The 72089-nt window shown below is 37.9% G+C and overlaps 1 protein-coding gene across 1 annotated transcript; it reads left to right on the top strand.

Moving 5' to 3' along the window:
• The first annotated feature begins 37608 nt into the window (after positions 1-37608).
• On the top strand, positions 37609-71384 carry LOC139145392 (cartilage intermediate layer protein 1-like). The gene is made up of 11 exons (XM_070716531.1): positions 37609-37759; positions 46965-47139; positions 47672-47902; positions 48058-48291; positions 52973-53194; positions 53366-53599; positions 54251-54418; positions 61843-62157; positions 62982-63090; positions 64330-64484; positions 65375-71384. Exons 2-11 carry the CDS (start codon positions 46983-46985, stop codon positions 68410-68412), a joined length of 4863 nt encoding a protein of 1620 aa, XP_070572632.1. The 5' UTR covers positions 37609-37759; positions 46965-46982; the 3' UTR covers positions 68413-71384.
• Positions 71385-72089: the final 705 nt, after the last annotated feature.

Here is a 72089-nt window from a genome sequence, read left to right as displayed (position 1 = left end):
TTGCTACATATATTGAAGCTACTATGATACAATATTATTGAAAGTCATTACGCATTTTTACTTCAGCCAATACCAAATTTGCATATTTAATGAACTTTCCTAATTAGGGATAAATCTGAATTGACTTGATCAAAATTGATGAAACTTGCTACTACAATAAAGACACTGTGATGTAACTTTATTGAAAGTCAAAAGACATTTCTACTTCAGTCAATTCTAATTAATATATTAAATGAATTTTCTTAATTAGGGATATATATCTGAATTAACTTGATCAAAATTGATGAAACTTGCTATCTGCATTAAAGACAATATAATACAATATTATTAAAAGTTATTTAGCATTTTCTCTTCAGCCAATTCCTAATTTGCATATTTAATGAACTTTCCTAATCAGTGATATAAACCTGAATTACCTTGACCAATGTTGATGAAACTTGTCATTTACTTTGAAGATACTATGATACAACATTACTGGAAGTCATTAAGCATTTTAACTTCAGCCAATTCCTCATTTGCATATTTAATAAACTTTGCTAATTAGGGATATATATCTGAATTGACTTGACCAAAGTTGACAAAACTTGCTACATATATTGAAGATACTATTATACAACATATTAAAAATCATTAAGCGTTTTTACTTCAGCCAATTCTTAATTAGCATATTTAATGAACTTTCTTAATTAGGGATATATATTTGAATTGACTAGATGAAAGTTGACGCAACTTGCTATATACATTAATGATACTATGATACATCATTATTGAAAGTCATAAAGTATTTTTTCTTCAGCCAATTCTTAATTTACGTTTTCAATGATGTTTTCTAATTACGGATATATACTTGGATTTACTTGATCAAAGTTGGCAAAACATGCTATGTACATTGATGATTATACCAGGTTAAAACAATATTGAAAGTCATTTCACATTTTCATGTCAGCTTATTTATAATTTGCATATCTAATGAGCTTTCACAGTTTGGTATGTATGGCTTTAAGGACTTGGCAAAAGGTAATTACACTTGCTATATAAAGTGGTGATACAATGACAGCAGTCAAAGAAATTTAATATTTTTATTTCAGCTAATTACATATTTGTATAATTCATGGCCTTTTAGAATTAATGTGTGAATATTGTTCATTATATTGATCATAATATAGGGCTCAGCCCTTGGTGTCGCGCCAGGGGTTATTAAAGATTGGCAATGTTATTTGTATTGATTCATGATAAACTGTAATTGTTACTTCATTAACGTTTATATGACAACTATGCCCAGTTTCCCTCTAATGAAAGCAGTTCCCCCTACACGACGTCAAACCCTGCAGCAGGGCAGGTATAGATTTTCTGTAGCGTGTAAAAAAGTTTGGACAAAAATTGGCAATTTTTACAATGATAACAGCCTATTGCGATAAACAAGGGACGTATTATGCAATCATTATCATTGCAATGGTAACCGCACTGCCCACCTTCCACTTGCAAGCTGAAAACTATAGCGTTCCGTCTAAAAACTGGCAATTTTTGAATCTAATTATTGACACAGGGGGCGCTCTTCTATAATTCAATCCCAGCATTCTTTGCGTATGCCCCCGTTCATATGCACGACAGTTTTCTCCCTTTATCTATATTAACGATATTTTGTATCAGCGACAAGGTGCATAATAACATTTACTGGCTAATAAAAGAGATATTTTATAAAAGGCATGTTATACAATAGTAATTTGTTTTGTTTTTGTTTATTTACGAGTACTCAAAAAAAACATGGCGGCGCCCATGAAAGAAGGGTACACTTCCGGTTACTCGCATAGTATATTATGAATAAGCGCATGCGTAGTCAGTAAGCCGCTGGCGCGACTATTACTTTCAATGAAGTTTCAAACATGTGGCAAAGGTTCAAATTCAAACAAAACTGCAATATATATTGAAACACGTGAGCATTTTCAGTTCATATCTGGTTGCATCTCGTTATCAATGTGTTCTGTGCTGACACTGAGAACATCATGACCCGTCTTCAGTATGGCACTTAGAATGCCTTTATATTAAACATTATACACTAAGCCTTCCCCTTCGTCCAATAACATAAGTCCCTTATGCCTGAGGACAATAATGTAACTTTACATGTTTCTATCAAACTGTTCGCTACTGACACTGAATATTATGTCCTCCTTCGTGGCATCAGTGAAAGTTATAGGCCCCGCTTTCAGTATGCTACTAGAGCTCGGTATACGTAGTATGGGTTGTACTTAAAGCCCTTCCCTCTTCGTTTATAACACCAGTAGCTTAGGGACCGTTCAGTTTTTACGGCCGGGGGGGGCCGGCAAAATCCAGGGGGGGGGGGTCATCGTAATTTTGGAATCCGCAAAGGGGGGGTCATCTCTTTTTCACTGGTAGGAAAGGGGGGGTCACCACATTTTCAAAAACATAATACCAACAATAAAGTTCACTTTATGCCATGGCCATGATCGACCCTCTTTACCGGCGGGCCGCCTTCGGCGGCCCACTACAATAAATATACATTATGTATTACCCATGACCCTCTTAACGGCAGACGCCTTTGGCGGCCCACTCCAATTAGGTTTACTTCATGCAATGGCCATGATCCGACCCTCTTTACCGACGGGCCGCCTGCAGCGGCCCACTACAATAAATTGACTTTATGTATACCCCACGGCAATCTTACTGTAAAATTCCCAATTGAAGCCGCGGCTTGTATTAGAAACATTTTGAGGGACCCCTGGGATCACGCACTGAATAATGGTAATGGCCGCGCGCCTTCAGCGGCCCTGTCAAGTAAAGTCTACTTTATGCAATAGCCATGATCGATCCTCTTTACCGGCGGGCCACCTTTGGTGGCCCACTCGAATAAAGTTGACTTTACGTAAGGCCCATGACCCTCTTAACCGGAGGGCTGCCTTTGGCGAACCACTCCAATAAAGTTTACTTTATACAATGTCCATGGACATGAGTTGTCTATGGAAATGAAGTTAAAAATTGCCTTACAGTCGTCCTAATTAACAGACGTTTCAATGGATGTGGCAGAGAAATTTGTGCACTGGCATCTCTGCTACACGAATAAAGTACCAGAGTTCAAATCCAAACCATGCGGGTAAATTTGACATATGGGTTTTGGTTATTTTTCAGGGGGGGGGGTCATCAATTTTTTTCGTCTGACAAAGGGGGGGTCATCTTTTTTTCACAAAAAATGCAGGGGGTCTATATTTTTTGAACACCGGCGACAAGATTTTGCAGCCCCCCCCCCCCCCCGGCCGTAAAAAGTGAACGCTCTCTTAAGCCTGAGGGCAATATGTTTTGCGTGCATGTTGTTATTAAAGTATTCTCTGCTGACACTACGAATATCATGTCCGCCTTCTTGGCTTCATTGATATTTACAGGCTTCGTCCTTAGTATGGTGGTGGTGCCTGTATATTATAGAAATAATGGACGACGCGTTGACCATTAACATTCATTTATGGACAAGGGCGATAGGAGTAGTATGGTGGTGGTGCCTGTATATTATAGAAATAACGGACGACGCGTTGACCATTAACATTTATTTATGGACAAGGGCGATATGAGAGCCAAAAATTAACGGGCGAGGCTTACCGAGCTCGTTAATTGGTTTTCCTCTCGCCAGCGCCAAAAAGAAAGGTTAATGGTCAGCGCGGAGTCTGTTATCTCCATTATATTATCAAAGAACACCGAAAAACAGTCAAAATTTACGAAAATTTCCCGTGCGAACGACAACGGGGAACCTGACAGTGAGTAGTGCGCGCGCTGCCAAAATTTTGCAAATCCGGAGATTTTTTGAAAAAAAAGCGTCTAAACTTGGTCGACAAATGCTCCATTTTATTTTGTGGTTGATTATGAATTTTGTACAAATCGCAATTTTCGTTTTAGCTGTAAAGTTTCTATGTTTACGATATTATTCATATTCAGGGGGCATGAAAACAAACCATTACTGTGCATTTGTGGGCATTCACGTGGTTTAGCTCGACCAATCAAAACGCGATGGACAGGGCATGGTAAGATAATATACATCATTCACAAAGCCCCACCCCTTCGTCCTATTATATATATCCCCTAAGCCCGAAGAGAATATTTTTTTGCGTATTGTTATCAAGTGGCCCCTACTGACACTGAGAACATCATGTCCCCCCTTCGTGGCATCAGTGTAAGTTTTAGGCCCTGTCCTTAGTATGGTTGCTGTGCCAGTATATAATATATTGTACACTAAGCCCTCCCCTTTCGTCTTATAACATAAGTCCCTTAAGCCTGAGAACTATATTTCTTTAGTGCATATTTTTCATCAAATTTTATCTACTGACACTGTGAATATCATATGCCCCTTCATGGCTTCAGTCAGGTGCAGCCAACGGAGCTATTCATCGAAAAAGCTATTCCGGAAGCAATTTTTGAGGTCAGGGGAAATTTTAATTTTGCTAGGGCAGGGGACATAATTTTAGGTGGCAGGGGAGCAAATTTTACTTTTTTTGTCGGGCAGGGCAGATATTGGTTGATTGTCCTGGGGACAGGGCTTGGCGAAAAACGAGGAGAGGGGAAGCTACTTTTAAAACGGGGACAGAGGAATTTCAGCCATGGTGTTTCCGGGAATGGGGATACAGTGCAAGTAATTATACCTTTTAAAGGTAACTTAGCCTATCGATTGACCCCACATCTCACTCTATGTACTGCGAGATGGAAACCAAATACAAGGCCACTGCAGTATGTGTTTGCATGGGAATGTTAATTTTCAGGGGAATTTTTTCTCAGGGCAGGGGAAAATCGACATTTTTTTCATCACAGGGTAGGGTAGCTTCATGTCTGCAGGGGAAATGGAATGACAAAATTTTGAGGGGAATTTTTCCACAGCAGGGGAAATCGGCAAGTTTTTTTTTTTCGCCACGGGGCAGGGGAGCTTCAAACATTCACAGTGGGGAGGGGAAACAGGCAACAATATGTGGGAGCGGGTAAAAATGAAGTTTGAGTGCGGTAGGGTAAGTTGAAAATTTTTCAGTGGGAGGGCAAATTATGAACAGCTAATTAATTACCCTCGTGACTTAAAATTAGTCAGTTCACATTACTTGTCATGTACAATATATCTTACCATAGTAAGGACCCCTTTAAAAGTGCATCGTTCGTTGGCTGCACCTGTTCAGTGATAGTTATAGGCCCCGCTGTCAGTATGCTACTAGTGCTTGCATATTATGAATTGTACACAAAGCCCTCGCCCTTCGTCCAATAACATCAGTCCCTTATTCATGGACAATTTTTTTATTTTTGCATGTTTTCCTCAAAGTGTTCTTTTCTATCACCGTGAATACCATGTCTTCCTTCTTGGCATCAGGGATAGTTATAGGCCCCCGATAAGTATGATGCTGGTGCTAGTTTATTGCACTGTACACAAAGCCTCCCCCGGTCCATAACATAATTAGCTCAAGCATAAGGACAATTTTTAATATTTGCATATTGTTATTAAAGTGTTCTCTACTAACACAGAGAATATCATGTTCCCCTTCGTTGCATCAGTGATAGTTATTGGCCCCCCGATCAGTATGGTGCTACTGTTTGTTTATTATGCGTCATTCACAAAGCCCCTTTGTCAATGCACATAAGTCCCTGAAGCGTGAGATCAGTATTTAACTTTTGCATGCTTTTCTCAAAGTGTTTCTTCCTATCACTGTGTATATCTTGTCGCCTTCATGCCATCAGTGATAGTTATGGGCCCCCGATCAGTATGATGGTAGTACTTGTATATATTGCACTGTAAACAAAGCCCTTGCCCTTCGGTCAATAGATAAATACCTTGAGCGCAAGAACAATTTTTCATTTTAAGCTCACGTGTTCACACACGTGGGCTAATGTCATAGCGATGTCTGTCTGTCTGTCCGTGTGTGTGCGTGTGTGTGTGTCTGTCTGTCTGTCTGTCTGTTTACACGATAACTCAAAAACGCCTGAACAGATTCAAGTCAGATTTGGTAGACAGGTACCATATGCTACTTGCAAGAACTGATTAGATTTTGGTTAGTGTGGCTTGCATATTAATGAAGTTATGCAATATCATTTTTTTCATATAATGGTTTCCCTATGGAGACAGTAATGACAGTGTCGACATATATCAAGAAATACTGCACAAAATTTCATGAAACTTTTCACAGATGACAATTTCAAAACATTATGATGGTACTGTGAGTGTCAGGTCAATTATCTGCTCATTTGCATATTTAATGAACTTTTATATTTAGTGACATAACTCTGAAATGCCTCCACCAAATTTGATGAAACATGCAACAAATATTAATCTGATATATATCTAATTTTACTGAGAAGCTTTGGGCGGTGTCAAGTTAATAAATAGCTCGTTTGCATATTTTATGAAGTTTTTTAATTAGTCATGTAACTCCGAAATGACTGCATCAAATTTGATGAAATCAGTTGCAGATACTGATCCGACAGATATCTAACTGCAGTGTAAAGCATTCAGTAGTGTAAAGTTGATTAAAGGTTCATTTGCATATTTAATGAACTTTGTAATTAGGTATACAACTCTGAATGACAGCATCCATTCAGTGAAACCTGCTACAGATATTGATCTGATAAATATCTAATTGTACTGAAAAGCATTGGACAGTGTCAAGCAAATAAATAGCTCATTTGCATATTTTATGAAGTTTTGTAATTAGTCATATAACTCCGAAATAACTGCACCCAATTTGATGAAATCTGCTGCAGATACTGATCCGACAGATATCTAACTGTGGTGTAAAGCATCTAGTAGTGTGAAGTTAATTAAGGGTTCATTTACATATTTAATGAACTTTGTAATCAGGTAAATAACTCTGAAATTACGGCACCAAATTCGGTGAAACCTGCTACAGATATTGATCTGATAAATATCTAATTGTGCTATGAAACATTGAATAGTGTCAAGTTAATTAAGGGTTCATTTGCATATTCAATGAACTTTGTAATTACTGACATTACTCTAAAATTACAGCATTAAATTAAATGAAACGTGCTACAAATGTTGATCTGATCACAGGCGACCCATTAAGTATTACTGAGTTTTTCACAGTTTTCTCTATCATTTTCTCTTCTTTCTTCATGCTCTGAATGATCGGAGTAAATAAAATAAATGGTTATATAACCTCACCTAGCCTCTGTGACTCTTTATTTAATTTACACTCCATTACAAGGACGTATATCTCTCATACACACATGTTGTGATTAATTCGTCAACACAACTAATCATGCTAATCCGTGGACTTATCAGGGATTTTATGGGTTGGTCAACATCGCGAAAGATAGGAATGAGTTACTTAAACGGGAAGGTAAGAAGCTCTCCTGAAATGTGTCCAGAAATTACCAAATTGCGGCCAGTCATGACCATTTATCCAAAATCTAGTGCAGCCAATGTATTTCGATGGCCGAGGCGAGCCAGGTACTCTTATTTCAAACGTTTAAATGGTCGCGAACAGTGTAAACCCTGCCAGTGCCTTGCCTGCAGTTCATGGCATGAGGACGTCCGTAAAGCAGTGAAGTCGGAAGTTGAAACCTTTGACCTTTACGTTGTTTATATGTGGGCAAACTTGTAAACATATTTCCCAGGGACAAGTCTGATTTTGACTAGGGTCAAAGTTCGTGTGGTTAAGCGTGGTTCTCTCAATCGGGTGGTGTTGCTAAGGTTTTGTCTGCCCACCGTCCGTGGGTGGAGGGACGGTGGTCTGCCTTTCAGTTTAGCTGTGCGTTCTCGATAATTTTGCTGTCATTTTGCTGTATTTTTTCTCACAAACATGGGAAATTCGTTTAAGTTTAAAGAAACATTAATTTTTATATGAGGAATATATTAGCTCGTTGTATCCTCGAATTAAATCAGCCGATTTTCTTTGATACAGTTTTTATATGGTTTGGAGAACTCTTTGGGGCGGCGTCAGATAACAAGTGGAATGAGACAACAACATTTCGTTCATGTAAGGAAAACATATAGCAAGTACTTCTTGCGCTGGTGCAAACTCTACGAAATATTATGATATCAAAGATGTTTTCCATGATAGTTTACAAGTTTCTTGTCTAAATTCGCGGAAATCATCAAGAATATCTAAAAAATGGAAATCGTTTAAGTTTAAAGCTCCGATGCTATCAAGAAGCCGAAAATATCAACAGAAGCAAGCTCATTCAGCCAACCTCTTCAATCAAACCCACAACCCACAAAAGGATACCATTCGTCATTGAATACAACCCTACCCTTCCACACATACCATCAATTATCCGTAAACACTGGAACATACTTCAGTCAAACCAGGCCACCAGCAAAGTCTTCAAGGAAACACCTGTCATAGCATACCGTCAATCAGCCAACCTCAAGAAACTGTTAGTCCAAGCTAAAGTCAACCAGACCAAAGACCCCGCTCAGAATAATACCGGACAATGCAAACCGTGCAATAAATGCAACCAGTGCAAATTCATGAAATCTTCAGACAATGGCCGCATTCACAACCACCTCACTGACAAATCAATCTCCATCACTGGCAACATGAATTGTTCAACTCGCAACCTCATTTATGTCATAACTTGCAAAAATGTCATCTTCTTTACATCGGGAAACCAAACGCGAACTTCGTAAACGCATCTACGAACATCTATATAGTATAAGAACAAACAAAAATACCCCTATAGCGGAACATTTTAACAGTCCTGGTCATAGCATTAGTCACTTTCTTTTCACTGCACTCTGCAAAATATTTTCGAAAAAAGACAGTATCAGAAACAAATGGAACTCAAAATAATTGAAGAACTCGACACCTTATGTCCCAACGGCATTAACAGAAAAGATTGTAGAATATACACCAGATTTGCACGCCATCTTATCTCTGTTCACTTACCTATGGAGCCACCTTTTCATGTATCATTTTCTCCACTCTAGGGAGTACTTTGTTAGGCTTTGTCATTCGCCTTTTCTCACCATCATAGTGCGATCGGCTTTTACAGCTCTCCAGTATTGTAAGTTTTTTCTTCGTTCATACTGCTTTCAAGACACCAGTTTGCTGTCTATTTCTCGTTTTGCCTTCACTTTTTATTACATGTTTGAATCCCGCTTTTGATTTTACATATCTTTTACACTTGTTTTATTGATTTTACATTTCCATGATACGCGCAAAGCCCAGCTTTACTTTTACATCTCTTGTACGCAATATCTCTCTTTTCATTTTACTGTGTTGTATCGTTGTTGGTTTTTTATTTTAATCCTTTTTATCCGCTCATGTTATTATTTTAGACCCTGAAGAAGACCTCCTGTGTGTGGTCGAAACGTTGGTTTTTTAATAAAGGCTTAACCGTAGACTACCGGACTTGTCTCCTTTACCAAACTAAAAAAATACTATGACAGAACTCCATGACCTTTGCCTTGACGTTTGTGTGGTACGGAAGTTATTTTCACGAGTGATGCGGTGTATCCTGCGGCCGTATTTTCACGAGCGAAGCGAGTGAAAATACAGCAAGGATACACCGTATCACGAGTGAAAATAACTTCCGTACCACACAAACGTCAGGGCAAGGTCATGGAGTTCTGTTATTATTACATATGTTCCCAAATTACACACGTTGGTAACTTCGTCGAGCAAGTAAATTCTTGGGTCGGCGGATGGATATTACTTAACCTATAGAGTTATTCGCCCCTCAGCTGGTACACTCAAACAACGTCACTCACACACACATGACACTGCAAAATGTTTTCAAGTGAAACCGTTCGTATTTTATATCATTATAATCGAAATTCATGTACACTGGAACAAGAACAATGAGTAAAACTTCAAAACGAGAAAGTCTAATTATGTTATCGGTTGAATCATTCAATCTGAGTCGGAATCAGAGTAGATCACTGAAGGTCGGCGACGTTTGGAGGCGATGCAACGACGTCGCGTGATATACAGGCGAAGACAGTTGAGATAGGGAATTATTTTCCGGTGACGTTTGAAGGTAAAGTTGAGCGATCCACCACTGATTTGTGCATTTGAGAACATCCCTGGTAGTTGCGGAATCTGATGGAGGGCATTTTGATGCATTGACGACAAGGGACCTCGAATAGCATACGAAGGACCGGCCACCGGTCGCGGTGTATGCTGTATGCTGTCTATACTTAATTGCTTTCTATACTCAATTGCTATCTATCTATACTCCACTGCTATTTATATTTTTTACCTTGACAAGAAAGAAGTTTTGAAAGGTACACAATGAATTCTGAACTGAATTCATTTGCTCTAAGGCCGACTGAATCACTGTTTGATTCAGAACAATGAAAACTTCACTGAGGTTTATTTCTATAATGAGTAAAACAGGTTACTTTGTTTTAATTTTTATTTAGTCCATCATCCAACAGGTGCTAGCCCATTTACAGGATGAGGTACCCACAACCCTCTACGCCTATGGAGCACTGAGGAGTAAAGTGCCTTGCTCAAGGGCATGAAGATTCAATTTATTTTAGACATTATGTTTGACAGTGACTCAACAAATCAAGGTTGGTATAGTCTATGGCCAGTAAAAATGGTTGCAGGGAGTAAAGATGGCAATGGGATGGAGTATAGATGGCAGGAGTATAAATGGCAAGTGCACTTGCCATTTATACTCCATTGCCATCTTTACTCCATTGCTGTGTATACTTAATTGCTATCTATACTCCATTGCTATTTCTATTCATTACTATATGACAAGAGAGAGGTTTTTGAAAGGTACACAATGGATTCTAAACTTAATTCATTTGATCTAAGACCAATTCATTTAAATCATATACTGTTTTGACTCAGAATAATGAAAACTTCAATGAGGTGGGTTTTTTTTATAATAAATAAAAAAAAATGAGAAGAGACTTCTTTCGGTCGGTACATTATTTCTTTGTTCATTATATTTCACGAGGATTTAATTTATTTTGGAAATACATGTAAGTTTGACAATGGCTCGACAACTCGAGGGCAAGTATAGTGTATGGCCGGTAGGAAAGTTGTACGGAGTATAGATGGCAGGAGTATAGATGGCATGTGTACATGTCATTCATGCAAGAAATCCCAAGAGATTTTGACCGGTTGACCTCGCTGTTAATTTTATGCAGGAAATTACAATAACAATGCTTGGTCGAATAACGCAGTGCCTTGAGGGCGGGATCGCCAGTGGTATAGGGGAGGAGTACCTTCCCGATGGTGATAAGTGGTGCAGATTACCGTCGCCTAGGTGACTGGCGTATACGCGTGCCAAAAGACACCTATTGTTGATTTCCTGTTGACCAGTCGGATGGCAGAGTTGCAAATACCTGGACTGAACCATTGGTTTTTTGTGGATGTCGGTGGTACTTTGACAATATAAGTAAAGATGCACATATATTGAGTTTATTGTCTTGTTTATGAGCGGCCAGTATTTCCAACAGCATAAATTATGTGCATTTGCCCTTGAAGAAATAAATAATTTTCGAATAAAACATCGCGAATGTAACTACATTCCTTAAGCTCGACGTACACTTAAGTGCCCCAAAGACCATGAAATCGCCCGACTTTCGATTGAAGAGATGAGTTTTGCCAAACCGCGTATACAGAAAAGTGGCAGATGACTTTATTTTTAGAATCATAGACAGTATAGCGAGATGTAAAAATGTGAAACAGGCTCCCCACCTAACTATCCTAAATGTTTTTGTGTCGAGTTTGTGTTTGATTCGTTTCGAAAATGTGTTCCTACATTCTTATCCGATTGTTTGTGTTAATGAAATGTTTGTTTCGCTTTGGATATTTGTAGAGAAGTTTGGATTAGTGTGTACGGTAATGTTTTGTTTGTGTGGGGAAAGCTTATGGCGAGACGCAGCCGGACCTATGTTGTTACAAAAGTTGATAGAGTCGCCCTTTGACGCTTGCGTTTCGAAACCCGAGTGTGGTTTCTCATCAGTCGCAGTGTAGATTCTTTCCTTAGTTTGTGTTTGTGAAAATTTATTTTAATGCATTTTAGTGGTCTTGCTTTCCGATTAGCGAGGCAAGTATATTAATTTTGGTCACGTTGTGAGTCCGTTTGGTGGTTCGGTTTGTTTGTTCTATATTTCTTTATTTCGGTAAATTTTGTTTTGACTGGTGTGTCTTTTAGATTTTTGCGGAGGTTTGTGAATTTTTAGGCAATAAGTACCACTGCGGGGTACGGATTTTATGTTTATTGGATCAAGATACTTACAAGTATCCTGGTTGATGTGCTTGTTCTCGTACATTTTAATTAATAGTTCGTTTACTTTGTTTACTGTTTGTTCTGGCTTGTTGTGTATAATACTGAGTGTTACGTAATTGCCTTTCGCATTCGAGTACGTAATCGTTTGTGTTGACAATAACGAAAAACCGACCCTTGTCGAAGGGTTATTTTCCCAAAATTTGTCCATTGTTTGCAAGCTGGTTTATCGCGATTCTTTTGGCACGCGACATGTTTTGTTTCCTTGTTTGAAAGGGTATCTCTAGAAGTGCGAGTTTAGAAGCTTCAGATAGCTTTCAAGTTTTTGGTTTTTTTGTTGTTCGTGGAGTCCAATTTGACTTTTCTTTGAATTGGTGTTGCGATTGTTTGTGTCTCACGATGTAGCGTAGTCACATTATACGACTTTATTTGTTGAAATCCTGAGGTGGTTTTATTCTGTTTGGTTTTGTTGGTGTCCGAATGAATTTTAAGGCTTTTGCCTAGTACTATTTTTCGGAGTTTCATAGTTTGAGCGATGATAGGTTGTTGTTGAATTTCATGTTGTTGTCGGCTTTTCTTTGGAAATAGCTGATTTATTTCCACGGCCATGTTTTCTGTTACGTTACTGTGATTGTTTATTTTGTATTTAATGTTGTGTTTCAGTTGTTTGTTATGTGTACGATTTTTGTTATTTCTTTAAGTGTTTGTGTGTTCTATGTCATTTTATCGTATTTTTGGTAGTTCTCTTTTTGGAGTATTTGGTGTCCCTGAAAAGGGCCGCTTGGTATGGGTTTTGTTAGCGCTTGGCGCGTTTGTGTTTTGGCGATGAGCCTAGCTTTTTTATGCTTCTTTTCGCCGATTCGATGTGCTTGGTGAGTAGGTGTTTGCCGCCTTCTTGTCACTGTGTGTGCGTACATGGACAGTCTGCATAGCCCTTGAATGTGGTCTCGATTTTGATCAAACTTACAATTTAGGAGTATATATCAAAACTGATAAATGATTTATGTGATTACTGTAGCTATAGATAGGCTACATTCAGGACGGGCAGCGACGGGCAGTAATTAGTAGGCAAACAGGTGGTTTTCACCGTGGGCAGAACTCGGTGCAATGATACTGAACATTATTAGTAAGCCTGTCACCTTGAAGGTAATGCTGTAGGTGAAACAAGGACTTCAAACGCACGATGGTACAAACAACACCACAAGTGAAACGTACACATAGAAATACGTAGAAAGTTCCTACGTTGTGCCCACCCGGCCACGCGATTAAAATATGACTGATACTGCTGGATAGTGTCAATTGGGTCGGTAAACAGTCAATTAATAGTTTAATTGACTACCTGGATGATTGGCATATGCAAAGCAGGCCAAAAGACAAAGCCCCCAAGATATGACAGCTGGCCAGGGGTCACCATGAATACGTAATGACGCTTCACTACGCAGAAACTGCGTAGTCAAGCCCTTCTTAACCGTGCAAACCCTCTTGGCATTTTCCCTCATGTTTATACTCCACTGCTATATATACTCTTTTGCTGTCTATACTTTGTTGTCATCTATACTTGATTGCTACCTATATATGATAGGTTCTGACTGATGATGCTTAAGGCCCTTTTAGAGAGTATGGTTTCACCCCAACTTTACATCCGGGCACTCTCAGGAATCACATACAAGTAATCAGCGCTTCGCCGCATGTTCTGTGTTAGGAGGTCTAAGCCGAGCTCCGACGTTCACGATTTTGCAGCTAGATTTGTCTGATTTCTTATCAAACGCAAGGATCTAGAGATATATTTCTACACTTTGCCCTTTCAAACGTTATCTTGTTCGAAGTTAGATGGCATGTGTACATGTCATTTATACTCCACTGCTATATATACTCTTTTGCTGTCTATACTTTTGTTGTCATCTATACTTGATTGCTACCTATATATGATAGGTTCTGAATGAATTCTGATACGAGCTTCATTGTACAAGCTGCACTGACATATTTTTATACACCAGAGGGACAGTGAATAAAGACGATTACTGCTGTGAGTTAACGGAATCATTGACAAATTCTGCCAGTCAGTGACTTGGTAAATGGATGCTTTGAGTACAGTTGGCAATTGCTTTCAATAATCAAGATTACAAACGAGAAACAATGCCTTTCACTTCCGGCGTTTTGCAAAAAAAAAATGTTAGAAATGGATCTGAAATATATTAAAGTATTAGTACATTACGGAGACAAAACAAACAAAAAAACAATGAAACATGACTCACAACACAAAAATAACTACCAAACTTCAGAATGTGAGTTCACACAAAAATATCACGGGTCAACCAATCGCCAGTATAGCTACGGGACCGGGCCACTTATGGTGTCCAATCCATGCCAAAATTACTACTTTGATTTTACAACACAACATGCCATTCCGAATTCTATTTTACAATTCAACATGCTATTTCACAACACAACATGCCATTCCGAATTCTATTTTACAATTCAACATGCTATTTCACAACACAACATGCCATTCCGAATTCTATTTTACAATTCAACATGCTATTTCACAACACAACATGCCATTCCAAATCCTATTTTACAACTCAACATGCTCTTCCCAATTTCATTTGACAACACATCATGCACTTCCAAATCCTATTTTACAACTCAACATGCTCTTCCCAATTTCATTTGACAACACATCATACACTTCCAAATCCTATTTTACAACTCAACATGCTCTTCCCAATTTCATTTGACAACACATCATGCACTTCCAAATCCTATTTTACAACTCAACATGCTCTTCCCAATTTCATTTGACAACACATCATGCACTTCCAAATCCTATTTCACAATTCAACATCCCATTCTAAAGCTAGCTCTGCGGAGCAGGGCAGTGTTACTGGCTATCGAACAAGATTCAAAATGGCGGACGCGAAATGGTCCCCTCGCACAGAGAGAGAAATGCGAACTTTGCACAAGTCTAAAAACGCAGCTTAGCACATTGTGTATCTAAACAAGATGAGCGTGCTCGAAAACTAGGATCGATCACGATTTTAAATTAAAAATTGGCTGTTTTTGGAAAAGAAACTGCGCGCTGCAATCAGCAGTTTTGTCTATTGTGCACCGTGGGAGGCTTATCGTGTGCGCGGCTCATGTGAAAGACCAGGCAAGATTCACCCTCAATCATAAGTATCCGCTGACCTCCCTCCGAGCTCAGACATTATCTCCGTTCTGTGACGGAGCAGGTCGTACAATTTTCATAGTTCATTGCGCATGCTAAGTAGACATTGCCAATATAATCTACAAGATTTTTTCGCTTTACCTTGTAAAAGAACCTTGTTTTACGGGGTACCAGTCAACTCGCACTTTTTCCAACCCGCCCAGAACCAACTCGCCCGATTCCAACTCGCCCGATACCAACTCGCCCGATTCCAACTCGCCCGATACCAACTCGCCCGATATTATTTTGCAATTTTATGAGTACCTGGTACGCTAGGTCTGCATGGCAGGGCTGTGTGTTTACCGGCGTTATACGGAGGCCGTATAACGCCGGTAAACACACAGCCCTGCCATGCAGAGCTACTGGTACGCTTGCTGCGAATCGGTAGCCTTTGCCACTCGGGTAGCTTGGTCATTGGAGTGGAAGAACATATCAAAGAGTGGCAGGGCTCGTTTTCGCAGCAACTGGTACGCATAAAACGTTTTATTTCTAACAACAAATATTTCTAACATAGAGAACCACAGGTGCGGCTTGAAATATGTGCCAACACGGAAAACTTTTTATTTGCGAATTTCACGTTTTGCAAATCTCTTGAAAGAATAAATTTCGTTCGGCTTCTTTACGTATAGGGATAGTTACTGCGTACTGGCTCACTTCTTTAGGAACAGCAGGACCGTCTTTCACGAGTTACTGGCCTGGCATGACATGAAAATAGCTGGCCTCGGGCCATCGGTTAGCGTACATGGAATCTACAACACCCTATCTCAAACAACGGGCGAGTTGGTATCGGGCGAGTTTGAATCGGGCGAGTTGGTTCTGGGCGGGTTGGAAAAGTGCGAGTTGACTGTAATTCTGTTTTACTTTACCAACCCTTGGAAGCTGAGGAAAACTCTGTCGCCAAATAGAAAACTTTCCCTGAAAGGAATTTATTTATTTTCCTACAACCAAATACCTAATCAGTGATATTTTAAAAGTTGTACGTTACGGTCAAAAGCAGAGAGGAAATTCTTCCGTACTGATTTCCTGCATTATTATATTATTATTATTATTATTATTTTGTGGTTTCCAAAGCTTACATAAAACGAAAAAGACTAACATTTTGACAGGACAGGAAACGCCAGCTGAAAGCCATATAAAAGGTGTTGCTAAACACATATTTTCCGCTGCAAAAAGTTTTAATATTTTATTAAAGCTCGGCAGACAGACACTTTATGAAGTTCACAAGCTTAATTTTCAATTTTGATAAGGGGGTCAAAATTATCTCAATGGCAATTAAGCAAATATTTACAACGAAAACATCACGAGATTTCTAAAAGTTAACAGTATTTGCCAATAGAGGTCACTTTCGCAATTTCCAAAGTTATTTTGTGAACACTTGTCAAGGAAGTGTTCGAAGATTAAAGAAAACTCCTCCACGGCTTTCATTTCATTCTCTCCATTGTACAACATACATTGTGACGCAAATAGATACCAACTTTTCGATGCTGCTCGTCGAATTATGAGATAAAAAAGTTGACACAAGAATACCTTGAAAAGATTACAGTAGCGTGTAGTTGTGACACGAAAATAGTTTGCAGCAATCTGTACTATCTGACCGCACCAGCTATGCGTGTAACAAAATTATTTAATTATCTCAGAACTGAGTAACCTGCACTATAGCGTTAAACTCCTATTTTGTTAAGAAACGACGAAATCATCTCAATTCCAAGCATTCTTCAATATGCTCACGGCTATCTATTGTCTTCAGTTTCACTTTGCTGCAATCTGCATAGCTGTGATATCGCAGCGGTACTTGTGGCGTGTATCGAACGCGCTCGGGTCATTGAGGTCATCGCCACTGTGGCGATGACCTCAATGACCCGAGCGCGTTCGATACACGCCATACCGCTGCGATATCACAGCTATACAATCTGCAATATCCGACAATCTATGACTCGGCTCCGAGTAACCTTCACTAACGTTAAAACTCCGTCTAGGCTAAAAAATTACCAATCCGTATCAGTCTGCAGCATCCTCCAATACACTCAGGACTCTATGAAAGTCCACACATAAGAAAGTCAATCACTTTGCAGCTATCTGCAAAGGTACAAAAATTATTAGTCTCAGCTCGGAGCAAACTGCACTGACGTTAAACTCCGTCAAGGATGAGAAATTACTGATCTATCTCAGGCCGTAGCATTCTCCAATACACTTAGGACTCTGGGATCAAAGTCCACAGATATGAAAAGTCAATCACTTTGCAGCCATCTGCAATATCTGACAAGCTTTGTATAGTACAAAATAAAATAATGTCTCAGCTCAGAGCAAACTGCACCAAGGTTAAAACTCCGACAATGAAAACAATTAATTTCAAATCGCAGTCTGTTGCATCTACAATAAACTCAAAACTGTATCTACAGTCCATACATACGAAAGTCAATAGTTTGAAGCCATCTGCAATATCTGACACGCTATGTATAGTACAGAAATTATAAAATGTCTCAGCTCGGAGCAAACCGCACCAAGGTAACAATCCCGACCATGTAAAGAAATTTCAAATCTATGTCAGTCCGTTGCATCCACAATTAACTCAGAACTCTATCAGTGACATCTGGCAGTTCGCCTGCAATGAGTCGAGAGCCTGTGGGCAAAACCACTGGTTGCAACGCGGTTACTCCACCGAAAACAATCGTTTTTTTCACCCAAAATTGTGATCGATCTCCTATTTTGAGCACGCTCAACTTGTCTAGATGCACGATGAGCTAAGCTGTGCTTTTGAACTTACACAAAGCCCACTTTCATCTCTCTATGCGATGGGACCATATCCGTATCAGATGCGCCATATAGTAAATCTCGGTCTTTCACGATAAGCCTCCCACGCACGGTGCACAATAGACAAAACTGCTGATTTTAACGCGCAGTTTCTTTTCCAAAAACAGCCATTTTTAATTTAAAATCGTGATCGATCCTAGTTTTCGAGCACGCTCATCTTGTTTAGATACACAATGTGCTAAGCTGCGTTTTTAGACTTGTGCAAAGTTCGCATTTCTCTCTCTGTGCGAGGGGACCATTTCGCGTCCGCCATTTTGAATCTTGTTCGATAGCCAGTAACACTGCCCTGCTCCGCAGAGCTAGCTTTAGAATGGGATGTTGAATTGTGAAATAGGATTTGGAAGTGCATGATGTGTTGTCAAATGAAATTGGGAAGAGCATGTTGAGTTGTAAAATAGGATTTGGAAGTGCATGATGTGTTGTCAAATGAAATTGGAAGAGCATGTTGAGTTGTAAATAGGATTTGGAAGTGCATGATGTGTTGTCAAATGAAATTGGCAAGAGCATGTTGAGTTGTAAAATAGGATTTGGAAGTGCATGATGTGTTGTCAAATGAAATTGGGAAGAGCATGTTGAGTTGTAAAATAGGATTTGGAAGTGCATGATGTGTTGTCAAATGAAATTGGGAAGAGCATGTTGAGTTGTAAAATAGGATTTGGAATGGCATGTTGAGTTGTGAAATAGGATTTGGAAGTGCATGATGTGTTGTCAAATGAAATTGGGAAGAGCATGTTGAGTTTGTAAAATAGGATTTGGAATGGCATGTTGTGTTGTGAAATAGCATGTTGAATTGTAAAATAGAATTCGGAATGGCATGTTGTGTTGTGAAATAGCATGTTGAATTGTAAATAGAATTCGGAATGGCATGTTGTGTTGTAAATCAAAGTAGTAATTTTGGCATGGATTGGACACCATAGGCCACTACCCATGCACTGTACACCCTGTGAAGTTCGTACATAGAGATCCGATCTGGAAGACTGGTGAGCTTAGATGTGCACAGTGCAGTGGGTTCTACAATGAAATCAAACATTGCTTATCCTTTTGCAATTTCATGTAACATTGGGAAAACGATATTTTTTTCTGTTAATAAAAGTGGAGTATAGATGGCAAGAGAACATAGATGGCACCTTACACTGCCATCAACACTCACACGGGCAGTCATTTACATAACCATGGGGTGATATGCAAATGTACGTGTCAAAGGCCAAATGGAGTATATATGGCAATGAGTATAGATGGCAGAACATCGGCATCAGGCTTGTACTTCCGGTCGCGGTCGATTTTAGATCAAATGCATGCAGGTTGTATACGGCGAGTACGTTGCTCATCTGACGCTGCTCGTCTGCACTGGCCATAGAATAGCGGTTGAGTAATGTTGGATTTTTGTGCCCGCTTAGCTTATTGTGAAGCCACAGTTGGTGGAACGCCGGCATCGAGCAGTCGTTGTACCATAGACCCTCGAGAAAAACTCGAGGGTCTATGTTGTACGCAGGCTTTACCGTACCGAGCGCTGTCAGTGAGTCCCGTCGCTCAGAAAAAAAACGGGCTAGCAATTGATCTAACTCAGGTGGTGGAATGTTCAGAACTTCGCAAGTTTCTTCTGTCATGGTGTGAAGCCATTCCTTGAAAAGTGCCACTTCGCGTCTTGTTTTCATTTCCGTGTTTTGGTTTTCTGCGGTGCAACTTTCGACATGTCAGCTGTGTTGACACGGGCACATCTCCATGTGCAGTCCCAGACGGCACTGTCAACGACGCTACCGTCGCGTTATCCTTGGAAAATACTTGTTTCTCAAGTGTCACAAGGTGTTTCCATTGTGTCTCCGTAATAAAATTCACTTTCGAAATGATCAACATATTCGCAATTTTGCCAGTCGTAATGCCGGTCCTCCATCGAGCGGGTTTCAATATACAGTAGACGACAATTTTTACCAATTTGAAAGTGTAAAGTAGTCCGCCAAATTTGATACTCATTTGCATAATTTAGCGTGAAAATACCGAAAAATTATTGAATGGGCACGTGACTAATTTGCATAGTTATTTGATGGCTTGTGACATTCTCCCTCAATCTGTAAGTACGTTTTTAGCTGTTTGACAAGGAGTTTATTGTTAACATTTTGTATTATTATGATAAAATTAATAAAGTGTAGGAAGCAACTGTGTGGTCAATATGATATGCAATTTATCCTGCCAAAAACCGAATTTTGAAAAGGAACTATTTTTCTCATATGCACATTACTGAGATTCAATACCAACTTTATGTGGTGGGGCACAATAGAATAATCTGCAGTACATATGTAATAATACACGTTATTATGACTACATTTTGTATGTGTAGAGGTGTTGTTTGCCGTTCCGAACGTATGTTCTACGCGTACGCGACGTACGGTTATCACTGATCAGCTGATGATGGAACGTAATTACGTGTAACTAAACTTCTCCATAAAGATATGTTACCGGCAGACATGAGATAATAGCGAGTGAATAGAAATGACGGTGACTGGTTTAAAAATTCACAGTGCTGGTAAAAATTCTCACAGGCTTCTTAACGTAGTGGCCAACATCATCGGTGATGTCAGTTTGTGTTTCGATGTTGCGAGGTCACCGCTCAGGTGACTTTAGTGACGGGCTGCACTGAGCCTCGTCAATCGCTTGTAGGCCAGAAAAGAACGGTCTGCGAGTAGTCATGTCGGAAAAAGCTGGAAAACGGCGATAGTTTGGTGATTTTGAGCGGATTTCTGGTCGTAGTAGGCCCCTAATAACCATGCTGTCGATGAGTGTTGGCAATTTGGTTGGAAAATTTTCGAAATATCGACAAACAAAGTTGCGACAAGCGTGCTGTCGGGCAGAACATGGATGTTCCCATGGCTGTGGTGATGACGTTAAAGTCAAACCATCCATAAAAGGCAGAAATCCCTTCCGAACACACCACAGCTATGGACCCAAAGCTAGCGTAACAGTACAAACGAAGTTTTATAGCCCGTAAGCCGCTTCTTTCGGGAATTTTGTGCACTAACGGCATAAGGCGCGATTGAAAATCGATGAATTCCTTAGACTAGTAGCGACCATGGAGCAGAAACTAGCTCAATGTAGCGACCGACTCTCTTTTATTAGGCGAAAAAAGTAACCGGCGACGGAGATTAACTCTTTGACGCCGTAGAGTCATTCTAGTCATGAGCTTGGTTGCTACCATATGCCAGAAAACAACCGACTTTGACGTCAAAGGCCTGTTGCTGGTACGTACTTTGAGACAGAAAATAACGATATCTTACCGGTAGACATGGAGTTTATAGCGAGTGCAGAGAAATGAAGGTGACTGGTTGAAAATTCACAGTGCTGGCGAAATTCTCCAGTGTGTGCTGCTGCTAATGTGTCACCATTGTGCCTTGAATCACGACGCGGTTTGTAAATTATACTTGGTATATACACTCCCAGAAAACGACGACGTGAAACATACATCTATATAATTTTGTTGAAAAACTCATGAAACGGCCACTCCGGCGATCTTTTTCTGCTTGGTCGGTCGATACTTTCCGGGTGGCATTTGTTACATGGAGCAGGGCCATGTCTGCTTTGTTATGTTAGAATTTGGCGCTTGGCAACGAAAAGCATGCGCGTTTCCAGCGTTCCTTTCGATCCAACTTCCCGTTTATTTTTGAATAATGAGCAGTGTTTGTTTGCGCATATCATGAACATATAAGCGTTCGCTAGGTTTACGGACGTCCTTTGGATATGTTTCCCAAGATCTCCATACCTTCTCCTTTTTCATTAACATCACTATCTTTCCGATGTTGACAAACCTCTGATAAGTCCACGGATTAGCATAATTAGTTGTGTTGACTAATTAATTACAGCATTTGTGTATGAGAGATATACGTCCTTGTAATGGAGTGTAAAATGAATAAAGAGTCACACAGGCTAGGTAAGGTTATATAACCATTTATTTATTTTATTTACTCCGATCAGTCAGAGCATGAAGAAAGGAGAGAAAATGATAGAGAAAACAGTGTGAAAAACTCAGTAATTCTTTTTGGGTCGCCTGTGATCTGATAGATATCTAATTGTCCCATGAAGCATTGAGCAGTGTAACGTTAGTAAACAGCTTATTTGCATACTAAATATTTTTTTTGTAATAAGTGATTTAACTCTGAGAGTACTGTCGAAAGTTGATTAAACCTGCTACATACAGTGATTATAACAGATATCTTATTGTTCTGTGAAGCGTACTACTATTAAAATTATACTGTTACCTGTTCCAATTTTGCCACAGTTACCATGAGAAAAGAAAATCTAACCAATTAGATTTTAAGCGGGTGGCCGCTTTTTAAAAACAGCGCCCCACATGGGTATTTTGAATTCCAAGGAACGCCCCTTTGACCATATATGGGGTTTATTTAGATTACGGTGACTGTAATACCTTTAATGAAACTGTTGTAAAACACGTGAGCACATTCAGTCACATGTGGTTGCATATTTTTGTTAAATTGCTCTTTACTAACACAGTGAATATCATGTACCCTTCATGGTATCAGTGGAAGTTATAGGCCCCCATCAGATTGGTGCCAGTGCATGTATATATTGCATTGTGCATAAAGCCCCCTCCTCCTAGGTCTACTTACACAAGTCCCTTAAGTGTGTGGATAATATTTCATTTTTGCATATTTTAATCAAAGCCGGGACAATATTTCATTTTTGCATGGTGTTATCAACGTTTTATGTACTTACTATGAGAATATCATAACCCTTCGTATTCCCTTCCCCTTCCCCCTTCGTTTTCGTTTTCCCCCCATCCCATGTTGGTCGACCATTTGGTCGAACGTTGGCTGAGACTGGAAGCCACCATGAAAACACCCTCAACGACACATTAATACTATCAATTGTCGTTGGTACACAATTTATTAAGGCCTGCTTTGGAGAATTGCTTTCATTACTGACTCGGACAAGTGTGGAGTTGGTGATAAGCTTTGAATGCCTTCAATACCTATAGTAAATTTCAAGGTGGCCATGCCATCGATACGGTGATATTGTTTTTCGCCAGTTGTCACCAGCGCAGTGCATCCTGTTTAATACTGGACTGCTAATACACGACATTATGGTGTAATTAAATATGTGTAATTATGGAAGTAATACTCCGTTACCGTCATCAATGGCCCCAGATATGCGGTTTAGCTCAGTCCGTAAAGGATCAAGCTTCGCCCGCTTTGCCATGTTTTCAGCCATATTGATTCAATGTGGACTTTGCTTCACACTGTGGCATTATTAAGTCATGTGTTTATATATTCATGTTTAAAGTGCAACGGTTTACACACTTGCTGAGGTGCAGCCTCTGACTCATGGAGAAAGGAGGTCGCTAGAATAAACAAATGATCTAGCGGCAGATAGAGACGCGCTGTATTATTTGGAGTATATTTTTTGTGACAAAGGTGTTGATGAAGAAGATTGAAATGTTTGGCGACCTGACCAAAATAGCAAAAATATAGCCACAAAAAATACATAATTGATGATTTCATCATAGTTTGAACATATCGCGCTAAGATTATCTCTGGGAACATATACATGTCTACCAAATATCAAAGCTATCAGACGACTGTTTTTTGATAGAATAAAAACTTTTGACCAAAATGCCCGAATGTAAAGAATTGTAGATTTCATCATAATTTAAATATATCACTTTTGATCATCCCTAGGAACCTGTATACCAAATATAAAAGCTATAAGACAAGCGGCAAACCATTACAATTTCCCTCGGCCGTGCAATTCACTCTGCCAGTCTATCCGACTGGATGGTTAAAAAGTCCAAATTCGACATTGAGATGTTATTAGCTGTTTGAAACAGCTATGGAAACACAAGAGAGAATTGACTAACTGTAACTGGTTCAATGTAAGGTGTCGAATTGAGGGCACATAAAATGCAGGTTTCCTTTGAAATTTACCAAATGCGTGATTACATTTACAACAAAGGTCATCAAGTAAATTATAAGATTATATGTATAGCAGTTCCACCGAGCCTCGAGTTTTGTCACTGAATGGAGTGTTAAGGAAAAGCTAATTGATTTGCTCATTTTCGACCATACAGGGCTGCCGCCTTTGTTATTCTGCATTCACAAATACTGGGTAGATGGTCTTGAAGAATCGTGATTAAAATCTGACTTTTTTTCAGATGCCCCCCCCCCCCCTCGATAACCTCAAAATGTCACCCCCTTCTCCTTATAATCAAAAATTATCAAGCTCGCCGTCATGTAGCCAAATATTTATTTATAGGCGAGCGGCGAATCCACAAAAAGAGCCTTATTTTAGGAGTTTAATATACCCACCTTACATACGGCCACATCATACGTCATTTCAAAGCTTATCATCTCTACTTTAAGAATTTTGACGATGTGGAGCTGCCAATTAGGGCCATACCCCCTAATTTGCATAATTCACACCTGTACCCAATTTGCATAAATGAGATATAAAATTAGAAATTGCACTGTTAACTACTGTAAACATACTTTTAAACTATCGAGTGATATATCAAATGAAAGGTATTTGCATGTAGAATACAACTTTGATATCCAAAGACATATTTAAATTGATTTCACTGAAATATTTTCATATTTATATTGAAAATAATATTTTCCTCTCTTGAATAACAATATTTTAAAAATTTTAACACATACAGCAACAACATACAGCTACACCATACATCATTTGAAAGCTTATTATATCTACTACAAACAAATTGACAATGTTGAACTGTCAAGTACGGACATAGCTCCTTATTTGCATATTTACAAGAGTATCCAATTTGCATAAATGCAATATAAAACTACAAATTCATTTTTCACTACTCTAAACATACTTTTAAACTATCGAGTGATATATCATAGGAAACATATTTGCATGTAGAATACGAATTGATATCGAAAGAGATATTTAAATTGGTGTCACAGAAATATATTAATATTTATATTGAAAAAATATTTGCCCCTTTTGAATAACAATATCATATTTCATCATATACAGCCACATCATACAGCCATATCATACGTCATTTTCATGTTTATTATCTCTAATTAAGAAAATTGACAATGTTGAACTATCAAGTAAGACCGTATCCCTAAATTTGCATAATTTACACAGGTAAGCAATATGCATAAATGCAATATAAATTTGAAAATTCATTAACTATTCTAAACATACTTCTAAACTATCGGGTGATGTATCAAATGAAAAGTATTTGCATGTAATCAAAATTGACATCCAAAGAGATATACAAAGTGGTTTTACTGAAATATTTTCATATTTGTAGTGAAAAAAGTTATTTTCCCCTTTTGAATAAGGTATTTTAAAAATTTTAACAGCAGTATCAATGCAACCACATGCATTATGATATGCAAAAGTGCATAGAACACGGAGAACAAACAGCTGAAATGAGGTCTGGAATGAATATTTTGTTTGTTTAATGTATAATTTCAAAACATATGAATAGCTCTTCTTGTCTACATTATTATCCGATACCGATGTCTTGTCTTATAGGTCAGAGAGTGTTTCTCCAAACATGCGCTTTGTATGGAGTATAATATACCCATTCACAGCATATGAAAATCTTGTAATGTTACTCAAGTATATCAACATTTTCCTTTAATGTTGTAAGCAGGGCAACAGCACTATATATATATATATATATATATATATATATATATATATATATATATATATATTATATATATATATATATATATATATATATATATATATTGATTTTTACCATATGTGCTTAATGTTTTGAACGCCGACATTTTTTCGTAAAGAAGTATTTGGAAAATATCACCAAATACTATTAAGTCCAGACACATATAGAAAGATCCCCATGAACGACACTATTGTAGTTGTTGAAAAGTAACTATGTAGCCGAAACAATGTGTGAGAGTAAGCTGTAGTCAAAGTTATGGCATGATTCATGATCCAAGTCATTCATAGCGATACAGTGTCATGCATTTCCAGTACATCTAGTAATTCTACAAATTCATCACCCTCTTCTTAAACAGTTTTGTCATGAGTAAAAGGGTTGCCACAGTTATAGCTGCCTTGTGTATGGAAGATTAATTTGACAGAAGACACAACTGGTGACATTTAGTAAAAGAAAGCAACTCCACACATCGTTCATATCTTATAGTTGTTTGAATTTTGTGTATGTTATGTTTGGCTGTTTTGTGTAAAGTGTTGATTTGCCATGGCGAGACGTACCCCTAATCTACGTATCCTGACCTGATCCCGCACTGGAGAGGAGACTACTGTGACACTGCGATCCTTTGATGCTACCATTCGAGAATAAAGTTGTCTTCATCAGTCGCTTAAAATTCATTTTTGGTTGGTGAAACGTGTGCACTACTTGGCCACATTGTTCCACTGAAGTTAAGTTTGTTCAAGTTAGGAAGCAAGAATGTCTACCGTTTCGGTCTGGTTGTGTTTGTGTATGCTAATGTGAATCGAAGATCGAGCTGTTGTAGGTTTCGTTTGGCATAGGTGTAACGCTTATATTTCTGTTTCAGCAGAGGTAATAGTCTTTCAAGTGACGTATAATGTGGCTGTATGATGTAGTTGTATGTTTTAAATTATTAAAATATCGTTATTCTAAGGGGGAAAATTTATTTTTCGATATAATTATGAAAAAATTTCAATAAAACCACTTTAATATCTCTTTTGGTATCTATTTTGTATTCTACATGCAAATACCTTTCATTTGATATATCACTCGATAGTTTAAAGTATGCTTAGAGTAGTTAATAAATTCCTAATTTTATATCACATTTCTGTAATTTGCGTACCACTGTGAATTATGCAAATTAGGAGCTACGGCCGTACTTGACAGCTCAACATTGTCAATTTTCTTGAAGTAGAGATAATAAGCTTTCAAATGACGTATGATGTGGCTGTATGATGTGGCTGTATGTATTAAAATTTTTAAAATATTGTTATTCAAAAGGGGAAAATATTTTTTTCAATATAAATATGAACATATTTCAGTGAAATCAATTTAAATATCTCTTTGGATATCAAAGTTGTATTTTACATGCAAATACCTTTCATTTGATATATCACTCGATAGTTTAAAAGTATGTTTAGAGTAGTTAACAGTAAATTTCTGATTTTACATTGCATTTATGCAAATTGGGTACCCGTGTAAATATGCAAATTAGGGGCTATGGCCCTACTTGACAGATCAACATTGTCCATTTATAAAGTAAACATAATAACCTTTCAAATGACGTATGATGTGGCTGTATGATGTGGCTGCATGTGTTAAAATTTTTAAAATATTGTTATTCAGAATGGGAAATCAATTTAAATATTGTATTCTACATGCAAATACCTTTCATTTGATATATCACTCGATAGTTTAAAAGTTTAGTACATCCATCCATCCATCCATCAATGACATTTCTAATTTTATATCGCATTTATGCAAATTGGGTACCCGTGTGAATTATGCAAATTAGGGGGTTATGGCCCTACTTGGCAGCTCCACATCGTCAATTTTCTTGATGTAGAGATAATAAGCTTTCAAATGACGTATGATGTGGCCGTATGTAAGGTGGGTACATTAAGTGTGAAAAATAGGTGAGTCTGCCGCTCGCCTATTAGGGATATACGCAAAAATGAGCGTGTATTGCACAGTTCTACACACAGGTGTTCGACGCTACTTTTTCATGACGCACGCACAAATATTCTTTAGTCATTGTCGGTATAGAAATGTCACCAGCAGTTTGTAAAGCCATATTCCAAAAACAAGCTCTTAATTGATTCTTCTTTTTCTGTTGAGTTTAATTTTTGTGTCATTAGTAAATGTATGTGTGGACTTCTTAGTCTAAGCCTTCCTAAGTTAATCCAAATCTGCCGGATCAGTATTTTTGCATTTTGTATGCACTCCAATTTCTTGTTTACATCTTATCACGTTCAAATTTCTGTATTAAACTTATCCACATAACCTGCATATACTACATTGCTGTCACTTGCATGGTGTATGGTGTCGGTCCAACCATAAATTGAAATGTCAAGATACGATAAGACTGCTGCATAATTATATTCTGGCTGTGGGAACATGCTTAGAGCATTTTAACATGATTTTCAAAATATAACTGAATGAATGATGTTGATACATTATAAAATGTTGACAAAAATATCAAGGTTAACATAATACTGAAGATCATTAACATCTTGGTTACTTTCTATGGTCAATGTATTCATTGCAAAATGGCAAACACAGGTAGCAATACAGGCTAGTAAACTTTACGAACATACAAGAAGATACACTCTTTTTGTCAACCATAGTCAACACTATTTTTACCTTGTCGTTTTTAGCACGGGTGACGTAGTCAGCAGGGCTATAGTTGTGGTGTCGAATTCTGTAGAGTAGGCTGTCTGTCTGTCTGTGTGGATGGATGGATGGATGGATGGATGTAGACATTTGGTGTCCGTAAACCGTTTAAACTGACAAACCGCTTAACATTTGGCATTGAAAGTTTGTGACGGTCTAACTTGGTATACGAAGATGGGGATTTGTTCAAATGAAGTTGATTGGAGGATTCCATCGAGAGTTATTGATTTTAGAATGATTATTTTCCGTATTTTTCTAGGGATTTCAGATCACGTGACTTGGTGTTTGATTTGGGGGGGGGGGGTTGACTGTGAACAGTCTCCATGCATAGCTTCATATAGTACACGGTTGAGAATTGAATTCAGTGTTATTCAGTGTAAATAAACATGAATTTACCAAATCGTGTTATTGCTGTTATTTTCGTTAAATGTTATATTGGTTATGAGGTTGTCAGACGAGAGCGAAAGAATGTCTAGCCGCGATCGACAGCGCGACCCCGGGGGGGGGGGGTAACTCCCATAGATTGCCTATACGGGGGAGGGTCCGCGCGAAAGGGGTCGTTTTTTTGCGCTGTTTGGTATCAGAAAGGGTATACTTTTCACTAGGTGTTGGTATGAGAAAGGGTCCGGTTTTAAACACAAACTGACATTTGTTAAAAAATCATGCTGTCAACACTGGAAACCCATGTATCTACATTCCAGATCTACCATCAATATTTCCGATCTGTCGTTTGACTGTTGGTACCCTGGTACGCAAGGCGAGTGAGTCGTATCTGTATACGTATGGTATAGTATGGTATCAGATACTAAGCTGTAGAAACGCAGTTATCTGTTGGCAGGGTAGCGTGAGTTGCTATGCGGGTCAAAGGTCAACCCCGCCACTCACATAGCAAGTCACGCTACCCCGCCAAGAGATAGCTGCGTTTCCACAACTAGGTATCAGAAAGGGTAGTTTTTTTTGCTCAAAACTGGTATCACAACAGTTCGGGTTTCCATGTTCGTGCGGAGCCCCCCCCCCCCCGTACTATTATCCATGGAGTTACCCCCCACCCCCCGAGGCGCGGACGTATACATGATGATCACAGTTACGGGTGTTTCAATACATATAATAGTGGCCATACATAGACTGACCCTTTTCATAAGTCTAGCGCCCTCCTGTGGCCACTGTGAATTTGAGGCCAAAGCGAGGCATGGGGAACCCCTAACTCTGGCCAGCCTGTTATGAAAAGAGTCCATTAGTGGACTGTTCATGCCAGAATCACGGGTTCCCGTCGGAAAATCGCACCCAAAAAATGGCAGCAGGTCATTTTGACGCGAAGAGGCCAGTAGGTAGAATTCAAGATGTATTGGAGACCATCGATGCTGGTTTAGTGAATAATCAAGGCTTACTGTGAGGGATATCGGCCTCTGAACTCAGCGATGGTGCGTAGCTGTGGAAACGCAGCTATCTGTTGGCGGGTTAGCGGGGATCGCTATCCGGTATCCGTGGCGGGGTTGACCTTTGACCCGCATAGCGATCCCCGCTAACCCGCCAACAGATAGCTGCGTTTCCACAGCTACGATGGTGCGTATCATTGCCAAATTTCCTATTATTCTATGCATACCACGCCGTGGCGGCTATGTATCGAAACACTGAGTCGTAACTGTGATGATGATGGATTGTTTTTTGTGAAGGCTAAGGCGAGTTTGGCACCTGATTCAAGAATCTTTCTACATCATTATGAGACATGAGACAAAATTCTGAAAAAGAACCAATACCCAGTGCTTAATATCATCGGAAACTGTTTAACAGAAGCAACAAAAATATAGTTTCTTTCATTCTTTTGATTGCAAATATATGATTGATTTTATGTTTTGTTTATGACGATATACTGTCACTGCTACCTATTGAGGCAATTGCCACTTTCACAAATGACACCATCGACCAACTGGAAACTCCACAGGAACACACTACTAAATAGACATCGCCACCAATGAACATTTTTTCCCAGCATTTCTTCTGAACACTGTCAAACTGTTTTTCATTCAGAAGTTGTTATAGATTGCCTCATCACTTCTTCCTAGTCAGATCATTTTAGACTTCTTGGCAGACTTATGATTCAGTCAAGTTTTATCACATTGTGGTGAAATTTGCATATTTGTCTTTTGGGGGCATTTTTACCTCTTTTTGGTTATCATTTTCTGTGAAACTGCAAGTCCAATTTGTTGTACAGCTATGTTTTTTCCCAGCATTTCTTCTGAACACTGTCAAACTGTTTTTCATTCAGCTGTTGTTATAGATTGCCTGATCACATCTTCCTAGGCAGGTTATGCCAGACTTATTATTTGGGCTCAGTCCAGCTAGAGACATTTCTCACAAGTGCCCAAACCAAATTCACTTGTCAATAGATGTCCGACAACATTTGTTTGTCTTCTTATCTCAAACCACTGGTCCAATTTCTTTGAAATTTTGTATACAGCTACCTAAGGATTACTGTAGTCAAGTGTATTCATATTGTGGTGACATTAAAATATGTGTCTTTTCAGTCAATTTTTCTCATTTTTGATCAAAAATCGTTTTCTCTGAAACCACTAGTCAGATTGCTGTCAAAATTTATTATGCAGGTTCTACCGATGATACAAGTTTGTCATTCAGAAGTGTTTACAGACTGCCCTTTTTCTTGTTGCTAGGCAGATCAGTTTTTGTGATTTTACCTTTTATTATACAAACCTTTGTCTTTATAAAATACAATATAACTTGTATTCAACCACATACTTTCCTCGTCTGTCTAATTTCACAAGTCAACCATCTTCCCTCAAATAAAAAACAAACTGCACATACACCTTGAGATGGTTATCTACTACCAAATATTCTTGCAAGGAAACTAGAGACCACTATGACTGAATATTGTTACGATGCCCTACATTCATTTTTGTAAGCTTGGTCGAGAGAGGTTAATAGCTTGACTCGAGAGCTTTATAGTGCGTCATCACCTGTTGTGTTCCAAGAGTTTATGTAAATTTTATGCGGTAGACATTTTGATGTTGCTGCCAGGTGTATACCGAATATATATAGACACTTTCTCAAATACAGGAGGAACTCAACAACATCTGAAAGGAGCTCGCCTGTCTGATCTGAACCTATGCTGCACAACGGACTGTATAGAGAACTAGAGGTTAAAAAAAAAGGCAGATATCGCAAAACAATCAACGATTTTTTCTTCAGTAGTAAGGAGGAAGAGGAAAAACGCTATTGCAAACTACAACACGAAGTTGTGGACTGTGTACTGAATGCCACGTCACACTAAAGACTGGACGGTTTGATTGAAACCACACTCCGCGGACTTTTTGTGAAAAGGACTGGTTAACACTCAAAGCTCTCGACCAAGCAGGATTACTTTTGTATAATTTTTGTGAGTTTAGTTTCTATTAAATAATTTTGGTTACTATTGAACTCCATAGTGCGCTTCTCGTAGCCTGTGTGTGGTTATTTCTACCATAACAATATGAAAGGTATAGGATGTCATGGTGGAGTGCGATGCATTCTGGATAATCAAGATTAAAATTGTATATACTGCCACCTACAACGTATTCCAATGCATTATGGGTAATGAAGTCACATATAAAAACTTATTCATAAATGCTTTTCAATTCGCCATGCTTTGTGAATTCACTTTTAATTTTAAGTAAATAATAGTTCCAATATCGGACGTAACAGACACTATACTCTGGCAGTTTGTCTAGTATAACCAATATAAGATCATATTTCTATAGCCATTTTTGTAATTTTTTGTGAAATATCTCTTCCATAAACCTTTGTTTAAATGCTTTGAAATTTAGAGTCAATGATCCTATAGTAAAACTAGCATTTTATTAGTTTTTGCTTTATAGTTCTGCTGTCATCGACGCGGAGCTTATCAAATAGATTGATTTTCTGTCGTCGTCCATCGTCCGTCAACAATTGCCTTCTCCGCTGAAACCGCAAGTCCAATTGATTTGAAATTTTATATGCACTTCACTTTGGGTGACCACACTTAAGTTTATTCAAATCGTGGTGAAATTTGCATATTTCAATTTTTTGGGGCATTTTTTTGCTGTTTTTGGTAAAACAATCATCTTCAATTCTCTGAAACCGCTTGTCCGATTGCTTTGAAATTTGATATGCAGTTTACTTAGGGTGACTTCAGTTAGATTTGTTCAAATCGTGGTGAAATTTGCATATTTGTATTTTTAAGGCAATTTTTGTCGTTTTTGGTAAAAAAATCTTTAAAAATCTTCTACTTCAAAACTACCAGTCAGACAGCTTTGATATTTGGTACATAGGTCCCTAGGGATGATCTATTTCAGATTTGTTCAAATTGTGCAGAAATATGCAAATTTGCATTTTTAAGGCAATTTTTGCCATTTTTGGTCAAAAAATGTGTTTCTCAAAAAGTACTAGTCTGATAGCTTTGAAATTTGGTATACAGGTTTCTACAGATAAACTAAATGATATTTATGGGAATTATGATGAAATCTGCAATTTGTATTTTCCGGGCAAGTTTTGATATTTTTGGTCAAAATATTTTTTCTCAAACACTGCAAGTCAATAGCTTTGATATTTGGTATACAGTTTCCAAGAAAATTATTGCAATATAAGTAATATTGAAATTATGGTGAAATCTGCAATTTTATTTTTAGGTGCAATTTTTGCCATTTTTGATCAGAAATTTTTATTCTCAAAAAACTACTTGTCAGATAGCTTTGGTTGACATGTTGATAGGGATGATCCGATGTAATATATTCAAATTATGATGAAATCTTCAATTGTTTATTTTACAGCTATTTTAGTCACTTTTTTCTGGCCACTGAAATGAGCTACCAAAGATTTCCACCTTCTTCATCAACATGTGTCAAAATTGTAGCTATTCTCTACATAAACACAGCAGAGCTATATCGGCCGTTAGATTGCTTGTTTCAGTATAAAATCTCTTCCCAAAGACAGCATGCGTGATTGCTATAAAGTTTGCCATTCATATTCCTACAAATGTTTTCTCTCGCGTTTTGTCAACCATAACAACACTGGCCCAATTTACTCATACACACATTTTTGGTGCTTCAGCTCAATGCAGATTTCTTCAGTGGGGGGTCAAAACCATTATTTCTTAAAACAATTGGTCCACTTGGTTCAAAATTGCAGCACCTTATGTGTACTCCCATTAAATATGTAGATTTGTTAAAATGATGTGAATATTGTATCATTTGTCATTTTTCTGTCTACTCTTTTAATTAAAGCCCCAAACTACGTATAAGAACAATTGATTACAGATGAGCAGCTTTTTAGTTTACATAAATAATGTCAAAAATGAGCGACTTTGTCCCTGTAATGTGCTTGCATTGCAACTTTTCCATGCCTTTGTGCTAAACTCCCACCAATTAATACTCCTGAATACAGTCAGCCGTGCTAAGCGACTTTGGCGCTATGTTTTATAGACAGAGAAGGTATTAGATTTGAAAACCAGTATGAGTCTTGTCAACTTCTACTTCCGTCTGTCAAGATCCGTTGACGTCATGCCATTGTGATGGGTCAAATCATAAACTGGTGGGGGTGTTCATGCTCGGGTTGAGGTGTAGGAGAACGATTTTGAGCTGTGACAAAAATCAAAAGGGACTTAACGGCATAGCCACAGTGTTGAGCTTTCTCCAAGGTTTCTTAGTTGACTGCGATCTATTACAGACTACTGAGCTGATACTCACTTTGTGTTTGCTCACTCTGTGTACGCTAGGTGAGTTTGGTACAGCTGCATTTCCTCATGGCCTACGTGATATGGGCCTGTTGCATAAATCTGCAGATGATCATAATTGCCTCTGAGTCTGAAAACGGTCATTGTGTAAGCCTGTCGGCATTTTCGTAGTATTTTTCTCATTTAATTTTGCAAAATATCGGCGAGTACCTCAAACTTTCAGATAACTCTTTCTTCCCAATCGTTTCCTGGAGTTTCAGAGTCAAATGGACGAAAATGAGTGAAATTTTAGACAGGAAAATTGGACGTCGGCCATGTTCAATGTTTACAGTACAATCAGAAGTTTATGTGGAGGAAATAAGTAACAAACACCGTTCATGATGCCCGCCCTCTAGGGCAAACCTTTCTATATGAAGTACCATATTGTGGAAAGCTTGACCAAAACAAAGAAGCATTTTAACTTTTAGAAAATGACAAATTGAATACGAAGATATTCTGAAAATGTCAAATACTGAGGAAAACTGCGCAAATATTCAGAGTATAAACATGTTAACTGATTGGTCAGTCTAATGAGGGAAAAAACAATGAAAATGTTTATGATCAAAAGTTTTTGAGATGCGCACATTTTAACAAATACAGAAATTATAACATTGTAATTACAAGACCAAACTATTTTTTCAGGGATGGGACAGGTTGGAAATGAGGGGTGAGAGATAAAGGCACTCCTATTGCTGCATGTGGATTCACCATTCCATTTACAGCATACTTATTTACTGTGTTGTGTTCAAGTTCCATATTGTACTCACTGTCATACAAGGATACATAAGCAAATGAAATCAATTAGAAAAGGATCAATGCTGTTGAGTGGATTTTGCTGAACATGGCTGATTTTAATAATTCGCCCTTTATATTTGGTATCCGGCAAAGTCATATTTTGATGTAAAGTCAAAATTAAAACTACATTGCTGACAATATATGTTACCTTTTCTGCATGAACTTTTCTTTTTTAGATTATAGTATATTAGTACGTCAAACAGATTAACAATTATTTTGATGTCAACCCATAATTTTACATCACAAAAACTGTAATTCTGCTAATTTATTTTATCTTTTCGTCATTTTTTAAATTTTGCACTGCACGAGATGATTGAACAAATTGCAATGTTTGAATATGTTAAACTCAAAAACAAAAATCCTTTGGTCAAAGATTACATTTTTTTTGAAAAGAAATTTACTTTTAAACACTTTTAGCATATGTTCTTTACAGGGTCATGTATTTAAAGGAAAATATGCCTATTAAAAAAGTAATTTCTTTACTTTTATTTTTTTTTTCAATACTGTGACAATTGTCATCCGTGAGGTTTTACAAATACACCGGATAAGCGTTTTTCATAATTTTCATAGGACTCTTTGGGAATTCCATCAAAAACAGTTAAAAGTGACTTAAAATTTCAACTTGGTATACATTCAATTTACAGGTGCCAGGTTGTGTATTTCACAAGCACTCAGGTCAGCAGGGAAGTGCGTCATTACTATTTCCCGATTGTTAATTCTTATTTGTGAATTATTTATACTTTTTTTGCCGCATTGAACTGTCTTTTAGGCAGTTTATATTGTAGCTTAGAATTTTTTGATTGATTTATTTAATCATCTTTTGGGTTTTTGGGTCCAAGTCCCACCTCATCCCCTACATCATCAACTATTTACCAACAACTCCATGCCAACAACCAATTACCTGACCTGGCCACACATTAGAGAAGGTACAGCGTCATTGACGGTAATTGTTTTACAGTTATCGTCCCTTTTTACCATTGAAACCTGCGTTCTGTTCTACTCCCTATTGTTTAGTGATAACTGTCAAGTCTCCTGGTTTTCCATGTGTTGCTGTCCGGCCCGATCTTGTATACCTAACAGTATGTTTCACTGTCATGAGCGTTATATGACCCAAACTGAGACTTGTTCAACTACATCAGAGCTTAACACTCTGTCAACGCCGTGTGACACTGTCCATAGACATGCAGAAAAGTGAAAAGTTGTTGAGAATGATATATGACAGATAGATAGACACGAATTACATTTGTTGCGTAGTTTTAATCACATTTACCAGTGGTTTACACATTTGATATGAAGACCACTTACTCAAGCAAATAATTTGGGCTGAAATGTAGTTCGAGGGCATTTTGGTTTCCCATAAGTTAATGAATATATGTTCAAACACTTTTTAATTAACTTTCCATGTTGGTCTAAGAATGTGGTTACCCCTTAAATTGTTTGGCATGACAACGTTGGCCATAGCACTAGAGGCTCAACTTGTACTAGCAAGATATTCCACAAGAAGAATGTATGTAAGTCAGTTATTTAGATATACACCGCTTAAGCGGCATCGCATTATTTCACAAACACCAGTCCACTATTTTTCTCGGAGTTTTCTGGCGACGAGATCAATACAAAATGACGCTGGCGTTCAGGTACACATTCGATTCGTCTCTTTGACTACGTTTATACTGAAAGAAACATTAAAACTGTTTTAAAATTACTCGTCGCTTATAAAGTGCGGCAACGGGGGAGGCTAATGAAACGTGCAAAACCCAGCGCATTTATTGAAGTTATCAAATCTTTAAAGGATTGGCAAATCTGCATAAGTCACGTCTGCAAAGCTGCATTAGCTTACATGTTAGTCAAATATAGATTTCCGGAAGGGTTACTTAATGGACGCGAACAAAGATTAGCGCAAACCTCATGGGTTTCCTACATTCACAGTTAGCGCTACTGTGATAGTGAACATTATGCTCTGTCCATGTCACCGCGGTCATGCAGAAAGTAGTAGCCTCGCAACAAAAAAATGAAAATGAAAAAGTGAATGAAAAAGGTAGAAATATGTTGTAAATGTCAAGACAGGAATTAAAATATGTGGAACACATAACTCATTACAGCCTTGCCTTGATCAGCAAGCGAAAACCTAGTGGCGTATACTCAAAGGATATTGAAAAAGAAATTAAAATTAGTAAGTCACTTGACGTCACTTATGTAACTAAGGATGAAAGGAGCCACCGACACCGTGGAAACATTTTGAAGTAAAAAATGTTAACATTTTGCCTCGAATAATAGTTTCAAAGAACTCCATAGATCGAAATACACGAATGTACACATTGTAATGATACATCCAACATCCTTATCATCTCTCAACAGAGACTATAGAAAAACAGCCCGGTTAACCCTTAACACACAGTGGGTGCGGATTGATACGCAGGTATATGTTATCCCCGTCGTTGATTGGATACTAAAATAACACCATCACACGTGATGCCGTAGCTATAACATTTCCAAGATGCACTGGACATACACTACGTAGAATAGAAGAGAGGATATTTATACCCAGTAAAGTGCGGCTTTTCGTACGTGTTAGCGCGCAAGCTGTACGCAACGCACATCCACTTCAAACGAAAACGGAAAGTCGAATACTCCGAAGACTCCATAACAATTAAGGAACTTTCAGGTAAGTTGTGTTTCTCTTTTGGGGGGGGGGGGGGCTTCCTGCCTGTTTTACTCTTCATTCACAAAGTTTTACCACTCATAGATATTTTAAGAAAAACTCATATCGAATGCCTATCGGAAACAACTTATCTTTGGTGATTTGCTCACATGTTTAGTTCTTGTACGCTTTGTTGTTTTTATTGAGGTTTTGTGAATAACATAATTATTTTGTCAAGTTTGATGTCCACGGAAAACCAAGGTTATACAAGTTTCCTGGTATTGAGGGAAGATGCTCACTATAATCTGGGGGAGGGGTCAAAGTCGGGGATCTCGATAGTTCCCTTAAAGGCGTCTGTATACGTGTGTGATCTACACATTAAGAAAGTATCTGTATTACACAGAAACGGTGTATAAGAATCGAATTGTCCAGTGCAAGTGTGTTTAATAAGTGAATTTTGAAAAATCAAGATATCATGATCAAAAAGCATGTGTGGTGAATTGTGCAATGTCTTATAGTAGTCAGAATGCATTACAGTTCAAACGGAAGTTGAAATCATAATGTAAATACGAACCATAGATTGCATAACTGGAACGCGACTTAGCCTTAACGTGTTCGATTGTTAAAATATTATTAATAGTTTAAAGCAGTACCCGAGCATAAATCTAGAGCGGCTGCTAATGCTGATAGCTTCCTTGAATGTTAATAATTTTCACCATTCACACCGATAAACTTGATTAAACTTGATTCTACGAATTTTCGGAAAATGTAAAATTCCGTTTAAGTTGATACACTGGTAGACATGCAGTTTTGCACATTTAGCAAATTATTTTTAAGATTTTCCTGAAATATGGTTAAAAAATTTGCATGAAGTTATGTGTATGTTATCTACCTTCTGAGCACATTTTAACTGAGAATGTTGCAGAATGGCCACCTAGCATTCATTTTTTATTGTATTGAGACGAAAGTTGACGTGTATATGTATTCCTGTATAAAGTTCCAATAGAATCTGTTCATGTTCGTGTATTGGTTCCGCCATAACATATAAAAATAAACAATCGTAACAGAATGATTGCTAAGAGTCCATATTGAATCATATCGCGGCAACAGTCAACATGCATACAATGTTCGATGCATGGTCGATATTATTATTCTTTTCTACGGCAAATAAAATGACCGTCTGACTTCCTATGAGTGAAAATCTATACCAGTTAGGAAGAACATGAACGGGGTTCACATATTTAGCCTGTGAAATTAATGTGCTATCAATAGGAAAGAAAATTTCCGGCGATTTCTAAAGTCATGTCGATACAATTTCTTCCCGTTTCAGCTCTTCTGCAAGCAACGTTTAAAACGCTTGGGTTGCTTTGTGCCGTTTAACGACGTCAGTCCTTGAAATCGTAAATGGACCAATCGCGTAGCCCGTTTTAGAGGGAATAACGTATATATAATGGCTGTTGACATCAAAAACTGTGAAAAATTCGCCAACCAGCGGTCATATTGAATAGTATCGCGAAACAAATTGATCTGCATATTGTCGTCATAGTATATAATCCTTGTTCTAGGATTGTAAGAATTTGATTCGAAAATGTCAGACAAACGATTTTGGAAAGACGGACAGACAGAGATAAATCTGTACGTTCCCTTTGGCGACTAATTGTTGCTTAAGGTAAATATTTTTTTTCCTGTATATTTCTTTGTTTCCCTATATTGCGTCGAAAAATTAACGCTAACTATCAGATCAGATAGTTATGATCTAGTCTATTTTCAATCCTCGCTTATATTAATCTGTCCGTAACATGAATCCAATTTTTGGTTTCCAACTTCCTAAAAGGAAATTTAGACGTAATGTGAAACCCTGGGAAAGAAGACCCGCTAAGACGAACGACCTATGTTGACCTTACTATAAATATACGACATCACAGCTCATTGGGTTTAGGGAAACACTATAAAGCATCATTAATGTGATTTCTTGACATGTTACATACATTTAATACGGCGATGAATCTCTTTTTGGAAATGTCAGCACCCCCAGCTTAGTTGATTTGAAGGAAGATGAAATCAAGTATAAGATCAGGTCTTGATTATATAATCTGGTCTATTTGCAAGGTTTGCGTAGCATTACTTTTAATATTCTAATGGAAATTTTCATTTCCCGTGGTATACAGTTCCTGAAAGAAAACTCTAAATAAGACGTTATGTGAAGCCATATCAAAACAAAGACCTGCCTAACCGTAGGACTGTTAATGACGTATTTTATAAAAGTGCGTACGACATCACAAGGCAACACCGTTTCATTTCTACAAACAATGGCCAGATTAGAAATAAAGAAAAAACATACTTTTCAGGGAATACACTAATCAGAAAACATGCTTCTCGTGCGATGTGCGTTGTCTCCGTTGCAGAATGAAAATCTAGGTCGCTTTAAACGGAAAGTTCGCCTCCTTACGACTTTGACAGGAGCTTAAGGTCCCTCGTCGTCGATGTTTTAAAAAAGTCTAAGTTCGTCGATGTTCAAAAAGTCTAAGTTTATTTTACTGCACGTGGGGATCATCTACCGTTTCAGTGTTTTTCGTCGGTGAACACAGCAATGTAATAGAGCGACGCAAAACACATAGATGCATGCAATCGCCAATGTCATGATATCGCTCAAAAGTCAAGTTAGCCTTATCCTAGACAAAGTCAGACTTTGTCAGACATGTGCAAAAATAAATGTGTCGACATGTATTTGAGAAGTGGGTGATTCAATGGCTATAGTATGGTCTTGTGTCGAACGGTCATGATGTTCGTACATAGGACAAAAGTGTATATCGCAGACAATTCACCATCAGCTCATTAACATCCAGGAATAATTGTTGCCTTATCTACTAAGATTGAACCTATACACTTCAGTAATACTAAGATCTCCATAAATGAAGCATATAATGTAAGCGTTGTCGAGTGTTGTTCAAAATAAACTGCGGCAATTCGATCCGGAATATATTTTATATCAAGATTGTTCGCAAAGGCGTTAGCTGCATGGATATCTCTCAACGTAAAAGTTTGTTGTGGCATGTGTAACATGTCAAAAATATACCATCTGTACTATCGATTATAGGATACATGAGCGGATATTACATAAACAAGTACATCTTTGCACATTCCCCTTTGTAATACATTGCCTGCAATCAATTTACAAATCGTGTATGCATGATAAACCGAACGTCGCACGCCCCATAGGATTCAACTGTAATTTCGTGACGAGCTGACCACAATGTCATCAATTGGCTGAAAGTGAACCGAATTGTTTCAACCTGATAACTCAGGGATTTAAGATTATCATATTACATATTTACATAGTAAGTACGAGTTTTTACAATATTTTGCATGAAAAAATCGGTAAACCGCATGAAAGTAATTCAAAAATATCAAATTCTTGACAAATTCATCGTTCGGTCCATACGGCTCAGTTTGGTCTAATAACACCCTTGGCCATGGAAATTGTTACAAGTGTGATTTTTATATATGAAAAACTGTATCACTGTCACGCAATTTTGGCAAAATAGTCTATTTTAATGAATTCTTATAATACTACTTGACATATTTCCTCAGTAAACTTAGAACTTTATATATCCGTACCCTTTTTAGGGTTCAACAAGGAAGTACTTGCAAGTACTTTGTACACTCAATACAATCCATTTCTTTCCTTCTCTGTACTCTGCATCTTGCTGATATCTTTCTACAAATTGTGGTTTCCTTCCTTCGCCGAAATGTGCATCTTGCCGATATCTATCAACACATTCTCTCTTTCCCCCTCTGAAGTCTGCATCTTTCTGATATTGTTCTACGCTTGTGTTTCCTTTCTTTCTATCTATACTCTGCATCTTGCTGATACGCAGCTAATAGGTATCCGTTTACCTTAATATCTAAATTCAATCTTTTCAAGGCATGCTTTCTTAGTTTGTCGGTACTCTATACTCTCACACAGGTACCGTCTATTCAATTTCGTTTCACTTCCTTGTAAACCTTATCTCCACAACATTTCTTTCAACTTTCCATTTTCAATTCTTGCAAAATTCAGCATTTGTGGTGTTTACTATTAGATCGATTGCAGGCCTCTCGCTAGTAAATATAATTTACAGAGGTTTGCGTTGAACCGTTGGCAATACGGGAACTAGACACACTGTCTAAATTGAAGAGTTGCCAACACTATCAGGTTTAGTGATTGTCAAGGCAGTAATATCGGCTCATAACAAGGAAATAAACTGCGAAAGTGGAAACATTGTCTGGAGGGAGGTAACGAGTTGCCAAAACACACCACACATCCATACACAGCCCGCTCAGAACACACCATTAGTGATATTGTTTTGGCTACGTCTGACCTCCTTCCAGACAATGTTTCAACCTTCGCCGACAGAGTTGATTTCTTTATTACTGATTGACATTACCGCTAAATTATTAAGTAGATCATTATAATTATGTAGATCATTAAGTATTCAGAGTACAGGGGTATAGCGATCTAATTTCGGCATTCGAAAAACTAACCTCGCTGCAGCATTCAGAATAGACCGTAGGCGAGCAAGTTGGCATGTTCGAATACTAAATAAAATACCATTCTACATGGTATACATAGAGACGACCCAAACGACATAAACTCGCAAAATAAGTACCCCAACCCAACGATCCAACAATTGTGGAAACGACCTGAAACGAGCCAAAGTGGGGTCGAAAAGCTGCGATCCGCCGTAAGTGAACGAATTCAAAACCGGTCTGTAGTCCTTAAAATGTCCTGGGGAGCTGTTCAAGGTCCACTTTCTTAGACAGTTGACGAAGAATCACTAATTAAAATGACTCGGGAACAATGCCACCCGTTAGCAAAGTATTGAATAGAACTGCAAGGAAAGGTCCTGATATAGTTGCATACAATCTACATCACTCCAGACGATAATGTCAAACTCACACGACTTCAGAGATGACTGTTAAACTACAGAAATGACATGTTAAGGCGATACTGAGTCGAATTCCGAGAAAGTGTGAATATCGGTATTACATCATTCTAACAGCTGTATGGTTGAACACTGAGCCTGTCGCGAAGTTGCGACATTTTGTTTTCGTAAGGGAGCATTCGTTTTTTACAGGGAGGGGGTTGGTGGAAATCAGGGAGGGGGGTTGACTTTGATTATTGATATTAATGTGCTTGATCAGACTAGGGTAGTTACCGGTGCATGTGTGAGCGAGAAATTTTATTTCGGAATTTCACCGAAATGTTGATTCACTATCTTGTCTATGAGGAAACTATAAATAATTTTTTTCCAATACAAAACTAGCTAAATGTTGATTCTCTATTCATTTTGTTCTGTAAGGAAACTTTCAATATTTTTTACAATACAAAACTAGATATTAAAATCTGTGCTTCAAAAGAAATTGACAGTTGATATAAATGTACGTGACGAGAATATTTGAAGGAGTAGATCTGAAAAACCAATATGATATTGGAATTTCACCCAGTGATTATTTGTAAAGTTGAAAAAGGATTATTTGAAAGTTCAAAGGTCAAATGAGAAATTATAAGTCAATTAAGATATTATTGATACAGACTGTGACATATCGGGAGGGTCGCTGTTTTTTGTGCATGAAAATTGTGGTGGGTAACTCTTTTTTGCAAATACTTTTGAAGGGCCAAATTTTCATGATGAATCAAATCTGATGATTCTTTTTTTTTGGGGGGGGGAGTCACAATTTACAATTGATGAATTTGCGGCGGGGGTTAAAATTTTAGAAATTTGATTTGGAGAGGGTCCCCTATTACATTTCCTTTGTCGCTCAAGTCCCACCGACCCTCTCCCCATAAAAAACGAATGCTCCCTAAATAGCTCAACTAAGAAACCCGCGAGCCGCACGACAGAAGTCCAAACCCCACGGCCAACCAAGGATACAATTATTGCAGCTACGAAAACAACAGCGTTACAGCATTGGGGTCTTTTTAACTCCATGGTTACGTCGATCCATGGTCAGTTCAGACAAAAAAGGCAAAAAGATGGAACAGCGAAACGCTTTGTTTATGGCTTTCAGACTGCTTTTTATTGGGTCACATGAACATTGTCGCCGAATGGGAAACATTCTTATTGATTTTTCCAGCTGGTTATCAGTCTCCGCTTTAGAACTAGGCGTGAAGTTCCAGCGTTAGGTACAGCTATTTTTTATTCTCTGGTTTTGACATTTGTATTTTCTCACCTCATTGTCGAAGAATACTAGAATAAATTACATACTTTCTTTCACATCGTGTAAATCAACCGAATTCTTTCCATCCCCTGTCGGGGACTGTTTTTGTGTGAGAATCGAGCACAGTATTTTCATTACCCCTATTCCTTCCTAATTTGACCAATTACGTCGTAAACCACATGTTACTGGTTCCTTGCAAACGTAGACAGACCCGCCCCGTGTGCGATGTGTTTTGTCAAAAGGTGAAAAAATAGCTGAAAATAACTATGAGTCGAGCAGTACGCCCGAGGCAAAGCTAGGTGCTCATACCGACTGGCGACAGAGTATTTTCAAACGAAAACGGACAATACCTCCGCTGCACGATGTACTCGGACATAAATCCAGGTATTTTGGGAATAACCTTACATTATCGTCCCAATCGCCCATGAAATTATTTGGGCGGTGTAAATTTCCTGGTAATGTTACAATGTCAAATCGTCACTATTTTTTTCTGGTTGAATTGATACTACGGTTTTTAACATTTCACAGACAATTCACATTCTTTCTTTTCGTTCTGTAAACTGAAAGCGAGTAACTATGTGGATCATCGGTGGTGTATGATTTGGAAATGACCATAAAGTTTCATTGGAATGTCGTTTCGAAAGTTGGATAAACACGATCAGCGTAAGCTGGTAAGCACGTAGCAGGTATGTAGTCTCTGATCGTGTAAGATCGCCGGAATTCCAGGCTCTTCTTGCGCTCAAGGTTGTTCAAAGAAGCTATACGCTTACTGTCATAGCCGATTTGAGCTTATGTGAGAGCAAATAGATTGCGCAAATAAATCATCAAGGCTCCAGACCGTTACTTACACACTTATTATACACAACCACACCCGATCACCACCCAAGCAAATTTAGTGTTAAACTGGACCACGGGTCCCCCGCAGCGGCCTTTAACTACACAATTATGTCCAATTCCACACGACTGCTCATCAAAAGTGGTTATACAAGTGTGGTTTTAATATGCTTAACGAACTACTGTGGTTAAACAAATATGACTTTCATATGCTAAACAAACTACCAAAACAATTCATTTTACAATGCAATTAACACTACACAAAATACACGACATATACAAGTATATAAAATCTCGTACACAGTTGCTTGTATATATATCTTCAAGGTCCAGTTCATCTACAAACATCTAGCAACTACTTACAGGTTTGAGTAAGGCTTGAAGATGAGTCTACCTTATTATGGGCATCCTGACATAGCGACAGGCTCCGAGTTAAATGGAAAGTCAACTTTACATTTGAATTTAGTAAGCAACTGATTTAGTTGGCATATGTAGATCTTCTTGAGCACCTCATTAAATACGTCCATACCTGTACCACAGACAAACATAGACAGACTCGTAACGGGTATTGTTTAAGGCGTGAAGCGGTTACGTAACCCATCCATGTTCGCCTCGCCTCAGGTTGCTCCCGCCTCTCTTTTCCGAAGAGTGCCGACCATGCATCCTTCGGTAATTTTCGGATTTTCGCCAATTGTTAAGCGAAAGTATGTTCGGCAAAGTTTGTGTTGTTGTTGTCGTGTGGTGCTGAGCGGAATTGACGTGCTGGCGAAAAGGGGAGTGTTTTGAGCTTCAGGAAAGTGAGTTTTACCGTTTAAAAAAAATTCCTCTCATATTTTTATGAATATATAATGAGTGTGTTTGAACCAAATTTGAAAGTCTTTTATCGATACTGTTTGGTTTTACTCAATGGTTTACGATCAGTCATACCGTCTTTAACACGTGCGTCAAGGAAGGACATGTTTATGAAACTGCTGCCGTGTTATGTTTTGATTGGGGTGAAGCAGTGTTTCTGGCCTGAGAGCTCACAAAGTAACTATGGTTGCTACGCAACTGGCAGTACGATGCCATATCGTCGTATTTTTCGCATAATCTCGTGCAATTATCAACCACAAACAAAGCCTCTAAAAAGTTTAACACCTTTCAAGCTCATTTTAATATGAAAAGCCAATAGTCTACCGAGACGACCATGGAACAAAAGGCATTATTGCGTTTCCAGTCTGTCCATATTTGTCTGTGCCTGTACATTGGCCTTCTTATGGTGCTTAAGGGTCAGATTTGTAGAAAATGGTAATTGTTTGACTAAAATTTAGTTACCAATAGTACGATAAGTAAAACAAATTATGATGTACCTTATTATGTACACACCCTTTCAATTATCAAAGCGACTAAAACTGGTACAGTGTTGATAATAAGTGGCATGACGCAACTCGTGCAGGCTTTCACCTCATTAATTATACGCATTTCTAATTCTACGCTTACCAATAGGATGAGAGGTTTGCATTTATGTGGGATATCAACCGGTATGGGAACTAACTTTGTTCGCAAATTTCTGCGATGACCCAGTAAGACCTTTTACCCACTTAGAGGCGTCTAAACGATTACAAGAGGTACAACCCTCAGGCTGGTATGTAACGGCATAAGGCTTTCAAACCACTTTACCTCGTTATGTATATTCATATCTAATTGTAGGCCTAAAAACATTAAAAGGTTGATATAAAATGAATGTATGTAACTTTTGATTCAAAATTTTCAAGCATAATTTTGAGTAATCTTAGGCCAACTCAAAGCTGTGTTACCTCTGTTCCCTGTGAACGCTTTAAATCCAACTAAGCTGTTCACAATGTGAATGTCAGTATAGGTCCAGTCCTACTTGACTCGGGCCCCTTTGCCATAAATTTGCTGTGGCTATACTTACAAAGCCATAAATTTACTAGGAATATTAACTCCTTCTTATAGGGCAGCTGGAAGTTAGTTTGACGTATTACTTCATGAAAACAGTACATAATTAATTTAGGGTAGTTGGAATACAAAAGGGCCTGGTCTGGTAATCGCCAGCCAACCTAGCCTTCCGTTGTTTCTCAATGATCACTCATCGCTCTGAAAATGCGTTTTTCTCGCGTCTCCTCGATCTTCACCTTTGTGGATTTTATTTGTATCTTGTCAGCCGATTTCTTGGCAATATTATGTATTTTAGGCTTTCAAATAATTTGCAATGGATGAAACATCTGGTGGTGTGCGAAGAAAAACGGCCCCAAGGATTCTCATTGGATGCGCGACACTGTTCTTTGTCACTGCTTTTGCCATTGCTGGTTATGCGATATACACGTTCGGCATACTACCTAGCAGCGAAGAAACATTTTATGACAAGGGTATGTAAACCTGAAGTAAACTATACTGAATTTATAAGATACACAGCATATACAGTATGTGTGTATGTCGACGTGAATTTGTGAATTCAGTACTCTTGCATCTGAAAACAGAATATCACAGCAATTATCCAGATTTTTTATCAAAATGACGTTTGAACTGTACAGAACGATGTCAACATTTATTGTATTCACAATGTATTTATACACAAACATACATACATACATACATACATACATACATACATACATACATACATACATACTTACTCTCTTTATACAAATTTCTAAATGAATTACTTCAAAAGCAAAGTAGTAATTATATAGGGGCAAAAGGGAACTTGTTGTGTGCTCCTATTGGTTTCTCCAAATTCTTCTTCATCTATTTCCATTCATTCTTTGTCACGTCTTATACCAGAAACTAAACTCGTATCAAATATATATATATATATATATTATATATATATATATATATATATATATATATATATATATATATATATATATATATATATATATATATATAATTTACAAGGTTCTATAGATGAGAGCGAATTACCATCAGTAACAACAAACATCCTGTCAACGAAACCGGAAAATGGAATGCGACTTACAACTGCAGAAATGAGTACTCATTCGCCGTTATTAAAGACAACAGATAATGACTTCACAGGATCTACTCGCCTTGCGCAAAGTTCCTCCCAATCTACTACCGATGAGAAGTCTACAATAACACTCCATGAAGACCCCTTGACGTATATAACCGGTATGTCTTCGTCTGTTTTGAAACTAATTTTTTGTATTGGTAATCAGTAAAACTGTATATATATATATATATATATATATATATATATATATATATATATATATATATATATATATATATATATATATATATATATATATATATTATCTACCAAGGTTCCACTATAGATGACAGTGAATTACCATCAGTAACCCAAAACATCCTGTCAACGAAACCGGAAAATGGAATGCGACTTACAACTGCAGAAATGAGTACTCATTCGCCGTTATTAAAGACAACAGATAATGACTTCACAGGATCTACTCGCCTTGCGCAAAGTTCCTCCCAATCTACTACCGATGAGAAGTCTACAATAACACTCCATGAAGACCCCTTGACGTATATAAGCGGTATGTTTCGTCTGTTTTGAAACTAATTTTTCGTATCGGTAACCATTACATACATATATATCGGTAACCATTACCATTATATATTTTGTATCGGTAACCATTATATATATATATATATATATATATATATATATATATATATATATATATATATATATATATATATATATATATATATATATATATATATATATGGGTTATTGCACGAAATTTGGGCGATACCCCGATACCACGTTGTATTCGAGTGATGTGTCCGTGTTTAGCAACGTGTAAAAATACGGACACATCACTCGAATACGACGCGGTATCGCCCAAACTTCGTGTAATAACCCCTTTATCATACATGTATGCTTTGGTAATGACGGTTTTCCTACGGACGTTCCGAAATTAGCGACGAAATAAACTAAAATCGACCCTGCTTGCTCCCCGCTGTACTTATAAAAAGTTGGTTGCTGAGGAGTGAGGACAACCGTAGCACTTCTTGATATTATTCCACTATTGGGCCATTCCACTTCAAGGGAGGGTTGATGGAGCACTTCTAAAGCGAACTATTTAAATATTAAGAGATCGAAACAGGTTTTCACAATTTGAAGAAGATTTATTTTTAGTTTAAAATTAAGATGGATGTAAAATGTAAGCTGGAGTGTGTAAAATGAGTGTGTTTTCGTGTTTTGATACATAACCTCATCCCTGCGTGAAAGTTATCAGGCCGTGCAAGTGAGTTAAGGCAGGGGTTCAGACCGAATTTCTGTCTGAAATTAATTTCTCAAAAACAACTGGTCATATTTTGATGAAATTTGGTATACATACGTAGTTTTGATAGCTCTTTCAATTAATGTCATTAAAATTGGCATAAAAAGGTGTCACGTGATTTTCATACCGATATTTACCCGCCAAAATAGATTATGCTATTTACCCGCCAAAATTTCATCTTGTAAACAACGTTTTAACTTTATTTTTTCGGCATATGATAACAGAGTAGACTCGAGTCAATCAACTAACATACCTTACAAAGGAAATTTCGGAGTTAATCACTCGATATTTCTGCCAAATAAGTTACGTACGATTTGTAGGAAAAATCAATTCTTGTTTGAATTTCGGTAATTTTTTAAGGAAACGTTACCAAATTATAAAGGTATGGTTGTAAAGATGTTTGAAGCCTAAGTTTTAGGATAGCAGAATTTCTAAAAATTAGAGCGATCTACAAGTTGAAATTTTCGAAAGAAATTTGGTCGCTCTGTACGCGATCGGTCCATCTTGCAAGCCATCCAAAAGTTCATGACCAAGTCGCCTACTCACAGTATTACCAAAACGATTTGTGATTGTAAATTAGAAAGTGACTTCACACCTTGTCTTTAATGTGTTTTGTGTCTGTATTGGTAAGGCTGTTAGTGTGACAATTAACAAATGGGTTGATAATTTAAAATAAGCCCTGGCGAGACGTGGGCATAGTTGGAGTGTCTCAGACCACCTTGAAATTTTGACCCCATATTTCGTAACCGGTTCGTTCCTCAGCCGCTTATATAAACATGGAGGTACCAAATGTCTCTCCGTGATATAAGTGTATCTCTTTCTTAATTTTATATTGTATCTATGTTGTTGATCTCTTGATCTCTAGGATACTTCTGTTTGGATCGTTTTGTGTCTGACTCTGTTCGTTAACGTTTGTTGCCTTAAATGCCGTGGACTTTGGCCTTTTCCAGTGTATCGCGGATGTTTGGATTTCTTTGTATGCGATGATCGGTTGTTTGGGGAATAAATTCGAAAATGTTTCGTCCTTTTCTGTATGTTCCAAGTTTCCACATAGTGCTTATAAGCTCTATTTTGTTGTGAACAATAGTGAGTGCTTTGTCAATTCGTTTGCTCGCTGGTGTTCTAGTTGCGAAATTCGTTTGTGATGTGATGTAGCTTTCCTGTTGTTATCTCACATATGCACAGTGTTGTTTTATAAATATTCATGAGCCCTAATGCATATTCATATTAACGTTTGACGCCCAAGCCTTAATTAAAGGCGGAGCCTCCCTTTATAAGGGCGCGAAGCTATGGCGACGTTCATTGTGTAAGTGGACACCAAACAGGCACAAACAGGCACACGCTTCAGAAAATGCCACTTTTTAGTTTTTTCCGGTCGCAAAAACGCAGACAGACTGCCAAGCGGTCAACGCGAAGCTGCTGCCGATCGAACTATGTGGTGATATTCGAATTCTAACGCGACTGGAAGAGGACTTTTAGGAAATTCGAGCATTGGTGGTGTTGAATCAATAACTGTTGGTGATTTGATCGACCGTCAATCAAACGCTTGTATAAACTCTGTTTGCAGGATTACCGAATGTGACAAAAGGTTGAGATCAGTTTGTATAATAGAAATCAAACATCTTACTGGCCAGGTGTTTGACTTGGAGGAGAACTCCACTAATGCGAATAACTGGGATTGAAAATTGCGGCTTTAAAGGTATACAGTCCCCTGTAATCTAAATATGCCCATATATGGCCAAAGGGGTGTTCCTTGGTATTAAAAATGCCCATGTGAGGACGCTGTTTTTAAAAAGCGGCCACCGCTTAAAATCTGTGATTGGTTTGATTTTCTCTTTCCATGGTAACTGTGGCAAAATTGGAACAGGTAACAGTATACCTTTAAGGTGAAGTACTACGAATTACGTCAAAATTAGGTTGTGGTGTCATTTTCTTGAAACTTTGCACAAACATTCTTGGAAGTTGTGCAAGTGCAAAAATGAAATAAAAAATGGGGGTTACCACGCTCGTTTCCATGGAAACGGAAGTTAAAATGGCGTCGTTAGAAATAAATAAAAATGATATAATTCACTTAAACTAAAGAAAGTAATTATAAAACGCTTAGCAAATGAGTTGATTTTAATAAATACCAAGAATTAAGATCCATATCGATCGAACGTATAGTTTTCATGATGTTTGTAAAGAAATTTTAACATAAGTATCGATTACAAAATGACGATATCGAAATTATTCACTACATAATTTTCTAACTTTTTTCCTGTCGCTTTGAATGGTGTCATTTTGACCAAACTTAGCGAATAAAATCCTGACATAATACCATTTAGATTACACTTTTAATGAAAGGGTGTCACCACGCTACTTTTTACAATATCTCCAGGTGAATGGATGATATGCGCCATGTATATGGGAGAGAAATGTTAATTTTGCTCTCATATTGAATAAAAACCAGCTTCTTAGGGGGTTAAAATATGACAAGGTTAAGGTCACATGTATTTCTAAGGGACTGGGTCACAAAATTAGGTAAAAGCGCAATTTCAACAATGACAGGTGATGTTAAATACATGCGCTACAAAATAACCCATTTGCGGCAGGCCGGAGTTAAATCTGCGCAGTAACGTTCTAAAGCGTGTGCGCGTCCGAATTCGGCGCCCTTTACCTTTAACCTACTTTGCGCGCCAAAATTGGGTCAAAGTACTCGCGCCACGCCAGCATTCGATTTCAAACTCGATCGAGTTATGAAGAGCTGAGAGCTAGCAGCTCTGCGACTTCTATGAATGCACAGTGGATATAATAGCAGTACCACTCAGTTTATCTCGAAGAATTATACATGTCCCCAGACGTCAAATATGCCGAATTTACCATCTTAGAAAGGAATTTGTGAGCGGATTAGGGAAAACATGAAGTGAGCACACTATAAGCTGTAGTGTCGTAACTCCTTCGTGATTTTTTTGCTGTACGAATAAAACATTTCAAAGGTATTTACGTCCTCTGCTCGTATAGTTTCTTTCCTGGCTTGCCTAAATAGAACTGAACTTCCTTTAACAACCTAAACGAAAGTTTGACTTTCTCTGGATCTTACATTGTATCTGAAACCCGCACCGGTGCCACCGGACACGATCATGACCTGTGAATTACACAGACAGGTACAAATCGGAAATATATATGTGCACCTTGTCTGTCGCGAGTATTTTCACTCAGTGCGGTTGGACTTTTGTGGCTCATTTATGGCTGTAAACGATGTAATTCACCACCTAGATACTTAAGCTCATAAACAGGAAACTTGTCGTAAAGCGGTTCTACCATGATGCACTGTCTACCGGTTTCTTAATTTTCAGCAGCGTAGACGACGTGAAAACACTGCACCATATGTGACTGGCCGTGAACGATGACAGGTGTCGGCAAATGATACAAATTTTTAATGCGTTCGTTTGTATGTATTTTGGTACAACTATACTTGTACCCAAGTGCAATGCCCATGAACTGACTGCAAACAACAAAATTTCGACCATAATCATAATGACGTTTCGGATTGTTATTTATTTTTTTCGCTCAGCTGTTTTATATGTATATGAACATTCCAACAAAGGTCATGCATACCAGCGAAGGTCAAATGTACGCGTAGCTGTAGTTAGGTTACAGTGAAAATCTAATTCGTATTTTAACTTGTTAAAATACGGATTCATATCAGTACCGTCTAAACAGTAGGAGAATGGCAATACAGGCATAGCATGTATGATATATGTATATATATATATATATATATATATATATATATATATATATATATATATATATATATATATATATATATATATATATGTATGTATGTATGTATGTATGTATGTATGTATGTATAATATAATATATATATATATATATATATATATATATATATATATATATACTATTTACCAAGGTTCCGCTATAGGTGACAGTGAATTACCATCAGTAACCCAAAACATCCCGTCAACGAAACCGGAAAATGGAATGCGACTTACAACTGCAGAAATGAGTACTCATTCGCCGTTATTAAAGACAACAGATAATGACTTCACAGGATCTACTCGCCTTGCGCAAAGTTCCTCCCAATCTACTACCGATGAGAAGTCTACAATAACACTCCATGAAGACCCCTTGACGTATATAACCGGTATGTCTTCGTCTGTTTTGAAACTTACTTTTCGGATTGGTAATGAATAAAACCATATACATACATACATACACATATATATATATATATATATATATATATATATATATATATATATATATATATATATATATATATATATATATATATATATATACATTGTCTACCAAGGTTCCACTATAGATGAGAGTGAATTACCATCAGTAACCCCAAACATCCCGTCAACGAAACCGGAAAATGGAATGCGACTTACAACTGCAGAAATGAGTACTTATTCGCCGTTATTAAAGACAACAGATAATGACTTCACAGGATCTACTCGCTTTGCGCAAAGTTCGTCCCAAACCACAACCACTGAGCAGTCAACAACAACGTTCCAGGTAGATCCCTTGACGTATATTACCGGTATGTATTACATTTGGTATTGGTATTTAGCAAAACTCTATTATCGATGCATTCTTCTGCCTTCCGCGTCGCCGAAATGCTCAATCATCGTTTTGCCATCTTGGATGCAAATTATAAATTTTATTTTATTGTTTAGTTCAGTTCGTTGCACTCTAATGAGATTAGGTTACCATCAAGCAAATATTTTCATCATTTTGTTACATGAAACTAAATTTACTTATTTTGTCCAGAGACCCTTGAGGGTGTATGTTTTGCCCGAAGTGCACCGACACACAAAGGATTAGCCGAACACATACAACGCATTGGGGACAGGATGTAATATTTTTCAGTCTAATGAATTTTAGAGAAGACTTAAATTCAGCTGTTAACAATATCAAAGGACGCTACCTAAATAAATGTTGTGTTGGCATTCAAAAATGATTTTGAAGAATAACAAAAGAGTTCATTTTACGAATAGAACAAAATTAATTGAAAATACATCACAGGTTGCATATCGATTTTACGTTTTTTTTTCTTAAAGAAGGTGCAGGTATTTTGTCTTATGCTGTGTGACTTTGTGAAGGTCACGGAGCTACAAAAATGAAGGATCGAATTTTGCCGATTCTCTATCTGTCGATTACTTTTTGACTTGTATTATTCATGTCGTATTAGATACAACAAGCTGGTTAACCTGGGGTCAGTGGTCTTCATGTGACGTAACATGTGGAGGCGGTAGCCAGAGTCGCTTAAGGGAATGTTTTTCAACCAGGTCATTGAATCACAAGACTTGCACTGGCCAACCGCATCAGTACCGCGTGTGTTCAGATTGGGACTGCCCAGGTGAGTAAAAAAACAATAGACAACGTTATGTCGCGCGATTTCGCGAGTGGTGGACCTACCGTTCAATCACTTATAATTAGTGGACAGTCATCTGCAAATAATAGGAAGAATGGTTAGAATATTTCACAGAGTGAAAACAGCAATGCCTTGAAAACTTTCTTCGAATCTAAGTTTTATACTTCTGAGTGAAGAAGAATTTAATTACGTCCTCTTTAAATTTTGGGTTGTTACTAGAATCCATAATCGTTCCTGATTTTTTTATTTGGTCAGCGACGTTACATATAGCTTGTGTAAATGCTACTACTCAACTTCGATTCATGTTGACACGGACGTAACGCCATGCAGTTGCATTGTCCTTTGCTGTAGCGAGGAAAATTGTAGGGAATAATGTCACATACGCACGTCGAAAATTCATAACTTTTGCAAAATAATACATAGGTTGAATTTTTAGTTTAGTGTAATTTGCGATGATAAACTTTGGGGTATGGGGTACGTTTTGGTCATATTTCATGAAAACTGTAAAAGATATTGATTATTACAATATGTCATCTAAAAGCGGAATGAATTGCCTTTCTAATGATACCAAACAAATGAGGTTAATGTTAAAAACTCAGCAGATGACTCACAAGAAGACAGATTTGACGAAAATGCATATGGGGCGCAAAATCGTGATTTTGCGGTACCCTTCAAAACATGACCGTAACAGCTATTGCATCTCTATATTTTTTCTGTTAAAATTGCATTTCGTATTCTAGGGATCCCAAGGCTTCTGAAAAATACAGATTTGTTATCCTGTGGGAGGGGAGGTGCACGAACACCCCCTCTAGCCCACGGCCTAATACCATCTGCTGCGCTCGAAACAGACGCTTCAAGCAGACACTGTTCATTTTCGCTGGGTAAGGGAGCATTCGTTTTTTACGGGGAGGGGGGGGGGTCGGTGGAATTTGAGCGACAAATGAAATGTAAAAAGCGACCCCCCTCCAAATCAAATTTCTAAAATTTAACCCCCCTCAATTCATCAATTGTAAAATGTGACCCCCCCCAATGAAATACAAAATTCACCAGATTTGATTCATTAACCCTTCGCACCCTGTTGCCCCGGGCTGAAAAAGTTTCCTCACATACTAGAGAATCAACATTTTTGGTGAAATTCCAAAATCAAATTTTTTGCACACACATGAACTTGTAATTGCTCTAGTCTAATCAAGTACACTAATAACAATATTTAAGAGTACATAAATACACAGATTTACCTAGTTTTATATTGGAAGAAACTTATTCATAGTTTCCTCATAGACAAGATAGTGAATCAACATTTCGGTGAAATTCCAAAATCAAATTTCTTGCACAAACAACCACTTGTAACCACTCTAGTCTAATCAAGTACATTAATATCAATAATCAAGCGTACATAAATACACAGATTTAACTACTTTTGTATTGGAAAAAAATTCTTCATAGTTTCCTCTGACAAGATAGTGAATAAACAATTCGGTGAAATTCCATACTCAAATTTCTTGCTCACACATGCACTGGTAACTACCCTAGTCTTATCAAGTACATTAATATCAATAATCAAGAGTCTATAAATACTCAGATTTAGCTAGTTTTGTATTTAAAAGAAATAATGCATAGCTTCTCATAGATTATGTATGGAGGACCTGTGTATTTTCTATTTTGCCTGGGAGTTCTTGTGTGTTATCACTGTATACCTAGGGAGTCCAAGACGGGAACTTTCCAGAGAGTGTTTTCCGTTGCATGCTGCACTGGAAGACTTGAGTGTCAGCGTGTGCTTTTTAAGTCAGATATTTCTCTATTTTGAGTTTTACTCAAGTCAGCAGATATGTAAAGAAACCGGTGAGTGGCAGAGATCGAACTTTATGCGGATCGGACTGTTTATTTAAACCCCACGCCATCCTCTACTTTAGTCGATCGAACGAACATTGCTCACACAAGTGAAACTTTGAAAGCTGTGCCGTATATATGCAATATGCGCACTGCACGCTGAGATGGTATCACCACAAGTTGAAAGCTGATCTTTCTGCAGCAAATTGTGTGTTAACTGCGAACTTTATTCCGTTTATGAGTTCAGTCAGATGTCTGAGATTGTCATGAGAACATTATTTATGATTGTTCCACTGAACTTTTGTCGATGCGCGGAGTTAGCAGAGGAAGACTTCAGATTAGTTCGGCATGTCCCCGGAGCCGACCGGAAGTAAACAAAGATCTAAGATGGCTGCGCCCGTGGTGGCTGAACTTGACGCTGCTTAGCAGTGAATTGCGTGTGTTTTCGCTGACTTTCATGTGCGGACATGAAAGTCGGACTTACAATTGTGCTCATCATCGAACACTTGTTAAAGTCGCGTGTGAACTATTTGTGTTTCCGAGCCGCGTGGTCAAGTCTGAGGTACCTCTGCAGCTCTGCGGTAACGTTAAGTTTTCCCATAGAGAAACATAGATAGATAGAGTGGCAACGGGTATTGTTTAAGGCGTGAAGCGGTTACGTAACCCATCCATGTTCGCCTCGTCTCAGGTTGCTCTCGCCTCTCTTTTCCGAAGAGTGCCGACCATGAATCCTTCGGTAATTTTCGGATTTTTGCCAATTGTTAAGCAAAAGTATGTTCGGCAAAGTTTGTGTTGTTGTTGTCGTGTGGTGCTGAGCAGAATTGACGTGCTGGCGAAAACGGGAGTGTTTTGAGCTTCAGGAAAATGAGTTTTACTGTTTTAAAAATTCCTCTCATATTTTTATGAATATATAATGAGTGTGTTTGAACCAAATTTGAAAGTCTTTTATCGATACTGTCTGGTTTTACTCAATGATTTACGGTCAGTCATACCCTCTTTTACACGTGCGTCAAGGAAGGACATGTTTATGAAACTGCTGGCGTGTTATGTTTTGATTGGGGTGAAGCAGTGTTTCTGGCCTGAGAGCTCACGAAGTAACTATGGTTGCTACGCGACTGGCAGTACGATGCCATCTCGTCGTATTTTTCGCATAATCTCGAGTAATTATCGACCACAAACAAAGCCCCCAAAAAGTTTAACACCTTTGGAGCTCATTTTAATATGAAAAGCCAATAGTCTACCGAGACGACCATGGAACAAAAGGCATGCAAGTGTTGCGACTCTGTACTCTGTGGTTTTCCATAGAAATTGTTAAGCAATTAGAGAGGGTTTGAACAGAGTTTTTGTTCTGAAAGTGTGTTCGACTCCTGCCATCGGGAGGTCGATCAGTACGGTTATTGTCACCATGGAGTAATATTTATAGTTTTGAAGTACGGTTTTACTATTTTATATGTAGACTCCAATATTTGACACAATATAGTAATATACAGAAGTTGTTTGTTACATTATATGACTGTGTGTTAGTTCCTCATTTCATGCCCCATGTTCTGTAGCCCTGCGTACAGGTCTGTGCACGTGTGTTCCCAGCATTATATGGCCTCTACCACAGCCCTGCAACAGTCTATGAAGAGAACTGAGGTCTCTGCGGCCTGGATCTGGACCGCAATGAAGAAACGGTCTTTTTGGCCGAAATTCTGCTCTGTTGGGGCAAAATCCTTTCCCTGCCTACCTATACCTTCTAACCAATCCCAGAAAAGATGCGATTAACTTCTCCTAACGTCCAAAACCGCTCATTTTCTGAAACATAACGTACTCGACAAGTTGTTTACCCATGGAGATCCCCATTTTGAATCTCGCTGCAGAGACCCCAGTTATCTCCACAGACCTTTGCATGACTGTGGTGGAGGCCGTATAACGCCAGGAACACACAGACCTGTACTCAGGGCTACATGCTCTGTTTATTTATTTATTTATTTTATTTACACTTTTATTGAACGGCCGAGTTACTTGTACAGTGATTTTCATCGGGGCTCAAGCAAAATTACAATAATTACATCTACAAAGGAACATTCATTTTCACATAATCTTTCAAGTCAGATTATATCTGTTGCTGCTCTAGAGAGGGTAACGCCAGTCTCGGACTTGTTGGCCCTGCTAGAGAAATAAATTTGGCTGAGCTTCGGTCGGTTATTATTCTGCTGTCTCGAAACATCGGTTACACAAGCAACATTCCGGTGAAATTCCAAAATCAATTTTTTTCCCATAACTCAATACAAACCTTTGTAAAATTTGACCCCCCCTTCAATCATTGATTGTAAAATTTGACCCCCCCCCCCCCTAAAAAGCGGTTTTGTAAAAGTCACCCCCCCCCTGATTTCCACCGACCCCCTCCCTGTAAAAAACGAATGCTCCCTAAGACGAACCTGTCTCCGGCGCTGAGCATTCCTTTATGTCTTCATACAATCTGTACACTCGAGCACTGACATCTACTTCTACAAGTCCAAAGGGTCGCAAAATTTTGCAACCCGCAACTATCTGAACTGAAACAAGCATACTATACTGATTCTGAACAGTGGACAGTCTGAACAGTCACAAAAACTGCTCTCATATTTTCTAGACTATGCAAATAGCAAGTCTAGACTTGCGCAGTTTGTCGTGGCAGTGTATTTGGCAATAAATTGCCGTTGGCGGCGCCCTCTACTGTAAATTGAAAAACAGCCTCGGAGAGTTGATTTCTTGGTTTGAAAAATAAGAAAAAAACGCCACGACGGGTTTGTTATTTTTGCGACGCGCGCGAGGACGAGAAACCATTTTTTTTGCCTAAGTGTATCTCTTATTTTTCTTTATCATTTGTGTGCGATAATTGATTGATTTTTGAAGAGAATTTTTAGCGTTTCGTCTTCAGCAATCGCAGTTCTTGTTGCTGTCCGCCATCGTTCTAAGGGAGCCGTCATTGTTTACGGCCTGCGGGGGGGGGGGGTTGGAGGAATTGCTTTAGAAACTCCAACATTTCGAGTAACCCCCTGCCAACCATGACGTGTTTGAGTAACCCCCTCTCTGCTACAGAAATTTTGAGTGACCCCCCAAAAAACGATTCCAGCTGAGCTAGTTTTACATGCCATATTAATATTTACTCATCAGTCAAGAAGACCAGCCCATTTCTGGCAGTCTTGCTAAAATTGTTGTTTGTTGACTAGCTGTTTGCTAGTCCTTTGCAGCACATTTCTGGTTGTCTTTTGAAACTGTTGTTTGTTGACTAGCTGTTTGCTATCCTTTGGCACGACATTTCTGATAGTCTTTTGAAACTGTTGTTTGTTGACTGGCTGTTTGCTAGTACTTTTGCAGCACATTTCTGGTAGTTTTTTGAAACTGTTGTTTGTTGACTGGCTGTTTGCTTAGTCCCTTTGCCAAATGGCTCGACAGTATTAACCTTGTTTTACTTTTTAAAATGCTTTTTTACATTTCAAGTATATCAACAGCAAAAATCAAGATAACGGAATTTACAAATTAGTTTTGTTTGCCTTGTTTCATGTAAATCAACATTTAGTTTCCTTGAAAGTGTTTATGTGTTTTCTATTAAACGTTCACAAGAGTGAGATATATCAAAAATCGTTTATCTATAGAATGCAGTTTATGCATTTTAGTAATTTATTGCATCAAAACGTTGTTTCTACTATACTATGTTTATCAAGATATCGCCAGTACTTGTGTCAAAGAAGACAGAGTAAAAACCATACAAAGAAAAAATGGATTGAGATATTATTAAACTTTACATTTTTGTTCGAAGATACAAGATTCTGTATCGCTCAGGTATTTCAGGAGTTTATTTTCCTTCAATAAAAGATTGGTCTGTTGTCAAGGCATTCCACTGGTTTTACACTTGATAGAATCAGAATTAGCTTGCTTTACACATTTTCCCCTATCGGTAACCTTTACAATGTAAAATATAGAAAGCAGACTTTGCTAATGAATGATCAGGCAAGTGTATCAATCTTTAATCAGGAAATAATGAAAAGTGTACTCAGTACTAGCCTCTAACATAAGGCTTGCCACGTCAAATAGCTGATCATTCTCATCTGGAGATCACAATAACGTGAAACATAGTGTAATGAGCTATTAGTTTCTACTTGAAACCACCTGTATTATGATATATATATATATATATATATATATATATATATATATATATATATATATATATATATATATATATATAAATAATATATGTGTGTATACATAATTATACCGGGTATGAAATAAAAACTCAAGCATACATATTGGTGTTCTTTACTATTATTGTTGTATTAATTCATAACTTCACTAAATGCTTCAGTACATATCAACAAAATTGAGTAGACTTCCTTCTTGTTCCCCACTTTTGAGCAACCCCCATGTAGCGTTCGATTTTTTGAGTGACCCCCCATTCCTCCAAACCCCCCCAGGCCATAAATAATAACGGCTCCCTAAAAGAGTAATGCATTGTAGGTAGTCTTTACTCCATAGGTTACTTAATATTGATGTACGCACTGTCGTATCCAAGTAGTCATGTACTCACCTCATTACTCAGCATACTAGTCATTTAATAATACAAGAACCTGAATTCACCATAACAAAGTTCTCGCATGAGGGCGTCCATCAAGATGTCATGCTGGTAATGATAGTTTTCATACATTTTAGCATAGGGTATTTCATTTTATAATCGAATCATATCATTCCCGCTCTGCAGTATTGTATACACAACCTGTAGTATTGCATAAATGAAGTGTAATATTGCATTGGCGACTTTTGGCAGGCATTCTACGCCATAGGATGTCTCTAGACCTCTTTTAGATTCTACAAAATTCCTGCTCATGCATTGTAACAGGTGTATTCAGTGTACTCAGCATGTTAAATAACCCCTTTATCTTAATTTTCAGCGGGAAAAGTATCGCTGCCAATGGGTCTAAAGTGGCCAAAGTAACTTCGCCAATGCTCACATTCAATTATGGTATATATGTCACCAAGCACTATTGCACAGCAGCTACTTAAGGTAGAACGCACCTCGGGGACAGACATTCGGACTCTCAAACTTTTACAATTCTCTTCTGATATACCACTTGTGGGGGTTCATTTTAAAGCTCTTGGTCAAAAAACTTTTCACCGGCTTAGTTTTTCGAAATTCGAAATTTTTTATTTTTCTCCATAGAGTTAACACAGGGATGGCGGCCATTTTGAATTTCTAATATCGGTAAATCTTGGGTAATTTGTTTCTCTGGTATCAAAATTTGCACGGTGACCCCCTATTTTTATTCTTGATTTTGAAAGAGAATATTTGAAAGATTCCTTGAGGAAAGTTAGAGCAAAAGTTTAAGTCTTTCACTTTCGAGGTGCATACTACCTTAAATTATTTCAGTCTGAAAGTTAATGTATCGCCTTTAATACTGCATTAACAGCATAAAGTCATAAATGGGTTTAATGATCATGGTTATTGCCACGCATGTTTACATACAGACTTTTACTTGCCACAGCGCCGTTTACAACAAAAAGTCAATTTACACGTCCGTTTGCGTATTCTTATGACGCTCGGTCAAAATTTTCAGATTGTACAAAAGTCTGCGACTATGGACAGCTGGACTCTTCCTGTTTGTTCTGTACCTGCAAGGACAGCAAAATCACGGGAACAGTTTCTGAGATTTCTGGGCGCAGAATTAAAAATGCTTCCATTTCGAGAGCAGAGTTTCCGCTTACACCAGTCGCTGTTACCGACAAAAAGGGGTATTTTGAGGTCAACGACGCATGCATTACTGCGACAACCTTGATAATTACCAAGGAGACATACAAAGCTGCCAACGTTTTTGTTTCTTCACCCAAAACACCTGAAAATCTTGATATCAACGTCATTTTGGAGAAATTTCGTAAGTTGTTTCATATCATATTTCTACATATACTTCAACATTTCATTTTAATTCCGACTGATCGAATCTGGTACTTAGCGGATGTGCGATGATGTAATATCCCATAAATTCCTCTATCTTTGTTCTTGCACATCGCACATATCGGCAGAGTGGCTATTTGCTATAATTGTAAATGTCTCAGAAGCATTGCAAGAAACGATGTACTGCGATGTCCGTAATTGAGGTAGCCGTGTATTTCAGTTCAGTCACTTGTATTGTTATGTGGGTCCTAAAGAGACCATTTTATTGGTATTTCTAACATGTGCAGCATTACTGAAACACACTTCAAGTGTTTTGTTGACACCTGACAATGAAAAATATCTTATTGTCCTCACCTGTAATTTGACTCAAATCTGTAGTACATCTGTACATATAAAACGGTATATTTACTGTCGGCATCTTTTGAAATGATCTAATACGACTAGCAATATATCTTGAATTTAAAACCTCATTGCGAAAATTCCTTAACGCAGTATATTAATATCAGCATACAACTTCATATGTTGTCAGAAAATAATGACACAATAATATGCATAATTGTGCACACGATTTTTTTTTATTTCTCCTCTTCATTTCAATTCTTTACTTGACTTTGTCATTTTTTTCCAAAATAGCTTATCACCTTTGAAAGAGCTTGTACAAGATATGTAAATAACAAAAGTACAGATCTTTTCAGTTACAAGTTTGTCTCGTGTCATATACAGCGATTTCTTTTCATCTGACGTAAATATTCGTTGGAAGACCCAGTACACCTCAGATTATTTCCACCAACCTATCTCTTTCAGTGCCACCGATAATCGATGAACATCCCGAGCCAAAAATACGACTTGTTGGACAAGATGTCAAACTCTGTTGTCATGCATACGGAACTCCAGAACCAAGTTATTATGAATGGTAAATGTTTGACATGCAACCCATCTTTTACCCATTCCCTCACACTTCAATCCCAAAGTAACCTGAATAATGTCTTGTCTCAATGATTTAATCACCGGAAACTTTGATGACCTTATCATGTTCTGCAATTAACGGTAATTTCTCAAAAACAACTAGGTCAGGTATCGATGTTAAACTGTTTACTTATTTAACGGAGAGATGTGCATTTCACCATATTATATGCCTCATCACTCGCCCAATATGATTTAATGGCAATTCGTTGATGACGTTGCGGGCCGTATACGCATAACTTGACTGAAACTGACCTTGAACTATCTTAAACCACACAAAAATGATTAAATATATTCGTGCACCGGCCTATGAAGAAAATCAATTTACTTAACGTGGAGCTGCACGTTGCCAACACATTTTTTCAAGGAATATTTTCTCATCTAAGATGACAAGGAAACCCCTCATACTATATATGCTCAAAAAGCAGAGAATCTAACATTTTGTATGGTAGCAATAGTTTACTCGAAGGATGACTGGTGTGTATATTTGGGGTAAAAACACAATTTTGATATTAAAGACAAAAATTTATTTAGGTAAAAATGACTTATAATCAAAACAGTGATTAAAAACATGATGAGCAAAATTAAGATGCCTCTTATTCAAAATGTAGGAACATTATCGCCAAACAAAATAGTAGTTTTGTTATATAGCATTTATAGATATCATGAAAATTTCAGAAAACGTGACCCAGTAAGAGTGGAGGTAAATTCTATAAAAATCTTGAAATTCGGAGAAAAGAGAAGCCAGGAAATTCAATATGTAAATTATTCCGGCGAGGCATGTAAGAAAAAAGTTATAGTCATAAGAGGGACAACGTAACCTCGAGGCACGAACCCATATGCTCTTCTGAGATTTGGCAAATGGTTAACTGCCCTTGGGCACATTGTTTAGTTTTGGGTTCACTACTACGGAATGCAATTCTTGCAATTACGTGTGGGTCAATAAAAATTTATTCAGCCTTCTGATGAGTTGTGTATTTAAAAAGGCCATAATTGCATGATAACTTAATTTCACGAAAAAATCTCTCTCGATAAATGATCATGGTCTTTCAAACAAATATATATCGCATTGAAAAAGTAACACATGAACCAAGCAATATACGACGTCAAATGACCTGACTGATTCTGGTTTCCACCACTTGCTGACGTATATCATTCAATGATGCCATTATTCATCTGTACTTACCAGGTTCAAAGATGGTGATATATTTGATGACCTTCAAGCTTCAAATAACACCCTACTTCTGACAAATCTTAATATGGAGGATGCTGGGAAGTATAAATGCAGAGCAAATAGTGATGCCGGAGCCATCTATTCATTACCCGCAAAGTTGACTGTTGTTGGTTAGTTCATCAGCTATCACTAGAAGACAATATGAGTAAAAAATTTGTTTCATATATTTCACTTTTTACTATGTTTATATTATTGCCAGAAAATTATTACCAGGGCAAAATACTTGTTATTAAAATGATATAGCTTATACCTTGCCAATATGCTGCTGATGCATCATTATTCTGGTCGTTAAACGAATAAAGTGATTACACCTCCAAACACTATGTTTATAGCTGAGTGCACATTTGTCTTCGCTGTGCGTGAATAAGTACACCTTCAAATATCATGCCTTAATCAGAATTCACCATGCCTTCCAATTCTTCACAGGTCTGCAGCATAAGACTGGTCTTTTAATATCTTAAAAGAAGAGAATTCTTTTCGATGACGATTCTGAACCGATTCAGTTTTAATCTCATCATTTTTGTGACGATCAGAAATTTACGAGTCTTGAAAATGTCTACAAGTTGAATCTCAACAACTATTTTGAAATTTAAATCGCCTCTCCCAATTATTATGTGGGCATTACTTCTAAGATTTAATCGTTGTTGCTGATAGGTATGATTAAAAATTTCCCTATGGTGCAAGCAAAAATTAAAATCCTTCATTATAGAGAAGTATTCGAAGGCCTACTTTCAGGTATGATTTCAAACCTGTAGGATTACTTTCTACGATGATACTCCATGCTAACAATACTGATAAAATATCAACGCAACGCATACTAAATAGTCATTGAAATTTTATGAATAAGTGCTTTCTTCATGGAGTACAGGTATGCTTATAGTGATGGGTCGTCCAGTTGACTATGGTGCAAACGTTTTGTAAAAGTATTAGAACGGGTTTAACAATTTTAGCATTTATTTCGTCTCAAAAATTAATAAAATATTTTTGTGTTTGTGTCTAGATGGAGCAACAAACTACTCATGCCCATCCGAGCCACTTCCACATTATATTCGTTTACCTGAAGATTGTATCAGTGACGATGGGACTAACCTGCAAAATGTCGGCAAATGTGCTCAGTCAAAATGTGCTGGTAATTTTGATGACCTCGACGAGAAATGTTCTGACATTCAAGAGTTTTGCTGCAGTCCGTCCTCTACCGAGATGCTGGAACTAACATGTGACTCGTTTAACATTAGTATACTTGTTGTCACTAGTTGTTCATGTGGTGTTTGTGTGACGCCAAAAGTGCGTGTAAGAGGGCGCGCTGTTGCAGTTGACAACGGCGATCCCCTTGCCTATGGTAGAGTATATGTTCTGGGTGAGCGAGTTGATCGTACATCTAAAAATGGTGACTTTTGTTTTGAAATTGCTAAGGGAGTCAGACATCTTGCAGTCACATTTATTGATAGGAAAAACACGTTTGTGGAGACCACAAAAGTGCTGCCAATTGGGCAGGGAAGTAGCGTGTATCACGAAGTCTATCTGCAAAGACGTGCATTACCAGTCATGGTAAATGCCAGCGAAGCATCAACTATTTTCCTCGGGAACTCATCAGAACCATCGGTAGAGTTAGGAATTCCATCAAACTCTTTCCATACGGCAGATGGACAGCTGTACACTGGAAACGTTGCTGCCTCTGTGACATTCGTTGACCCTGCTGACCCGGATGCACCACACATAATGCAGAGTGACTTCACAACCGTTGACGTAGAAGGGAACTCAAGGCCATTGGAGACTTACGGTGTGTTTACTATGGACTTTACTGATGACAGTGGAAATAATCTCATCGTTGGTAAACCAATAGATGTTGTTATTCCAGTTTATGGACCACTAGATGATATTACAGAGACTGATGAGAATGGTGAACTGCGTACACGTCTATGGATATTGAATGCGGACAAAGGGGACTGGGAAGACGCTGGTAGTCTCCAGCTTGTCAAGAAGCAACGAAGAAAGCGATATTCAGATGTTTTTATATTTGGGCCAATTGTCTTACCAGCCCAGAGGCGTAATGTATTCCGTTCTTTAGCCTATAACATTGATGCAAGACAGTGGAACACCAGGATCTGTTACCTCAAAGTGCGGGTGTATGCAGATGAAGCCATGACCGAAGGTCTGCCCAATGCAAAAGTCACTTCAGTATGCAGAAGAAGAGGCAACCGCGTTGCAGACTTTCAAGACATGCTGACTGATGCGAGTGGTGCTGCTTGTCTTGAGACGTTCTGCGATCGAGATGAGACGCTTTACTCTGTACATGTAATGACTGAACACAATGGACAATCACTACATCCAGTTCATCCTGAGGCTGTCTTAGCAGATAAACATCCTGGTGTCTGGCCAGATGCAGTTCGCAAAAGCGTGACTCTTTCAGACGTACATGACTTTGGAATGTACATTGCAGTGAAAGCCATCACGCCCCATATGTCTTATAAAGATGGTAACATTGAATATGACGACGATGATTTCGGTTACGAAAGGATTGAAAGTAACAACTTTGGTCCATTCTATTGGCTGTGGTGGCAAAATGAAGGGGCCAAAGAAAAATGTGAAGAGGCCACTCTTGGCGAAAATCACGTAATTTTTGTAAAAAAACCCCAAAAGACTTCTACACTCGAATCGCACAACACCGTGGAGGATGATTATGAGAGTGACAGAAAACCTCTCTCCTGGTATCCTTATGAAGAAGACAGCAAAATGTCATGTTTTATTAAGATTCTTGTAGATGGTGGTCCTTCTGTTGGTCGTTTCCGTGTCACTAGTTATGGGGGAGATGTACCTGAGGTAAAGAAGAAGAGGTTTGGTCTCCGCATTGATGACTCAAAACCTGATCCTCCTGTTAAACGTTTATCTCACAAAACAGCAGCATGCATTGAATTCAAATGCAGCGGTCCAATACGTCAAGGATCCCCGTTTGAAGGTGAATATGCCGAGGAACTCGGAAATGACCGTACTGTTGTTATTGTCTATCCGACGGGGTCTTCTAGGTGCAAACTAAAGCCAGGAGATTATGGCGTCAACAAAGGTCTCATGCAGCATCTTGAAGATGTTAATCTCATCAGTGAGGTAACAAGGCACTCTGGACGTGGGGTCTTTCAGTTCAAAGTACCACTTGATGTAATTCGTGGACCATCGACTGGTATATACATTGGATCTGGTTCAGATGAAAGAGCAAGAGAAAATGCCGAAGGGCATTGTTTCAGTGGTAGCAACTTTTTACTGGATACCGAAGATCCGGAGACTGGCTGGGCTTTACAATATGACTGTCAAAACTATGTAAATGATGACTCTGTTTCCGAATATGAAACAGAGGACTATGACCTCGATGATCCCTCTGATTATGAGAAACCACGCACACCCTATTCCTGGTACAGCAATGAAGGTGAAGAAAAAACTGCCTGTTTCTTGAAGATTGGCGTATATGATCCTCAACAAAGACAGCACGGATTTCTTGTTTCCAGTTATGGTGGAGGACATCCGAGTGTAGGCTATGATTTACTTGGTTACAGAATCAAGAATTCATCATTGGAGCTAAACAACGATACGGCTGCGTGTATAGAATTTAGATGTGATAAATTAGTATCTCCGACCCATGACAATATTATCGAACTGTTCAATGACTCTTCCTTCGCTGTTTCAGTTATTGACATTTCAATGACCACCTCTTCGGACCACTGCAGCATTTTGGACTTTGAGTCTCTGTTTTGGTACTGGCATGAGTTGCCACACTGGTGTGATTGGGATGACAAATATTTCCCTATAAATTACGACGACTGGGATTATTTAAGGCAATACCATGAAGATATTTCCTCGGAAATATACCACAAAACAGAGACCAGCTTAAGGATGAAACTTTCGCCGTACATTTTATTTAAAAACTGCGTTGACTCCCGTAATTATGGTATATATATTGGGCAAGGTGAAGGGCGACAAGCTTTCGATAAGGCTCTGGAGAAGTGCATAACAGGCGAAAGTTTTAACATCTACTATGATTGTGACTAGAGTGAACAAAGACAAAGACGCCACCGTGCCCATGTATCATATAAACTGAAGATACCGTGGCTGCCAGGACGGAAAAATAGCACATGATGACAAAAACAGTTCTATGTTTGAACATGAATCCTCTTTACTTCATAAATTAGAAATTTTGTATATCATACAACCATCACTGCCCTGATGTTATTTCCTAACAATATGTTTATTGGAGTATAGTTTAGTGATACAATACTGGTTTCACCCTAAAAGATAACATTGTTTCGCGGCTAAAATGGACTCCTGATTACCATGATGCATCAGGAATGTGATATTTTGATATGCACAGCTCACCGTAAACAATTAGGTTAATTTTTACATTCAATATCTCCGATCTCATTCTCTTGCTTCACAAGGTCATAGTCACAAGGTATTACGATATTCATTAACCTTTACGATGACCTTTGTGTGCTGGTATTTAAGGGAAATATCGTCCTTGAGTCTTTAAAATCTGTCTCCAATATCTATTTTATTCACTTTTGTTGTTTGTTCACAACATCATTGATATTTAGCATCGTCCAATCAACAACGAGTAGCCTTCCACATAAAACTAGACAATAAAAATAACGTAAGTTTCAGGCAGATATGTGTAACAAACTGAATGCATTAGAAACATGATGTAAAAGCAATATTGACTGAAATACAAGTGTGTTTATACTATACACAAGCTTGTGCTTCTCATTATGCACATAATGTTTGAAGTAAACACAGGTCATTAGTGAATGCTGTGCCTGTTCGAATTCAGTGCATTCAGCTTTGACATTTAGCCTAATTACAGAAAGTCATTCACAAAATGTGGAAAGCACTAATTATAATAGTCAAATAAAATTCAGTATAATCACTATGACATATGATCATTTCACAGAATAGCCTTAAATATGCAAATGAGATACTAATCATTAGTCATGCTTGACAATATTTCAGCAAGTGCCAGACCATCTACGATAACTGTAGCCTAGTGGTATCATCCAATTCAGTGCAAAAGGCCTATATACAGAAAGTTACAGATGATGCAAACAATCTATTAACGATTAATCACACTCACAATCTTCAAAGTCTAAGTAATCTGACTAAATCTAAGTATGACAATAGTCTTATCAAAGTCAGTTTTGATATATTACCAAATTGCAAGAGTCATCAGTATGCTAATGAGATAATAATCAGAATATCATACTAACCAGAGTATCAGCACACTTAAATCTAAATATACCCCATTTAACTTAGAAATCTGACAAAATCAGCCTAATACCATTAGGAGAGATTCGGTCAAAGTCAGTGCATTTAGTATTGATACAGTTATCATTTTCAGAATTCATAAAATAAACAAATGAGCTCATATTCAGAATGTCATGCCCATCAAAGTTTAAGCATAACTAAATCTAAGTACGATAAATGAAAATCAGAGGTTTGGTAAAATTCAGTGCATCGGGCTCTGATATATCATGTAGGCCTATATGGCGTAATTATAGAATTTCAAATATGCCAATTAGCTAATAATCAGAATGTCAAGCTCATCAAGATTTCAGCGTGAGCAGACTAAAGGCCCGGTCAAAATTAGTGCATTACGTATTGACGTATAGTCTCATTACGGAAAATGCATTGAATACTCAGATGAGCTAGTAAAACCTATTATCTTTTCATGAGGGCCATGGCGCCTGTTTATTACCCCGGGGGCCGTGCGTTACCCGAAACACATCGCGGTCGAGGGGTTTAGCGACGCCACGAGGGGTAGTGAACGGGCGCTATAGCCCGAATAAAGTCCAGGTCATAGGTGTTTTATTTCACGCCATACGCTCATATTGTTTAATGCCATAGTTTTTATTTTTATTTTTTTGATATTATGCACTACAACACTCCATTGTAACAAGTTTACTTGGTGATTTCTCCACAGCGGTAACAGAAGTACCAATTTCATCACAAAAATATCCCAAGTATATATACCTAACAACATTCTTTGTTGCACTTGAATCTTTGTCGCCGATGAGCTGTTCAAGTTCCTATGCTGTTGGAATGGAAAATCTTGCTGTTTTGAGAGAGCTTCGTCACTCATTCCAGGCGCTCATCACGTTCTAATCACCCGCCATTGTTTCAAAGCTGCAGACAATACTACAAATATGGTCACGTGATCGGGAACTTTAACAAATTTGGCCTTCCATTGGAAAGAGCCACGCATTCGTGCAACAATCGATGTGGGTGCGTATACTATGCAGGATAACTTGCATTTATGCCAAGATTGTGACAGTCGGTTGTCAAATTAAGTTTCCCCACTAAACTTACCAGTGTCTTAAAAAAACCTGCTTAAATTTCAATTATCTCTGCTTGTTTTTCAGGAGCATGTCCAATCCACAAAGCTCTGCTATCAATAATTATGCCTTCGTAAATAATGCACTGTGTAGGGGATTCAACTTTCCTCCGATATATGTTAAAGCCAAGACTACGAAGTAAACGAAAACAGAAACAGCTTGCATTCATTTATGATCACATGGAAATCATGCAAATAAATGACAAGACAATCAAAATAATTCTCGATCATAATCATCCTGGTAGCCTGTCAGATATGGTTAAAATAGCTGGCAATTTGCGAGCACAGAAGGGAAGCCCGGTATATATAATTATACATATAGGTGAACTTTCTTACATTAAAGAATTTCCACTGCAAGCCTGTAGACTCATAATCAGCTGAGTCAATACTTATAGAGGGGTAAGAACTTTTCAGATCAACGTTAGCCATAAAAAGAATTGGTGTGACCTTCTGTATAACATCGATTTTCGATGTTTGATACCTAAATTTGTCGGAGTTGTACAGTCATTAACTGCTTTACCAGATGGTCGACTGCAGAATTTCTTCACTCATTTCTCAAGTATTATTATAGCATCGAATGCATTGACAATACTAGGTGGAAATTATGTGCAAACATACTAACCATGGCTAATGTCAGTCAATATTAATTTTCATGTGAGCTCTTAATTTCAAACAACCATCAGAATCAGTAATATCGAAAGCCATTATTAATGCCTCTGATTTATCTAATTCACTTATCACCCTATCTTCCGCTTTACTGTCTGCCTCGTCCTCGTCTTCTTCATCATTCCCTCCTGTCTCTTCTTCTAATCCCCCTAATGGTTTTGTCTGCTTAGACTCGCCAGTGTTGTTTGAGGTTGTGTTGATCAAGTAAATACTTTGTACTTCACCATGCTTCTGGGATTTGAACAAGAAACTGGAGTTGATATAATGCTGAACAAAGTATTTTTCTGGGAAAGCACCTGCCCGGTTGCAATGAATTTATTGATAGGTGCCTGACGATGTTCTGAATCAGATTTGGTCACATTACATTGAGAAATATGGTGTCACTGAATTTTTTGGCATTTTTTCTCTGTTTGGGCCATAAACATTATTTTTATATACAGCCCGTACAAATGCTTTGTAACGCGCTTATCAGATTCCAGTTCAGTTCCCATTGGTGTTGTTATTCACATTTGTTAAACCTCTTTGTTCAAATATATGTAATTACAAAGTCCATAACCTTTGAAAATACTCCATATAACACCATATTTTCAGAAATTGGAGTATTTTCCCAGTTTTCTAGGGGTTATAAAAGTTATATCATGATAATTGCCATGACACTTATTTCTCCTAGTAAACTTGA

This window comes from Ptychodera flava, chromosome 12 (assembly GCF_041260155.1).
Source record: "Ptychodera flava strain L36383 chromosome 12, AS_Pfla_20210202, whole genome shotgun sequence".
Lineage (NCBI taxonomy): Eukaryota > Metazoa > Hemichordata > Enteropneusta > Ptychoderidae > Ptychodera > Ptychodera flava.
This window is presented reverse-complemented; position numbering and strand designations above follow the sequence as displayed.

What these genes read in the sequence shown, in the direction of transcription:
- LOC139145392 (XM_070716531.1), top strand. Translation starts at nt 46,983, where the DNA reads ATGGATGAAACATCTGGTGGTGTGCGAAGAAAAACGGCCCCAAGGATT. An exon ending in CCCCTTGACGTATATAACCG is followed by an intron (nt 53,195 to 53,365) that starts GTATGTCTTCGT and finishes TTGTCTACCAAG; the next exon opens with GTTCCACTATAGATGAGAGT. An exon ending in CGCAAAGTTGACTGTTGTTG is followed by an intron (nt 64,485 to 65,374) that starts GTTAGTTCATCA and finishes GTTTGTGTCTAG; the next exon opens with ATGGAGCAACAAACTACTCA.